This window comes from Helianthus annuus, chromosome 4 (genome assembly GCF_002127325.2).
Source record: "Helianthus annuus cultivar XRQ/B chromosome 4, HanXRQr2.0-SUNRISE, whole genome shotgun sequence".
Classification (NCBI taxonomy): Eukaryota; Viridiplantae; Streptophyta; class Magnoliopsida; order Asterales; family Asteraceae; genus Helianthus; species Helianthus annuus.
Genome location: NC_035436.2, coordinates 63,795,960 through 63,868,048, shown reverse-complemented (window position 1 = coordinate 63,868,048; position 72,089 = coordinate 63,795,960). Strand labels below are relative to the sequence as shown.

Here is a 72,089-nt window from a genome sequence, read left to right as displayed (position 1 = left end):
CAGAACGTCATGCACCAAATAGTTAATTATCAGCGTCATCCATGTTTGTGGTGGAGCTTCGACCTGCATTACTTGCGGAGCTGCGATTGACGGTGCAGCTAAAACTTCCACTCTTACTTCTTTGGCTAGGTGACTGAAAGATACCGATGCCAACTTGCTCAACGCATCCGCCTTTTTGTTTTTGCTACGGGGGATATGCTCGACCCTACATGCTTCGAACGAAGCCATTGCCTGCCTTACTTGCTCGAGATACTCGATCATGTTTGCTTCCCTCGCCTCGTATTCTCCGTTTACCTGATTTGCTACGAGCAGCGAATCTACATGGGCTATAACATTCTTTGCTCCGACTCTCTGTGCTAGGCGTAGGCCAGCTAAGAGGGCTTCATACTCAGCCTCGTTGTTGGAACTCTTGAATTCTAGCCGGAGCGCATACGTTACATCCGTTCCATCTGGATCGGTGAGAATTAGGCCCGCTCCTGATCCTTCGGCACTAGAGGCACCGTCGGTATACAAGGACCATGGCTTCTCTGGAGCTTTATCTGCCTCTTCAGTTCCTTTCTCCTCTGGTATTTCGACCAAAAAATCCGCTATCACTTGTCCTTTCAACGGACCTTTAGTTCGGAAGGTGATGTTGAATGCGCCCAACTCAATCGCCCATTTCGCCATTCGGCCTGAGACCTCGAGTCGTCGGAGAACGTGTTGGATTCTCTGGTCCGTTCGTACCTCAATTGGATGGGCCTGAAAGTATCGGCGAAGCCTTCTTGAAGCATGGACTAGGGCCAAGGCTAATTTTTCCAAGTTTGAATATCTTGTTTCGTAGTCTTTTAACGTTCGGCTTACATAATAAATGGGGATTTGTTTTCCAGTTCGGTGGGCAACTAATACCGCGCTAATGGCTCCGAACGATGCGGCTAAATATACCGTTAACACCTCATCTTCTTCTGGTACGGTGAGAGTTGGCAAGGTGCCCAAACATGTTTTAAGCTCTTCGAAAGCTCGTGCGGCCTCTCCCGTCCATTTAAACTCTGATCTAAAGCTCTTTCTGAGAACGTCCATGAATGGGAGCGATCGATCTGCAGCTTTTGACAAAAACCGATGGAGAGCAGCCAATCGTCCATTTAAGGACTGAATTTCCTTAACCGATGTCGGGGGCTTCATTGTAAGAACAGCGTCAATCTTGTCCGGGTTGGCTCGTAAGCCTTTTGACCCGACCATGACTCCGAGAAACTTGCCTTCTTCTACCCCGAATGTACATTTTTTCGGATTTAATTTCATGTTGATGCTTCGGAGCCGAGTAAATGTTTCGAGTATGTCTTTTAGCATGGCGGCCTCATCATGACTTTTTATCACGATGTCATCGACGTACACCTCCACGTTTCGTTCGATCTGGTCCTTAAAAGCTTTCTTCATCAGACGCTGGTACGTAGCACTGGCGTTTTTCAAACCGAACGGCATCTTGGTAAAACAAAACACTCCTTCATTGGTGATGAAGGCCGTCTTATCCTCATCTTCGACCGCCATTTGTATTTGATGATAGCCTTTGTAAGCATCCAGAAAACACTTTAGCCTGAACGTTGCAACGGAGTCAATCTTCTCATCAATCTCCGGGAGAGGAAAACAATCTTTCGGGCACGCATTGTTTAGATCGGTGAAGTCGATGCACATTCTCCATGAGTTATCTTTTTTTCGTACCATAACGGGGTTTGATACCCATGTTTGATACCGAACCTCCCGAATGATTCCTGCATCTAGGAGACTTTTAACGTCATTTGCAATGGCTTTGGCTCGATCCGGCGCCATGTGTCTCTTTCTTTGTGCTATTGGTTTGACTGAATCTTTTACGTTTAGGTGATGTTGTGCCATAGATCTGGGGACTCCCTGCATATCGGAGTGCTTCCACGCAAAGACGTCTATCGAGTTGCTTAACAATTCCCATAAAAGTTTCTTCGTTCGTTTTGGGAGTTGAGCGCCGATAGCTACTTGTTGTTCGGGGAAATCCGAATTGATTGCCCACAGCTCCGTAGGTACTTCGGACTTTTTAGAGCTTGTTTCTGCTGTATGTCTTACTTCAGCGACCAATGAATTCGATTCTGAACAGATGGTTGCAACACCGGCTTCGGTAGGGAACTTAATAGCTCCGTGTATTGTCGAACTGATTGCTCCAAGAGCTCGTAACCCGGGCCGCCCGAGTATTATGTTGTGCGAAGCATGAGTTCGAACAACAAGGAAGGTTAGTGGTACCGTCCTGCTTTTCCTACCGTCTTTGAATGTGGTTGGAAGAGTAATCTGTCCTATCGGACGTACTACTTCTCCTGAGAAGCTTATCAGTGGGGTAGATACTTCGATCAACTTCCATTTTGTTTGGGGATTCAGCTGCTGGAAACATTAAATGTACATAATTTCAAAGGCGCTTCCTCCGTCGACATAGATTCGTCGGACCAGGTGTCCGGCGACAACAGCTGAGATTGTAATCGGTCCATCCTGAGCATCGTCGGGGTCGATCGGAGGGAAGTACGTTGGTTGGTGCATCCACGCCGCCATATGCTGGTTCGACCGCTTTACCCCTCTTGGTTCGGCAGACCGGATCATATTGATTCCGGGCTCGGTGTTTGGATTATCAACTGTTGCCGCGGTCTTTTTTCCATCTTTTACTTCTTTCACAAGATGGGAGAGTTTACCGGATCGTACGGCTTTTTCGATTTCCTGCTTCAGGGCCCAGCATTCGTCAGTTGTGTGGCCCTTGTCTCGATGATACTCACAATATTTCTTGGAGTGCTTATCCGAGGTGGGTCGTTGCTTTGAAGGCGTAGGGAAACGAGTGGTCTCCGTGCTGAGGATCTCGCTCGGTGACTTCGTTAATTCGGAGAAGCTATTGAATCGCACGTTTCCCGTCCGAAAACTACCTCGTTCGGACTTTTGATACGGGCCACGGCTTCTGTTCCAGTTATTGGACCTGTCTTTTGGTGGTGATGCGTTTCGTTTCCACGATGTGGTTCGAGCTTTGGAGTTTCTAATGGCTGCTTCATTCGGCTGGCCGCAAGCGCTCTTCCCTCGAACGAAAGCTCGAGCCCTTTCCATGAGTATCTCCATGGTTTTTGGGAGATCTTCGTGAAGTTTTTCCACCAAATGATTGTTCCGTACCCCGTGACAGAATCCTGAAACTCGGAGCTGATCTACTGCTCCACTTATCTGCATACTTTCTCGGTTGAAACGGTTTATAAAATCTTCCACGGACTCTCCGTCGCGGCGCTTGATGTCACACTCCCAAAATCCACCCGCGGATAACACCCGCTTCGAGGGCGTGACTGACCAGGATCCGGCCACCAATTATACTGATCATTTAATTAATAGGAGAAATATTTAATATCCCAAGTAATTAGCAACATCAGAGTTTAGGTTCGGTAATTAGTTTAATCAAAACAGTTATCCCAACACACGGGTTTGACGAACACTACACATCCCCAAGCAGCAGCTCCTGAATCATTGGTTACCTGCAAAGCATGCAGTAAGGGGGTCAACAATAATGCTGAGTGAGTTCACTAGTTGTCCAGTTTTAATTACCAAAAACTTGTTTCACCGGTTAATTTACCCGTTTATACATGCCCTGGGGAGCTACCCCAAAAGTTAGCGACTAAACTGTTTTTCCAATACCGAACACTAGGTAACCGTTGCGTATCCGCAGGATGCCCCGATGTCAATGTTCTATCATCATTGACGGATTTCTGAGTCCATTAGTTCACGCCCGTCCCAAACCAGGGCACGGTGTGAGGCTGGTAAACACCTAAATAGCGCTATCAACTAATAACCCGCTCGCCTAACCCGGCGACTAATCGGTATTTGTAGTAGGGACTTGAGTGATAGAGTTTCGTTTAGTGCCGTTAGTTGCAATCCGTATAAACAGTAATTAACCAAAAGGTTTCCCAATACCCGGGAAGGAAAAGTAAGTTTTGTTCCCAATAACCAGGGAAAGTATGTAAATGGTATCCCCTTTTACCAGGGGATAGGATTGTCCAAAAGGTTTCCCAATACCAGGGAAGGAAAAGTAAGTTTTGTTCCCATAACTAGGGAAAGTATGTAAATGGTATCCCCTTTTACCAGGGGATAGGGTTGTTTTAGTCTCGTGTCCCAAACCACCGGGACGCATGCTTTTAAGTTGTGAACTCACCTTGGGTTGCTCGGTAGGTTTAGGTTACTTGTCAATCACGTTGGTCACCACGTCCTAACATGGTTACCGGTATAGGTCAGGTTCGGTGTACAAGCATTCACGTAAAACACATATAGGCACGTAACTAACACGTATCAAGCATATAAGTAAACAGTGGGTTACTGGGCCGGCCTAAGTAATTAAGCAGTCAACAGCAACACATAATCCAGTCAACAGATAGTCCAAGTTAAACACATATGGGCCCAGTAACCAAAATGAACAGCCCACTCGCAACCAGCTGGTCTCGAGTCGCAACCAGGTGGTTTCGGCTTGTCATGTGATGGTTGCGAGTCGTAACCGTGGTCTCGAGTCATCATGCTGTGGTTGCGAGTCGCAACCGTCGTAGTCTCGAGTCGAAATCGTGTGTTTCGAGTAGTCCTGCTGTGGTTGCGAGTCGCAACTACGTGGTCTCGAGTTGTCTTGCCTTGGTTGCGAGTCGCAACGACGCGGTTGCGAGTCGGTATGCTGTCTTTATCATGTACACGTGATGATGCAGGTATATCAGTCCAATAAGTACTATGCAAACAGACCCAGATTAGGAAACAGCCAATAGGGTTCCACTTAACACTTTTCCCAAACTGACCAGCAATGAAAATAGATCAAACTTTGCCATTTTTACATCTTCAAACCACATTCAAACAAGTTCATCTTACATTCATAGTTTTCTAGGGTTTTCATGTCTCATATAACCATATTTTATGAACGAAAATCATATGTTTATAACAAGATTATCATGGCAAGAACAAAGAAACATGCATTACATGGCCGAAATCTTAAGTTCAACATCAACACTTTGCAAGAAACAAAGAAATATGGTTTGGTTGGCCATGAACTCTCTTAGACTACCATTTCTAGTTATTTTAAGCATGTTTAGCAAATATTCATACACAAGGTTTAACACACATAATCCAACTTCACAAATCACCCAAAAATCATGTGTAACAATTTTAACTAACCATCTTCTAGTTTATAAACATTCTACTCATCAAGCATTCAAAGCATCTTCCACACAAAATAGGACACTAACCGGTTAGAAGAAGAAGCCGAGAACAAGGAGAAATGAACCGAGAAGATGGAGTGTCCGAGTTAGTGGTGATGAACTTGTCCGAGTTCTCTTGTCCAAGATCCAAGCTTGAACCGAAAAGAGAAAAAGAGTGGTGTTGTTGTTGAAGGTTTACTAGTTGAGAGAAAATAGGAGAAGTGTGTGTTTGTGTGTTTGTGTAAAGTGAAGGAAAGTGGGGAAGATGGGGTATATATACCAAGGGATGTTTCGGTTTGGGCTTGGGGTTTCGGCCCAAGCCGGTTACGGCCCAAAGGCCCACTCGCAACCGCCCGGTTGCGAGTCACGGTCTCGACTTTCACACACATATATATGTATTACATACCTATCGCACATAACATGTAAAAGTCACATTTTCATTTAATAATATTTATATACACAAATATTACACGGTGTTCGTTCGGAAAAACCTCGAGTGTCACATTATCCCCAAGTTTTAAGAACTTTCGTCCCGAAAGTTGAAGCAGCCTCTGCCAAGCTAGCGTGTTTTAACGGGGTGTCACATCATCCCCCCGTTAGTTTGGAATTTCGTCCCGAAATTCGGTTGTAGCTTCAGTGCTGGGGTTTTCGTTTGGGAATAACTGGGGATACTTGGACTTCATCTGGTCCTCCCGCTCCCAGGTAAACTCTGGGCCGCGACGTGAGTTCCAACGAACTCGAACAAAAGGTATTCTAGTGCTCTTGAGGACCTTAACATCCCGGTCCGTGATTTTGACAGGTTCTTCGACGAATTTCAACTGTTCGTCGATCGTGAGTTCCTTCAGAGGAACTACGTGCGTCTCATCTGACAGACACTTCTTCAGATTCGACACATGGAAAAACGTTGCGAACTGCACCGAGTTCTGCTGGTAAGTTCAGTCTGTAGGCCACCTTGTCTACTTTCTCAAGGATTTCGAAAGGTCCAACGTACCTTGGGTTGAGTTTGCCTCGTTTACCAAAACGAACCACACCCTTCCAGGGTGAAACTTTGAGTGATACCCGCTCCCCAACCTGGAGCTCAAGTGGTTTCCTGCCCTTATCGGCGTAGGCCTTCTGATGGTCACGAACGGCCGCATGCTTTGTCGTATTTGAGCAATCCGCTCAGTAGTGTCTACCACATGTTCTGGACCAGTGATTTGACTATCCCCCTCCTCTGCCCAACAAAGAGGTGACCGGCATTTATGTCCGTACAATGCCTCAAACGGAGCAGCTTTAATGCTGGTGTGGTAGCTGTTATTATACGAGGATTTCACGAGTGGCAGATGCCTTTCCCAGCTGTTGCCAAAGTTGTTTACACAAGCGCGAAGCATGTCTTCTAATGTTTGAATAGCGCGTTCGGACTGCCCGTCCGTCTGTGGGTGATACGCTGTGCTCATAACTAAACGTGAGCCAAAAGACTTGTGCATTGCTTGTCACAGTTCCGAAGTAAAACGTGCATCTCGATCAGAGATGATAGAGGTGGGCACCCCGTGCCTCGAAACCACTTCCTTGAGGTATATCTTCGCCAGAGTGGAGAATTTATCTGTTGTCTTCGATTGCCAAGAAGTGTGCGGATTTCGTGAGTCGATCCACGATCACCCAGATAGTGTCGTTTCCGCGCTGTGATCTAGGTAGGCCAGTAACGAAATCCATGGAAATTTGCTCCCATTTCCATTGTGGTATCTCTGGTTGTTGGAGTAGGCCTGAGGGTTTCTGATATTCCGTCTTGACTCGCGTGGGGCTTCAGCTCTAACGTTCCCTGGTTTCAGTGCTTCTATCTGAGCAGCTCGTATTTGCGAAGGTAGACTAGAATGGATCGTGAGTTGTAAAGCTCTTACGCGCTTAGGCGTAGTGTCCTTCCGACTGAGGGCGTCTGCCACTACATTGGCCTTGCCCGGGTGATACTTGATAGAGCACTCGTAATCATTCAGCAGTTCGCCCCATCGTCGCTGTCGCATATTCAGTTCCTTCTGCTTGAATATGTGTTCTAAACTTCTGTGGTCGGTGTAGGTGGCGCACTTGGTTCCGCATAGGTAATGCCGTCATAGCTTAAGTGCGAAAATCACTGCTCCCAGTTCCAAATCAAGCGTTGTGTAGTTCCTTTCGTGCGTCCTAAGTTGTCGAGAGGCGTAAGCAATAACCTTCTCGCGTTGCATCCGTGTGTACTGGGATCCTGATTCGAAGCATCATGGTATACCGCTAGATCACCCGTACCCTAGGGTGAAGATGATGCTCAGTGCATTACAAAGTTGGGATTCGAAAGCTGAAAAGACGTCCTCCTGTTTTGGTCTTTCACGAACACAACACCCTGCTGTGCCAACGAGACTTAAGCTGTGCGACCTTCGAAAATCTTGTGATTAAGCTGCGATGGTATCTAGTGAGACCAAGAAACTCCTGTATCCTCGAAGGGATCTTTGGTGTTGATCAGTTCCTAACAAAATGGATCTTAGCGAGATCCATGTGTATTCCCACTTCGTTGTTTGATAAAAGAAAATGTGTACTTCCCGAATCCTGAAGTCATACTTAGGTAGACTTCGCACGTAGACGCTCCTCCCCTAGAAGCTCTACAATGGAATACAAGTGTTGTTCAAGGTGCCCCTTTCTCCTAGAAGTGATTCAAAACGTACTAGATAAACACAGTTGCAGTGTGGTCCATAAAGCAGCTGGTGGGTTGTTCACCCCAAAAGGTCATGGAATAATTCATCCGGTATCTCCTGGAAATGGCCTTATTGCGTTCACTATGCCGTTTTAGGAACATCCTCCCTTTGGACTTCCATCTGATGTTAGTTCGTTCGCTACTCAATCTTCACATAGGAGCATGACCCATGTAACTGGCCAACAGGTTGTCAATACAGGATCGAGTCAAACGGTTTTTGGGCTGTCACCTTGATGAGCTCTTAATAGTCAGTATACACACGAAAAGGCCCATCTTCCCTAGGATAAGTGGGGCTCCCCCAAAGCGAAGAACTAGACCCTACAAAACTCCTGCCCAACGGTTCCTATAGTTGCTTTGATAGATCTTGCGACCTTCCTGGCGCAAAATGGTAAAAGTACAAGTAATCAGGGCTGCCTCAGACGTGAGATCAAACTGAGATTCCGCCTAACAAATTTTCGGAAGAAAACCGAATGTTCCTCGGATAGCACGCCGAGAGAAACAACGAACAACTGGTGGATCCTCGATCCACTTTTCCTTAGCCTTAACATCCGTAGCGGTTGCTAACACAGCGGAGTAGTCCCTCTGTAGACACTTCTGGCCTTCACAGCTGAAATGGCGCTAACTATTGAACTACTCTGATGCTTTAGAACAAATGCCGATTCTCCACACAAAGTTTTCTCCTCACTGGGTATATTCGCGTGATTCCTGGGTAACCAATTCACACTAACTACTGCGTTGTAACCATCGAGTGTGGTAGAAGGAAGGTCGACATCGGACACTCGTCCCACAAGGTCGTGTTTACATCCTAACGAACTTTTGAGATTCTATTTGACTTGCCATCAGTCGATTCCACATCTGGTTCGGTTTCAAGAAGTATCAGGGTCAAGCAGAATAGAGATGAAGCAAACAACCACCCATACAAGCTACCATGTTGCTACTATGCCTGGCGTCGCCTGCGCCAATCCTAAATGCCCTTCCACGAGCATCATTTCCAATGTTGTTGTTACGGTTGCGAGGATTCCCATTACTATCATCATTCCCCTGGTTGTTGACCTTGATGTTGTCGCGACTGTTGTTTCTGATGTCGTTGCTCGAAATGGTGCGCTACGATCCTTCACTGACAAGTCCATCTTGTCACGTTTCCGTGCCGCGTCTCAAGGTGTACTTATTGAGCTGGCCGTTACGCATTTTCGCACCATTGTCAATTGTCATCGCTTATGGCCCGACTGATTCGTAAGAGCTGGCTCCTATGAGCCGCTGACTAGGGTCGTTCAAATGCTGAAGCCAGTAAGGTACTACGTTTACCCTCTTGTCCACCGTTCTTGCAAGTTGACTGAGTAATACACGGTATGTTGAGATAGTGTTGCAGAAGTGATCGCACTTCGGGATTTAAGACGTCAACACGTTAAGTTCCAGCAAGCGAAGAAAGGTGAGAAGGATATAGACCAATCATTGTCGTTTCAACATCCCTCCCGGGGATGTTCGTACAAGCACCTAATGTTTCTACACAGTTCGCTAGGCGTTCATATGGGTGTTCAGGTAATACATCGATAGCATCGAGGTTCGAAAGGGGTGCAGGGAGAAGTGAAAAGATCGTGTTCGAGTAGGAGACAATCACTGCTACGGCTCCTATGGACTGTTGCGTTTCTCATCATATAAATAACGAAACGGAACCCCCTTTTTCACTTGTTAAGCCTCACTGGGACTCACATCCACCCCACTATATTATTATGTGTGCACCCACAATAATATTGTGATTTGCATGTTCATCTCAGCTCCTCTTAACTCATGTCAAATGGTTCCCCACACTCGAGTAGATTTCAAAGAGTGTCAAGTAGTGTAAGTCATGGAGGTTTAGGGAATTACCACCCTATCAATCACATGATACGAGAAAGTGTACATAAATTCATATTGGTGTGCTAACGTGCAATCACATGCAATATCGTATGTGGGCGTTCACTAGTTAGGCATACTAGTACGTATAGAGAAACAGGAATCATAAAGTAAGCAAACAAGTAAACACTGGTCCGAGCTATGAGGTCAAAAGTGTTGAGCCTTGTACTTGGAGTGTAGTGTCGTCACGAGTCACGGGTTATAGTCTGGTTTTCTCCAAAAAAGGATTTTCCCCCTTTTTTTTTTAAAACCAAGTTCGCTATAACCAATGGCTCTGATACCAATCTGTCACACTCCCAAAATCCACCCGCGGATAACACCCGCTTCGAGGGCGTGACTGACCAGGATCCGGCCACCAATTATACTGATCATTTAATTAATAGGAGAAATATTTAATATCCCAAGTAATTAGCAACATCAGAGTTTAGGTTCGGTAATTAGTTTAATCAAAACAGTTATCCCAACACACGGGTTTGACGAACACTACACATCCCCAAGCAGCAGCTCCTGAATCATTGGTTACCTGCAAAGCATGCAGTAAGGGGGTCAACAATAATGCTGAGTGAGTTCACTAGTTGTCCAGTTTTAATTACCAAAAACTTGTTTCACCGGTTAATTTACCCGTTTATACATGCCCTGGGGAGCTACCCCAAAAGTTAGCGACTAAACTGTTTTTCCAATACCGAACACTAGGTAACCGTTGCGTATCCGCAGGATGCCCCGATGTCAATGTTCTATCATCATTGACGGATTTCTGAGTCCATTAGTTCACGCCCGTCCCAAACCAGGGCACGGTGTGAGGCTGGTAAACACCTAAATAGCGCTATCAACTAATAACCCGCTCGCCTAACCCGGCGACTAATCGGTATTTGTAGTAGGGACTTGAGTGATAGAGTTTCGTTTAGTGCCGTTAGTTGCAATCCGTATAAACAGTAATTAACCAAAAGGTTTCCCAATACCCGGGAAGGAAAAGTAAGTTTTGTTCCCAATAACCAGGGAAAGTATGTAAATGGTATCCCCTTTTACCAGGGGATAGGATTGTCCAAAAGGTTTCCCAATACCAGGGAAGGAAAAGTAAGTTTTGTTCCCATAACTAGGGAAAGTATGTAAATGGTATCCCCTTTTACCAGGGGATAGGGTTGTTTTAGTCTCGTGTCCCAAACCACCGGGACGCATGCTTTTAAGTTGTGAACTCACCTTGGGTTGCTCGGTAGGTTTAGGTTACTTGTCAATCACGTTGGTCACCACGTCCTAACATGGTTACCGGTATAGGTCAGGTTCGGTGTACAAGCATTCACGTAAAACACATATAGGCACGTAACTAACACGTATCAAGCATATAAGTAAACAGTGGGTTACTGGGCCGGCCTAAGTAATTAAGCAGTCAACAGCAACACATAATCCAGTCAACAGATAGTCCAAGTTAAACACATATGGGCCCAGTAACCAAAATGAACAGCCCACTCGCAACCAGCTGGTCTCGAGTCGCAACCAGGTGGTTTCGGCTTGTCATGTGATGGTTGCGAGTCGTAACCGTGGTCTCGAGTCATCATGCTGTGGTTGCGAGTCGCAACCGTCGTAGTCTCGAGTCGAAATCGTGTGTTTCGAGTAGTCCTGCTGTGGTTGCGAGTCGCAACTACGTGGTCTCGAGTTGTCTTGCCTTGGTTGCGAGTCGCAACGACGCGGTTGCGAGTCGGTATGCTGTCTTTATCATGTACACGTGATGATGCAGGTATATCAGTCCAATAAGTACTATGCAAACAGACCCAGATTAGGAAACAGCCAATAGGGTTCCACTTAACACTTTTCCCAAACTGACCAGCAATGAAAATAGATCAAACTTTGCCATTTTTACATCTTCAAACCACATTCAAACAAGTTCATCTTACATTCATAGTTTTCTAGGGTTTTCATGTCTCATATAACCATATTTTATGAACGAAAATCATATGTTTATAACAAGATTATCATGGCAAGAACAAAGAAACATGCATTACATGGCCGAAATCTTAAGTTCAACATCAACACTTTGCAAGAAACAAAGAAATATGGTTTGGTTGGCCATGAACTCTCTTAGACTACCATTTCTAGTTATTTTAAGCATGTTTAGCAAATATTCATACACAAGGTTTAACACACATAATCCAACTTCACAAATCACCCAAAAATCATGTGTAACAATTTTAACTAACCATCTTCTAGTTTATAAACATTCTACTCATCAAGCATTCAAAGCATCTTCCACACAAAATAGGACACTAACCGGTTAGAAGAAGAAGCCGAGAACAAGGAGAAATGAACCGAGAAGATGGAGTGTCCGAGTTAGTGGTGATGAACTTGTCCGAGTTCTCTTGTCCAAGATCCAAGCTTGAACCGAAAAGAGAAAAAGAGTGGTGTTGTTGTTGAAGGTTTACTAGTTGAGAGAAAATAGGAGAAGTGTGCGTTTGTGTGTTTGTGTAAAGTGAAGGAAAGTGGGGAAGATGGGGTATATATACCAAGGGATGTTTCGGTTTGGGCTTGGGGTTTCGGCCCAAGCCGGTTACGGCCCAAAGGCCCACTCGCAACCGCCCGGTTGCGAGTCACGGTCTCGACTTTCACACACATATATATGTATTACATACCTATCGCACATAACATGTAAAAGTCACATTTTCATTTAATAATATTTATATACACAAATATTACACGGTGTTCGTTCGGAAAAACCTCGAGTGTCACACTTGATGTGATGTACCTCAGTAATGTCTTTTTTGCAGCGACGCTGCTGGCAAAAGTTTTGCAAGAATATACGTCGGAAATCCTCAAAGTGGTCAATCGACCCTTCTGGCAGCCCATCAAACCATACCCTGGTCGATCCGGTGAGGGTTTGGGCGAACATAAGACACCAGGCCGGCATAGGCCACTGCTCGACCTTGGCCGCCCCGGCAAACGCGAACATGTGGTCGTCCGGATCGGACGTACCATCGTAAAATTTCAGCGTAGGAGGCATCTTCAGCTTTGCTGGGAGCGGGGCGTTGGCGATCCGCAACGTAAACTTTGATTGTGAAGTCATAGACGTGGGATGATATGGCATGAGTAGCTCTTGGTCTTGGGGGTTTAAACCCAGAGATCCCTGGAGAAACATGTCGTTTAGACCGTTATTCATCGGAGCACTTGTTACGGAGGAGAATTGTGTAACGTGTGGTATAGAAGTAGAGATCATAGAACTTACCAGAGATCCGGAAGCGAAAGGACCGACGGAGACAGGGTTTCCCCCTGAGTAGGCATTTGTAAACAAGTTTGTTCGGAGACTTTGCAGCATCTCATCTCGTTGTTGTTGCTGCTGTAACTGTCGCAACAGATCAGCATTCCTCAAAAGGAAAGCGTTGTCGAAACTCGGTAGTGGCGTGACAACTGGAGCGGTAACAGACAGCGTGGTGACAGAACTTCCTCCCACAGAGTTTGCAGCTGGAGGAACCGATGCGGAGCCTATCGAGGCTGCTGAAGCGACAACTGCTGTTGGAGCGATTGTGGAGTTAGCATTTCCTTCCCATATATCATTGTAAGATGGGAAAGGACTGGTGGAGATTACTGTTGGTAATTCTGCCATGACTTCGAAAAAATGAGAACGACGAAGTGAATTATGTGAATTCGAGGGGATGACGCCACTGAAGACTCAAAAACCAGTTGATACGAGCTGGCCAGAGTATAGCTTCAGATGACCCGGCAAGAGACCTGCAAGATCACAAGAGACAAGCACGCCGTTAGCCTCGTCACAGGGAGGGGGGCCTCTCTGTGACCAAGCTCGGGCGTGAGAATAAGTATTTGTGAGGAGGAAATAAGTCAGGGAGAGAGAGAGTAGCGATTACCCATTGCTGGAGGCCTTGGCTGGGTATTTATAGCTTTTGGGTGTGCTGATGTGGCAAGTTAGTTAGAGTCGGACCAGTCGCTATCATAGCGGTTATGGAGGTGGGGCCCAGTCAGTTATAACGCACCATCGTAATGTCCGGCGCGTTTTATGATGTAAAGGTCCGGTCCGATCTTAGTACGCCATGGTTCGGTTCTGCTTATGGCGATGATTCGGTCCGGTCAAGGACGTATCCTCATCAGTGTTGATCTGTTTTCTCTACGGTTTGTAAAGGTGTTAAGTTAGTGCCTCTTTACATAAATGAATTCATGCTGGGCTGCTTTACTAAAATACAAGGACATAGCCACAAACATGCTTCAACGATGGGTCATGGGTTGGAATCATGGAATGTTAATTTAAAAGTTAATGTGGGTCATTACTGTAAGTATCATTACTAATAATTCAAAGTGTTATTAATTTGAACTGGGATGTGCGAGTTAGTGTTCAAAAAATGGTTGTTAGACGATTGGTCCGGTGCAAGTGGTTGTATTTTGGGGTGATTCGGTAAGTTTAAGTATGCTTGGTTGTCATTCATTGTAAATTGGTGTGTATACGATTGAGTTCGTTCGATGTGAATTCGGTGTAACTTGAGATTGTCCGGTGTTGATTCAATACGATTCAGTGTAATTCCAAGTCATTCGGCATTGTTCGGTATAATACAACGTGACGTGTTAGTGTAGTTCTAACCGAACCAACCGATGAAGTTTAAAACTGAACCGTTAATTATGGTTTGGTTTTGGTAAGAGTTTACGGTTTGAGTTTTATTAGGCTTTAATTTAATATAAAATGTACAAAAAAACTGTTAAAATTTTGATCCAAGCAGAAGATGATTTCAGCACTTAAAAGAATGCTAGCTGTAGCCAAAGGGACTGGTTGGAGAGTAGATGCAGATCTAGAGTAGAAGCATCAGTGATGCACTTAAGCGTTAATTTTTTTTATACCGTGTTAGATGTTAAAGGACTAATGGAAGAATGAGGCCGGCTAGGTGGATTTTGAAAGTTTGTGTTAGATGTTAAAGGACTAATGGAAGAATGAAGCCGGCTAGGTGGATTTTGAAAGTTTTTAAGTGTTGACATCTGATTATACCTATTGGATCTTTTTTTAGGATCGTTGGAAACTTTATTGTGCTTGCTAGCCACTTAGCCAAGTTTACTGCAAACAAACTAGAGTTAAACAAGTATAACTTTTTAAAGTCTAATATGAAAAGTAAATGTGTGATACAAAATATGTAAAATAGAATGTAATCAAATCTTATGGTTTGTTCCGGTTTTATACGAAAGGTTTTCAATGTAAACCGCATACCAAACCATTCACCACGGTTTGAAACTTTCGCAACCGACCAATCAAAAGTCGATCTAAAAAACCAACCTCAAAACCAACTGATGACCGGTTTGAATGGTTTCATGATTCTAAACCAAACTGCGAAAACCCCTAAGTACGGTCATGCTACTGCAAAATGTGTTTGTTTATTTACGTTTTGATTAGCAAAATCGAGCGGCCACAACCAACCAAACATGTGTAGAGATATCGTTTTGATCATATGAAGACTTTATCCTTTGGGTTTTTTTTCCGGTTACTATAGTGTGTGCCAAGATTTTCTCCTTTGGGTTCTTTTTTCGGTTACTATAGTGTGCGCCAATACTGTAACATATCGGACCAATACCGACCAAATACGTGCCGCATCCCCGCTGCAACGCACAGGTTGATTTCCTCTAGTTGAGTTGATATATTAGGTCGAGGGAATACATCTCAATTGAGGTAAAGATGTTAATTGATACGTATCTACTACTTCTAATAAAGCAAAATAATTTTTAGCCACTTGTCATTAGCTTAAGCCAATACTTGCCATGTGGCATTTGATTAATACCTCATTTTCTTAAATGACCGCCAAAACACAGCATCCCTCACGCCTTTTTTTTTCCTTCTTCTTTCTTTAACCTAATTAATGTTCACCGTTTCACACAATCAACTTTTCATCTTCACTCCAATCTTCTTCCAAAATTACCATCGGTTTCTATATAACAATGAATTATTTCACTGGATCTACATATATAGATGGTTCTACGTTCTTCATCGTCTTCATCTACTTCTTCTTTTTCTTGATTCGATTTCAGAATTTCGAATATCGATCTACAAATTTGTAAGTTGTTTTTGTTAAATTCCTTCTTTAATCACTATTCATGTGTTCCTTCGTTCAATTACTGTGTTAAAACTATGTTTCTGTTGATTTAACCCTAAATCTGATTTTCATTGAAAGTCTGTTGATTTTTGGGGTTTTAATATTATGTTTTTGTTATAGAATATGATGTTTATGCAAAACCCTAAAACCGATTTTCATGTATAATATTGTTTATTTCTCATTTTTATTTATTCTATCAAGTATATACGAAACCATAGATCCGATTGTTATGGAATATCTTTGTTAGGTTTTATTTGAATTGATGTCTAATAAGTTTTATTTGATTGTGATGCTTAATAAGGTTTTGATTGTGATTCAAAACCCTAAATCCGATTGGGATTGAAAAATATGTTGATTTTGGGGTTTTAATTTTAGGAAAATTGGTATTCAATAAACCAACTTTTAACCAGTTGGTAAATAATAATCCAACCTACAAAATTGGTATATAATAATCCTACCTCTCAACATGTTGGTACTCAATAAACTTCTGTTATTTTTTTTAACTGAAGTTAGTTTTTAAGTTTTATTTATTACACAAACAGTCCCTGTAGTTATAAGTTACTAGTTTTAAGTTTTATTTATTACACAAACAGTCCCTGTAGTTATAAAAAAATCATAAAAATTCAAAAAAATCAAAAAAATTCTTAAAAAATCAAAAAAAAAATTATAAAAAATCTAAAAAATCTAAAAAAATCTAAAAAATAAAAAAAATCATAAAAATTCTAAAAAATCAAAAAATCGATTTATAAAATTAACGTGTTTCGCTTTACAGAAATTTTACGGAAAACGGGTAGAGTTTTCTCTGTTTTTGGACGACCCCGACAACACAAGTTGTCGATATAATATTCAAAACGCAACAATCAATGAAGCATTAAATATCTATACGATTTATATACGATTTATACAAAACTAAAATGAAACTTAAACAAACAAACCCAAACATCATCAAACAGGACATCTCGTCCTTACCCAAACCAGAAAAAAAATCCAACAAATCAAAATCAAAACCCAGACATCATCAAACAGGACATCTCGTCCTTACCTTCTGCTGAAAATCTTATCTCCGGCGCCACTGCCTTTGTGGCCGTCGCCATCTTCAAAACCAAACCCTAAAACCTTCTAACCCCCAAACATCTCCAGGCGCTGAACAATAGTCTTGACAACAGCAATCATCGATCATCTATCTTATACCTTTCAGATTCACTTTCAGATCTGAAACAACTCAGATCTGCTTCGTTTCTTTCCAGATCCAATCACCGAATAAACACCGAAAACCCTTAAGCCGCTGCCGCTAGCCACCGACATCGTCGTCTCCGACCTCTCGCCGCCACCGTTGGCTCCATTCTTCAGCCGCATACGAAGTTGTTCTTCATCTCCTTCGAACCCGACGTTTATCATACCACAAACCAGATTCGTTAACATCCAAACCCTCATCAGCGACGGTAACAATTTAGGTCATTGGTTGAACAAGAAGTTGAAGAGTGTGCGAGAAAGTTGGTTGCAGAGAAGAATATGTGAAAAAAAAAGAGGAGCACAAAGAACAGCCACCTTCTTTTTTAATAAACCCTAACGTATTTGGTTTGAGTCTTGAAGATAAAGCTCAGATTAAAGGTTTTGCGGAGATTAGTTTTTTTTTTCTTTTTTGGTTTAGGAGGGAAACATAGAGAAGTAGTGGAAACGGTTGATTCTAAAAGGGGGATTAGGGTTCACAAGTCTTTTAGAATTTTTATGATTTTTTTTTATTTTTTAGAATTTTTATGATTTTTTAGATTTTTTTTGATTTTTTAGAATTTTTTTTTTATTTTTTAGAATTTTTATGATTTTTTAAAATTTTTATGATTTTTTAGAATTTTTTTTGTTTTTTTTTTAAATTTTTATGATTTTTTTGATTTTTTAGGATTTTTATGATTTTTTATAACTACAGGGACTGTTTGTGTAATAAATAAAACTTAAAACTAGTAACTTATAACTACAGGGATTGTTTGTGTAATAAATAAAACTTAAAAACTAACTTCAGTTAAAAAAATTAACAGAAGTTCATTGAGTACCAACATGTTGGTATGTAGGATTATTATATACCAATTCTGAAGGTTGGATTATTATTTACCAACTGGTTAAAGGTTGGTTTATTAAATACCAATTTTCCTTAATTTTATGGTTTTGTTAAAGAATAAGTTGATTATGCAAATCCCTAAAACCGATTTTGATGCAGAACATTTTTTATTTCTAATGTTTATTTATTCTATCAAGTTTATATGAAACCCTGATCCGATTGTTATGGAATATCTGTCTTAAGTTTTATTTTAATTGATGTAAAGTAAGTTTTATTTGATTGTGATGCAAAATAAGTTTGTGATTGTGATGCAAAAGCCTAAATCTGATTGTGAGGGATTGTGATGCAAAAGCCTAATTCTGTTTGTTTTTGTGAGGGATTGTGATGCAAAAGCCTAATTATGATTGTGATGCAAAATAAGTTTTATTTGATTTGATTTTGTATTCTATGAACCTCATTCGTGTATATCATTGTTATGAATTATAGTTTTTTATTTGATATGATTCTGTTTATGTGTTTTCAGTCTGATTTATTGGTTATGGTTATGTTATACAAACCCTGATTCTGATTTTCATGGAAAATCTGATGATTTTGTTTTTATTTCACATGTTTATGTAATCTATGAACCTCCGTTTATATACTGTGTTAAAACTGATGAATGATTTTTCGTGTTAATGTTGTTTTTTTTTGCTTAACGATTTGAGTGTTGTGTTTGTAATTTGTTGTTAGGCTAGCTAAATTTGTGGAAATTTAGAAGTGTTTGGTTGTTTTTTATTTCATTATATTGTCGAATCTTTGCTCCACCTTCCTATTGTTTTGTTTGAAGATTGATTGAATATCATATGTGTTCTTGGAGTTTAATGGTTTGATCCTTGATGTTTGACAATTTAATTTCGGATCATGATAACGGTTCGGTACTATCCATCAGTTTGTTACAAAATTATTATTGTTAATTATTATTTCCTTATTTAGAGGATAGATAATAACTTGATTTTAAATTCAAAAATTTGAGTTGGATGATAATATGGAAGTAAACGATTTGGAGTTAATAACATTAATTGGATTTCATTTTCAGGTAGGTTCAATGTACCTAGACATGTTAGTTGTTTAAAATTTAAAATTTTATATATAATTTTGATTAAATTCTCCCAACATATTATAGTAATTTTAAATTTAAATTATATTTGACTTATTTTTAAATAAAGTTACCTGAAATAGAAGTTGACTACATTCATTTTTTATAATTGCTAATTATCCCCTAATTTTTAGTAACCTCTAATCAACAATTATTGGTTTCTAAATAACTAATTAGATTCAAATTATTCAACAATTATATTAAAAACATTTATTGATTGTTATTATATATGCTTTAAATCATTAAAATAATAGATACGGAATTGACTTTTGAACTTTCAGTATATTTTAGATGATTATGTCCCTCAAGATACTAGCATTTGTATGTTTTCAAATATCGTTTTAATTATTAGAAGTCTGTTTAAAGAATATATTAATATTCTTAAAAAACGTCAAACATGTGTTTAGTATTTTTGGCTGATAATTTTCTTATTTAGATGATAGATAATAACTTGATTTAAAATTAAAAATTTTGATTTGGAGGATATTATGGAAATAAACGATTTGGAGTTAATAACAATAATTGGATTTCCTTTTTAGGTGGGTTCAATGTATCTAGAAATGTTAGTGCTTTAAAATTTAAAATTTTATATATAATTTTGATTAAATTCTTCCAACATATTATAGTAATTTTAAATATAATTATATTTGACTTATTTTAAATAAAGTTACCTAAAATAGAAGTTGACTACATTCATTTTTTATTATTGTTAATTATCCTAATTTTTAATAACCTCTAATCAACAATTATTGGTTTCTATATAACTAATTAGATTCAAATTATTCAACAATCATATTATAAACATTTATTGGTTGTTACCATATATGCTTTAAATCATTAAAATAATGGATGCGGAATTGACTTTTGAACTTTCAGTGTATTTTAGATGATTATATCCCTCAAGATGCTAGCATTTGTATGTTTTCTAATATCGTTTTAATTATTAGAAGTCTGTTTTAAGAATATATTAATACTCTTAAAAAACGTCAAAAATATGTTTTTAGTATTTTTTGCTCATAATTCCTTATTTAGAGGATAGATAATAACTTGATTTTAAATTTAAAAATTTGATTTGGAGGATAATATAGAAATAACGATTTGGAGTTAATAACATTAATTGAATTTCCTTTTTAGTTTGGTTCAATGTACCTAGACATGATAGTGATTAAATTCTTATTTGTGTGTTTTTAATTAGGGGAAATCTTCGTTTTTGAAATATGTTAATTCGTTTTTAGGAGTTTATGGATCAAAGTAGTTGGGTAAAAAGTCAATATGGATTCATGCTTTCGATTCGGTTGACCCAAATCATTTTTAATTTAGTAGTATTTTCATTTGCTTGAATAAAATGATCTATGATGTTTTGGCATGTTTTCAGTATTTATATTATCTGTTTCACCCACTTATAGAGAAAACATAACATGAATCACAACCCAAACATAAAATCTATATAACCTTTTATACTATTATCTGCAATTCTTGATTTTATGGCTTTTAAACGGGTAGCCATGAGGTATTATCATTTGTCATCTAAGTGAATCTTATTTGAGTAGTAACATGCCAACTTCATTAATTTTCCTTTTCAAATACTTGGCAATTTCTATGGTTTTTTGAGGTTTGTTTGTTTTTAGTTCCAGGATCTACTTTTATTTTTCCTTCTATAAATCTATAATATGCCGGGCTGTAACCGTAATGAATGAAACATTAAAGCATGCCGACTCGGACATGTTTTGCCATGACGCAATATTGTGAAGGAACCCTTGACGCCATCAGGTGATTGTGCAATTTTGGGTGTGTCATCGTTCCTTCACAGAATTTTGGATATGTATTTTTTTAGTTTTCTATCTTTTGAGTTTTTACTTGCAAGTCCTTATTCTAATTCAAGATAATGTGAAACATTTTTTAGTTTTTCTTTGTCGTTCCTTTGTTAAGATAATCATAAACTTTATAGGTTTCATCATTTGTTTTTAATTTTAAGAATTGTCATTGTGTTGTCTTTCATCTTTTGCAGCTTTTCATTTTCTTTAACACATCCAAACATGTCTTCCATGAAATCTTTGAACAGATTATCAGGACACTGGTATCAAAAGGCGCTGGATCTGAATCTTATGAAGGTTTTCTTTTGATGAGTTAGATATTTACATGATAAAAACCATGTATTTTATGGAAACAGACTGAATTAAAACTATATTGAAGCTTTGCAAATTTTTAGGCCCTTCAAAGTTGTTCATGTTCGTCAAAGCTCCTTTTTCTTTCAATATGCCTCTCCACTTTCTTCTCAAGCGTGATTATAGATTCAATAAAAAGGTAATGTTTAAATATCGGAACATTTTTATTTTAGCATGTTGATGGCTTCAAAAGACCTATATTATTTTAAGTACGTTTAGAATGACCAGCTCTTTTTAAATTATTAAATCGTATCGAGTTTTCTTTACTAATGGTTCCTCTTATGAGCAACTTTACTAATAAGTGATAACATATATATTGTATATATTCATACAAATCTGTAACCTAGAGCTTGATACTGGACGTTCATATTTATTTGTTTGTTATCTATTTTTCTTTGCCACATTTACAACTCCATCTAGAGTTTCAAGTTATAGTTGCTTTTAGAGGTTGCAAGATTAGTGGGATGGGTAATTGGTCAAAACGGGTAGTAGGTTTGGATCATATGTGATGTTGTCCTTTTACAACTCTATTTAGATTTACATGCTACACTTGCATGTAGAGGTGGCAGGTTGGGTCACATGCTAAAACAATTAAATTTTAGTTGCTTAGGCAAAACTTTTTAAAGGCGTTTGGAGGAAAGGATATTAGAGTTGACCAATCAAGTCAAGGTAAGACTAACAAATTTTATCAAGCTTGGATCTTTGACTACAACAAAGGATCAGTTCGAAATAAAAGCAGCCTGATATTTTCTAAATGTCGTTACAATTTATCATTTTATCTTAAGGCTTCCTAATCGCTTAAATACACTAATTTGCAGTTTCTCCTATAAGTAATAAAAATTCTTCTTATTGTTGTGACCTTATAAACTCCATTTCCTTAGTCACGTCCTGAACAAAATGTAACTGAAATATGTGGTATTGTTTTGCTTGGAGTGGTCTGAACCTTTGATCATATTTGCTTTATGTAGTAGCAACTGATCTATGAAGGACTGGAGAGGCGAAAGATCGGTTTTTTCAGCATTATTCCTATCGGCACCAAAGCTGCCAAGGTATAGACCCACATTTAAAACATTCTCAAACTTACATTGCTTCATTTATTACAATTTAAGAGTGTTTTGTTTAAAAAAAGACCAAGTTCTTATCAAATGGATATAAAACACAACCCAAATGGGTTTGAGTGAAGAGTCAAAAAGTCATGACTCTTCAATTTTTAACATAAACAAACTGAGTCAGTTGAAATAGGGTTTGTATACTAATAGTTTTTCATCCATATTTATAAACCTTTTGTAAATAAATAATGCACTAAGTGTGATAATTAAAGACAATATTATCACATTAATAACATGCATTTAGGAGTTTTATGCACAATTATGATAACCACAACTCAAATGGGGTTGAGTACCAGGTGAAAACGTTAAACAAGTCCTCTTAACACAACTTTTATTAAATAACCGGTGCAACAAAGATTATTATTATTACAATAATAGTTGTAATTAACTACCTATTTGCTCCGTTTGAGATAAGAGACAAATCACATGGTTTAGTGACTCATCTTTTGCTTATTCTAGCATCTGTCAATTTAGGAAAAGCAAGATTGAAAAACATATTTCATTCCTGTTCTTTTGTAACACCTCGAAATTTTGTATCCAATAAAGTGCTGACACGTGTCTTGAGTTTACACGTGACATTAAATAATAAATAAAGGACTAAAGTTGACAAACCTTGAAAGTATGTAAATTCGAGGGTTGAAAATGTCAACAAAGGGTAAATATACGGTATAGTAACCCTAAATGATGCTCGTACCTTCAAACGAATGAATCATGGATCGTACGGAGCGAAATGCGGAAGAAAGTGAGAGATTACAAACTACAGGGGTTAATTGTGTCAACATGTTTAATTTATACCTCTGAGTGACCCTTTGACAAACCCGAGGCTTTGTAACAGTAAAATACGCTCACTGGAATATACGATATAAATTCCGCGAAGTTCCGTTTTAAAACGAGAAAGTTATGATCAAATTCGTATAAGAGGGGCGTCAACAATAAAAGTTAAGGCTTTTCGGATAGTAATTAAACTAACCGGGGACTTAACAATGCGGGTAAAGGTCACGAGGCCCTTAATTGTAAATAATCGAGGGCCAAATCGCAAAGTTACCCCTTCAAAACCGAAAGGTCAGATTAATCATTACAAAAGATATGAAAATCTTGAAAAACAAGCCCAATGCGGGCCGCGTCAGAGATATGCATGATTTAATGCGGGCCGCGCGCCACCTGCAGATTTGTTTTCTGACTTAAAGATTCAGGCGGCCCGCGTCTGAGTCGCTTGAATCCTAATGCGGGCCGCGTGAAGGTCCCAGATGCAGAAAGTTTGGACAGATTCAATGTTTGAGCTTGTGAACGATCATTGATGCATTAAGTGAAGCATGGGCGCCCTCTACATGTCCCCTAGCACCCAGGGACACCTGCTGATCATCCATGAACCATTGTAGGTTGAGTTGTAATGATCTTGAGCTAAATTTTTCACTATAAAAGGCAAGGTAGTGTTCCATTGTTCAACACACCTCAAACCTGCCTTCTAGTTCATTTATGGAGCTCTCAAGCATTCTTCTAACATCCTTAGTCGTGCACCAAGCTTCTGTAAGTATGCCAACCTTTTTGTGGCTTAGTTTATGCATAGTTTAGCTTAAAAGTCAATCCGTCGTAATTAACGATTGACTTTACGATAAATCACAAATGGTCCAGTGGTTTGTCGAATCAAAGGTAGTTATATGTTGGTAATCATGTGGGCTTTAAACCCCTAAAAGGGCACCCTCTGATTCCCACTCTAACTAGTCCGAATGTCGAGTCAAACGTGCTTAGAAAAAGTCAACAAAAATGCTATTTTGCGATTTCTTGCATAATCAGTAATATAGATGGTGTGTAACCTGTTTTAACACTCATAAAACATGATAATAAGTATATTAACAAGCAAGCTGAAGGCTCTAGCAATAAGGGTCGTCAGCACAAACAATTTCATAAAGGTTTAAAATGATGTTAATTGTCTTTTTGTTAGGATCGAGCACACACATAAACCGAAATACGATACGCGAAAGCAATAATGAACACAACGATTTACGTGGTTCGGTCTAAACTGATCTACGTCCACGGATGGCAACTAGGATATTTTCGTTGAGGTATTAAGCATTACAAGTACAAGAGATTATTATATAGACTACATAATAATAATAATAATAATAATAATAATAATAATAATAATAATAATAATTTGATACTAATTAATAGCAACGCATATTCCACACATTTGATACTAATTAAAAACTTTGTTTATCAACATCCCGTCGCAACGCGCGGGTATCATCAACTTGTTATTTTACAAAAACCAATATCAAATTTCTTTTGTTTGGTTATTTTTAATCAATTATGATATTTTTAGACATCTTGGAATTTGGATTTTAAAAGTCGAACCCATGGATGTTTACCTTTTGATTTTTTTGACTACTTAGGGGGTGTTTGGTGTTGCGTTTTCAAAATAGATTATGCGTTTTCAAAATAGATTTTGCGTTGCGTTTTGAAAAAACATGTAGGTACATGCTTCTCCAAAACTGCGTTTTGAAGGCAAATAATCACTTTTTTCATCCAAACACTTTTTTAGATTATTTATGTTTTACAAACGCAATAATCAAATAATCACTTCAAAACGTAATCCCAAACACCCTCTTAATATGTTTACCTTTTGTTTACATTCTTCTAAATATTACTCTAGTTCAGTTAATAATGGATGGGTTGCACATGAAATATTTTTAGGTAAAACAATTGATGACACCAAAGCGGTACCAATGTGGTAAAGTACCGAAATACCGGCACCATACCTGTACCGAATCTATAAATACGGTACGGTAATCGGTATCCACATTTCCTAAATTTTGATAACGGTATTTGCGGTATGTACCGATATCGTACCGATCTCATCCCAACTAGTGAGCCCCACCTTTATTCCCCTCCCACACCTTCACCGCATGCGGCAAGTGTTCACCGCAAAAAGCCTCACCGCACGACATTCTGGTAATGGCGGCACTCTCCCCGTGTCGTAGTTCCCCTCATCGCATGCTTTACCACGTCGACCCGTATACCCTTAAACGAATAAAAAACCTATGTTATCAAAATAAAATAAATACAATAGTCACACGTATTTACGTCTTTAGGGTGTAAGGGACACTCCTCTAAGTGGGGAGTGACCTCTCTTACCCACAGACAATCAGCACGCGCCACGTCAACTCCCCACTTAACTCCCCCCACACCCTCAATTTGATGGCGACACTCCTCTCTTGGGGGCTTGTTTTTTTTGTTTTTTTATTTGTTGTAATTATGCATGTATTATAAATTAAACAAATATTAATAAAAATTAAATACAATTTAAGAAAAGATATTTCATTAAATTAAAAATAAAAATTACATTCAAACTAGAAAAATAAAAAAAACAAACTACTCGTCGTCGGAATTCGCTTTAAGGTGAGGTAGATCTAAACGTTCGAGATGCTCAACGAGATCGTGTTTTAGTCTCCAATGCGTTTCTTCGTCAATGAGCTTGCTAAAAGCAGTATCATCGAAGACGGGAACTCGGAATCCATTTTTTTTAAGATTGGGTAAAAAATTAGATGAGTTGAAGGGTTTAGGAGAATAATGTAGTTGGAGTTGTTTTGGGTTTGAAAAATAAAATATTGAAGTGGGTTAGTATTTATAGGGTTTAGGAGATTTTTTTTTAAATATATAACGGCTATATAGCCGTTTTAATATAAAAAACGGTCAAAAATTACAAATCTCAATCGGTGAACACAACTCGCTCCTCACACCCCGATTTGGGTCACCGAGGGGATGGCGGCATTGTTCCCGAGCGAGGTTCACACTCACCGTCCCCCTCCCCGAGAGCGCCCCGTTCATCCTTAATGCCTATTTTATGTCATTTACTGGTTTCGAACAATGAAAAAGCAATATTTGTCAGAAAACAAAACCATTATTAATTAATCACAATGAAAAAGATTAAATTTGGTTATAAAAATAATAAAATTACATTAAATTTGGTGATAAAAATAATAAAAAATACATTTTCTCACTTTCTTTCTGAGTCGGTTGTTGGTAACATGGATAAGATTGTTAAAAAAAGCAAGAAACTAAAAAAAACAAAAAGTGACAATGAAACCGATCTTGACCGTTGATGACCACCACGTGGCAGTAAACGACGTCGTACACCCACGCTCTCCTCTCTCTGCATAAATAAATACCCAAAAACAAACCAACAGTCTCACGAGATCATAAAATTTCCCCCTTTTCTTTTTCACAAGAGCGGGAACCCTAATTTCACAATTTCAAAATTCAAATTTCAAATCACAGATCTAACAATCTTCCTTCTCTCTCTGTAATCTATGATCTAGTTTTTATGTTTGTTACAAGTTTGGTGTTGATTTAGTTGAAACTACCGTTCATAAGTTTATCAGTTCATCTCTAACTCAGGTACTGTTCGTTCGTTGCGATTTTACCTTTGTTGTTAACTGTTTATGTTGTGTTGGTGTTGATTTTGACGCATATCTGTATAAAATTTTAGTTTATAGGTGTTTTTGTTGTGTACTGATTTGTTAGTTGTGATTTATAAGTTCGGTTATCGCGTAGGTTATTATGTTGTTTACGGGTTGATTTTGATGTATTTCTGTAGAAATTGTGGTAGAAATTGTGGTTTATAGTTGTTTTTGTGGTATATTGATTCGTTTGTTGTGAATTTAAGTTTGTTTATCGTGTAGGTTAACTGTTCATGTCGTTTTCAGGTTGCTTTTGATGCATTTCTGTACAAAATTCTAGTTTAGAGGTGTTTTTGTTGTGATATACATATTTGTTTGTTGCGATTTTAAATTCGGTTATCGCGTAGGTTAACTGTTTATGTTGTTTTTGTGTTATTTGATGCATTTCTGTACAAATTTGTAGTTTATAGTTGTTTTTGTTGTATATTGATTCGTTTGTTGTGATTTTAAGTTTGTTTATCGTTTAGGCTAACTGTTTATGTTGTTTTCATGTTGATTTTGATGAATTTCTGTACACAATTGTAGTTTTAGGCGTTTTTGTTGTGATATACATATTTGTTTGTTGCGATTTTAAATTTGGTTATCATGTAGGTTAACTGTTTATGTTGTTTTCGTGTTGGTTTGACGCAAATCTGTTTAAATTTGTAGTTTATAGTTGTTTTTGCTATGTACTGATTTGTTTGTTGTGATTATATTGTGTAGGTTAATTATTTATGTTAAATTCGGTTGATTTGATGTAGTACTGTACAAATTTGTGGTTTATATGTGTTTTTGTTTTGTACAGACTACATATTCGTTCGTTGTGATTTTAATTTTTTTTATCGTATGGGTTAACTGTTTATGTTGTATTTGGGTTGATTCGGTGAAATTCTGTTCAAATTTGTAGCTTACAGTGGTTTTTGGTGTGTGTGGATTTGTCGTTGTGGTTTTAAGTTTGTTTCTCTTGTAGGTTAACTGCTTATGTTGTTTTAGGGGTGATTAATGCAGATTGTTGCAAATTTGTAGTTTATAGTTGTTCTTGTTGTGTATTGATTGAAGATTCTGTGGTGGTGTTTTGCAGAGATGGATTATCATAGTTTGAAAAGGAGAGAGCTCCAAGCGCTATGCAAGGAGCATAATATTCCTGCGAATTCTGCCAATTCCGTTTTGGCTGACAAGCTTTCTGCACTTTTTAATGTAATTCTCGATTTTTGTATTTGTACACACTAATATGATAAATTAATTATGCGTTTTGAGCATCCAATTGGTGAAAAACTTTAACTCAAAAAGTGTGTTGAATAAGTTATTTTCTGAAAAAATGTTACTACTTACTATGCTGAACTGTGGAGTAATGATACTGTTGGCATTAGAAATATATGATATTGTAGCTGCTAGTGGGTGTATTGAGTGAGAAGTGTGCTAATTTTCTCTTGGAAAAACATGTTGAAAGATAATATGATCAGATACAACCAGAAATGGATACAATGTTAAATTTATGTAACATACAGTTCTCTAAGCAGTCTGTTGACAAAAAAGAGTATTTTGATATATCTATATGCATGCTTGTAAGTTTGTATACTGAATAATCAATGAAACTTGTTAACTGTATGCTGTGATTTTTAACCTCCAAAGATTTTTTTGGTAACATTTAATCATTCCCTTTTTACGTGCAATTATAAAATCCAGGAAAAGCAGAAACCAAAAGCACGACAACGGACTTGTATGAAGAGTTTGGTTGAAACTACTGACGAGGGTGAACCTGCAGAATCAAAAAGACAAGCAAAGAAAGTCAGGTTTAGTCCAAATAATGACACAGTTGAGTATGAGCGATCTGGCGAAAAACAGAAGGATATGGTTACACAGGTGAAAACTCGGAGGAAATCAATGGCCAAGAAGGTCGATCAACCAGTTGTTGATAGTAGTGTTACTGTTGACTTAGTTGAGGATACTGCACAAATTCCTGTTAAGGTTACTAGATCTAGGGCGCAGTCATTAGTAAAGGATGTAGTCATTCCAAATAATATAAAGAATAAAGGTAGAGGGGAAACAAAAGATGCTGGAAAGGGAACTGATGTAGATAAAGAATCTGAAGGCAATGTTGGTAAAGCTACGAGGGCAAGGGCCCGCACATTGCAAAAAGGTGGTGAAGCAACCGAATCAGTTGAGGAAACCGTGGTTGGCCGTGCTAGAGTTACAAGGTCTAGGGCACAAACCTCGATGGAGGGCGGTACAAGTCGTGATGCAAATCCTGATGTTAAGAAAAAGACCGGTAAACAAGTGAAAACAGAGGGACAAAGTGTCGAGCCCCCCGTGGAAGTTATGGACGTTACAGTGAGAGCTACAAGGTCTAGAAGACAACCGCTAAAGGAAGAAGTTAAAAACACTGTTACTAATCCCCAAGCTGATAAGAAAAGAACCAGAAGAGAAATGAAAGAGGAGGATAAACAAGAACCTCCAAAGAGGAAATCATTGAGGACCAAAGGGGTGGATGAAGATGAAGGTGCCAAAATGGAAGTGATTAATGATAGCAGAGTTGCAAGGAATCGTAAAAATAAAGCTAACACAGTTGAGGTTCAAGAGCTTGAGGAACCAATAAAGCATGCCGGTAGGAAAACTGTAAATCGAAGGAAATCTGTTTTGCCGTCTGTAAAAGCTGACGTTGATCCACATCTTGAAGAGCCAGCCAGAAGAAACACTAGGCGGAAGTCTGTCGTTCAAAAAGCAACTGTCAAGGTCGAGTCTCCTACTGTTGGAAAAAAAGATTCAAAACGTCTATCTGGCATTATTGAAGATAAAGAAAACGCTACTACTGGAACTCCTAAATCCAAGAAACGCAGAGGAACCCCTGTTGAAGATCCGATTATTGAAACCGAGCATGGTTCTCCAAAAAGTTCCACACGCAGGGCTAGTAAAAGTGAAGGAAAATCTGTTGCAAAAAAAGAGGTGGAGAGTAGTTTAAAGAAACCTGTGTCAAGAATGAATATTCAGTCATCTGTAGAAAAAGCATCTCATAAAGGAAAGAACTCAGCAATAAGAAGTGGTGTAATAATTAAAGAGAGTAGTTCTAAAAAGAGAGCGAAGTTGAGTGGAACTAAACAAAGTGATTCAGAAGATCAAGTGGTTTATTCTGGTAAAGAAGGGACCCCAGGTGCAAAATTGAGTTTTAACCTTGATGAAGAAATTACCGAGCCTGAGGTTACTCCTGCCATTAAAAGTGAGAGAAAGTCGACCCGTAGCACCATCAAAAGTGAGAGAAAGGAGCCAAGTCAGTCAGCCAGGTTTACACGTAGCGCCATCAAAAGTGAGAGAGAGGGGCCAAGTCAGTCAGCCAGGTTTACACGTAGCGCCATCAAAAGTGAGAGAGAGGGGCCAAGTCAGTCAGCCGTTAAAGAACAACCTATTGCCGGTCAATTGTTCTCACCAGAAGGTGCAAAATTCAGACATGATCCGGCTGTCAATACAGCTCCAGGAAGAGTTGCTCGCAGAGGAATCAAACATGATGGAAATGCAGCAGGCAGTTTTTCAGAGATGATTGATAAGAAGCAGACACGTCAATTGGCTCTTAAAAAATCTCTTGATGATGCTCAGATGCCTTCACCTGAAGTTGCAGAAGTCGAGCCTGATGTCGGAACCATAGGAGTTCTGGCTGAATCTGAACAACCTCTTGATGAGGGTCAGAAGTTTTCACCTGCAGATACAGAAGTCGGGTCCGATTCAGGTGCTGACACCTTAAGAGTTCAATCTGAAATCAAACAACCTTATGATAATGTTCTATGCTCACCTGAGGTTGTGGAAGTACAACCCAATCCAGACGGTGACACCGTAGCAGTTGGATCTGAAAGTTTTAAAGAAGTAACGGTAGATAATGCTGAGAATGTACCTGATGATGCAGTTTCCGATGTATCTCGTGTACGTAATCAGAATGAGGAGGTTAATGTGGAATCTGGAATATTTAGTGAAGCTGAAAATTTGGAGAAATCAGTCCAGGAGAATCTTTCGTCAGGCAATGATGTTTATGTCGAGTGTGATGACGTTATTTCTGACCCGAAGTCCCGTCTGGATATGTTTGGCAATCAAGTTGATTGTAGTAGTGTGGCTAAAGAGTTTGAAACTGGTTCAGAACTGTCGAATGCAAATATGACTCTTGATGTTACTTTCTCAGGCATTGATATCGACATTGAACGTGTCGTAGAGGCTAATAGTAGTGTGCAGAATGTAGAATCTCTTGATGTTCCTCTCTCAGGCGTTGATATCGACATTGAACGTGTCGTAGAGGCTAATAGTAGTGTGCAGAATGTAGAATCTCTTGATGTTCCTCTCTCAGGCGTTGATATCGACATTGAACGTGTCGTAGAGGCTAATAGTAGTGTGCAGAATGTAGAATCTCTTGATGTTCCTCTCTCAGGCGTTGATATCGACATTGAACGTGTCGTAGAGGACGGTAGTGATGTGCAGAATGTAGAATCCGAACATGATAAATTGGCGAGCAATACCGATCATGCTACAGACAAAGAGGATGTTGGAGGTGTTGACTTAGAGCCAGCTCAGATTGAAAGTATGCCTGTGGCAGCTGAAGTTTTAGTTGCATCTCATGACCAAGAACCCGAACCAGAACGGTCGTTGAATGTTGCTGTTGATGATGTTTCTTGTGATACATTACGATCTGATTCAGTAACGAACGAAGACGCACCAAAAATTCTTTCTACTAGTGAAATCGATGACGTGGTTGTAAGAGTTGATGCTCCGGCGGAGTTGGTAGTAGACATCAATAAGGATGTTGTCGGTGATATGTGTATGTGTAAATTTGAATGTCGTTTATACTTGTTATCTTTTAGAAGCACTTTTGACTGAGCTTGTATTATTTATTTTGCAGATGACATGGATGCTGAAGGTGATGAAGATATTCAGCCATTTGAAAGCGGATGTATTTCTTACAATATGAACAATGAACAGACAAAAGAAGAGGCTGAGACGCATAGAGATGATCCAGAACACGAAACAGCAACTGATGATGATTCGGACAGTGGCAAATTCATGGAAGATGATTCACATATTGGTGTACAGGAGGTGGGGTCTGAACTTTTGGGAAATATAAAAGCTCACGAAGATCTGGCAAGAGAAGAAGCCTCACCGATCTTAAATACAGGAGAGCGTAAGGGCATTCAAGATTTAAAAGGGCTTTTGTTATGTATATGTATCTGGTTAATTGAAATACTCTGTTTTATTTTCAGATACTGTTGATGGGACAGATTCTAGTCAACTTGTGGGAGATATTGGTGCTCATGAAAGTCTAATTACAAAAGAAAGTTCGCCGTTGACATATACGAACAAAGAATGTGAGTATTTCATTATTTCATATTTGATTATTTTATATGAATTTGTCAACCTTTGTTTCAATGTTATTGTTCGTTAATTAATATGTTTTTATTTTTTGTCATCAGCTCCTGTTGATGGTACTGATTCAGATTTATTGACTATTAAGGAGGACGATAGAAATAAGCAAGGTAATATTGTATTTCTCGTCTTTGTATATGATGCATTTAGAACTCTTGAATGACTTCTAAGCATTGGAGTGGAATTTTTTCAGAAGAAACTCAAAATCAAGGTGCATCTGTGGATTGGGGGGATTATGATTTCGGAACGGATGAATTTGAAAACCCAGTTTCAGCAAATGGAAGTGCTGATGAGGAGGCTAAAGGCAAAAAAGGTTAATTTGACTGATTTTTTACACCATTATGCATACACGCGTTAAACAGTCGTTCATAATCATTGTATGATTGTTTATAAACAGATGATCAAGATTCAGATCTCCAAATGTCTGCTAGAGCAAGTTATACAGTAGAAAAAAGTTCTGGTCTTGCAGCTGGCTTGGCCGATTCAGTAACGAAATTTGAGAAGGATTCTAGAAATGCTGCTGATGGAAAATCCCACCAAGCATTAGATACGCTGAACCAAAGTGCAAATGCAGTAGATATGGGTGAAGAGGTTTTCGGCTGGTCTGGTTAGTTCAGCATCTTACTCCTTATTTATTCCGATTAATCGCTAGTCCCATTATGGGTTGACCAACTTAATTTTGTGTCCAATATTATTTTTCTACAAATCCAGGCTAAGTGTGCATAACATGCTCAATAAAACAGGATCAATAGAATATACGGAGTTAACCCACATTACTGTCAACACGAATAGCATTTGTTCAACCATTCGTGGCTTCTACATGAACCTTCTGAAAAAGTCACGTCAACTGTTGCTTTCTTGTTTTTGTTGCCAGCTAGTAAATTTTAAAAAAAAATTGGCTGACGTTTGACTAAAAGAGCTTTGGGTTAGCTCAGTGTAACAGACTGAGATACCTGGTTAGCTTCAGTGTAAACTTGGTTTAAAGCGTTATGTTTTTACATCAACTTGTTAACTTTTTAATTTTTTAGTATTTAAAAAGGATTTAGAAGGTTTGGGAAACTTTTAGCTCGCTTTTAGCCATCTTTCTTGGTTAATTTTTTGTTTGACTTGTTTGAGTTGAAACACAAACCAAATTGACCAATTCATAAGCAGATAGGTCGAAACTGCCACTTCTAGCAACTAATATCTTATTTTCTTCTGAAAAAGAATGCTGATTGTTGTTTTTTTTTTGTGCAGGTGCTGATTCGTCTATGAAATCGTTGTTTGAAACGCCAGCTGCTACTCGAATCAGTCATGTAAGAGACAGTCAGGAGGATGCAGCCAAATTTGCCAACCAAGATAATTGTATATCTATTTTTATATATTTAATTAAGTTGGCAAAAAAACCGGTCATGGTGTGTTTGACCAATGAAAGCTGACCGTTTTTTATCGCAAGTGCAGATTCGTCTCTGAAATCATTATCTGCAACGCCAGCAACTACTCGAATCAGTCATGTAAAAACCGGTCAGGAGGAGGCTGTTGATCTTACCAACCAAGATCATTGTACGGTCATCTTTAAATCTGTTAAAGAGTTGAAATTACCACTCTTGATATTCCATATATCTTACCTTCTAAGATCATAGTCTGTTCTACAAATGAGAGTTGATTATTTTTTATAAATGTGTGCAGATTCATCACTGAAACCCTTATTTAAAACACCAGCTGTTACTCAAATCAGTCATGCAAAAGATGGTCAGGATTTAACACCAGCAACTACTCGAATCAGTCATGTAAAAACCAGTCAGGAGGAGGCTGTTGATCTTACCAACCTAGATCATTGTATGGTCATCTTTAAATCTTTAAAGAGTTGAAATTACCACTTTTGATATTCTATATATCTTACCTTCCAAGATCATAGTCTGTTCTACAAATGAGAGTTGATTATTTTTTATAAATGTGTGCAGATTCATCACTGAAACCCTTATTTAAAACACCAGCTGTTACTCAAATCAGTCATGCAAAAGATGGTCAGGATGTAACACCAGAAACTACTCAAATCAGTCATGTAAAAACCGGTCAGGAGGAGGCTGTTGATCTTGCCAACCAAGATCATTGTACGGTCATCTTTAAATCTGTTAAAAGAGTTACTTTTGATATCTATATATCTTACCTTCCAAGTTCATAGTCTGTTCTACAAATAAGAGTTGATGGTTATTTTTTTAAATGAGTGCAGATTCATCACTGAAATCGTTACTTAAAACACCAGCCGTTGCTCAACATAGTCATGCAAACGATGGTCGGGATGCAAAAACCGGTCAGGAGGATGCTGTTGATGTTGCCAACCAAGATCATTGTACGGCCCTCTTCAAATTTGTTATATTTCTTTGCTTTTAAGTTCATGGCATGCTCTGCAAATGAGAGCTGATGGTTATTTTTTAAGCGCGTGCAGATTCATCGCTGAAATCATTAACTAAAACACCAGCTGTGACTCAAATCAGTCATGTAAAAGATAGGCTGGAGGATGCTGCTGATTTTGCTAGCCAAGATTATCGTACGACCATTTTTGAATCTGTTATATTTCTTGCTATTTAAGATCATGGTATGTTCTGTAAATCAAAGATGATGGTTATATTTTGAGTGCAGATTCATCTCTGAAATCGTTATATCAAACTCCAGCCGTTACTCAAACCAGTCATGTCAAAGGTGGTCAGGAGGGTGCTGCTGATTTTGCAAACCAAGATCACTGTACGACCATCTTTTAATTTGTTATATTTCTTGCATTACAAGATCATTGTATGTTCTGCAAATGAGAGCTGATGGTTATTTTTTAAGTGAGTGCAGATTCATCTCTGAAACCATTATTTAAAACGACAGCAGTTACTCAAATCAGTCATGTAAAAGATGGGCAGGATGCTGCTGATTTTGGAAACCAAGATCACTGTACGACCATTTTTGAATCTGTTATATTTCTTGCCTTTTAAGATCATGGTATGTTGTACAAATGAGAGCTGATGTTTAAATTTTGAGTGAGTGCAGATTCATCTCTGAAATCATTATTTAAAACACCAGGCGTTACTCAAATCAGTCATGTAAAAGATCGGCAGGAGGATGCTGCCGATTTTGCAAACCAAGACCATTGTACGGCCGTCTTTAAATCTGTTATTTTTCTTGCCTTTTAGGATCATGGTATTAGGGGTGCAAACGATCCGATCCGAGCCCAATCCTGAGCTCGGTTAACTTATGAGAACTCGAGCTTGGTTTGTTGGTAGTTTTTCAAGCTCGGGCTTGGCTCGGTTTATATGTATTAATTAATAATATATTAAATAAAAAACTATAAATGATAAGACTCGTTTAGGTTTGCAAGCTCGATAAGTGAAGCCCGGGATCGTGCTCGTTTACTAAACAAGCTTATTTTTAGGTTTGGGTTCGGCTCGTAAACGAGTTGAAATAAGTTCGGCTCGTTTACTAGACAACTTTAAATAAGGGGTAAATGTTATTAAATATTAATAAAAACTAATATTACACAAAGGCTTGACGAGCTTGACGAGCTTCACATGCTAGGCTTGAGATTTTAGGCTCAAGCTCGGCTCGGGATCGGTAAGACGCGGCTCGATTGCACCCCTACATGGTATGTTCTGCAAATGAGAGCTGATGGTTATATTTTGATTGAGTGCAGATTCATCTATGAAATCATTATTTAAAACACCAGCCGCTACTCAAACCAGTCATGTAAAAGATGGGCAGGAGGATGCTGCTGCTTTTGCAAACCAAGATCATGGTATGACCATCTTTAAATCTGTTATATTTATTGCTTTTTAAGATTATGGTATGTTCTGCAAATGAGTGATGGTTATTTTGTAAGCGAGTGCAGGTTCATCGCTAAAATCATTATTTAGAACGCCATCCGTTACTCAAACCGGTCAAGTAAAAGGCCGTCAGGAGGATGCAGTCAGTTACCGCAACCAATATCGTATGCACATCTTTTTTGCTTCTACATCCATTTTTATGTTTTTATCAATAGTTGCACTAAAACAGCATTGTAATGCTTTAAAAGGTTGCCTTAGGGCAGCCTGTAGCTTTCAATATCTTTAAATCTTACCCTCCAAGATTATCGTCTGTTGAGAGCTGATCTTTTGTTTTTGACTGTTTTTTTTCGTGCAAGTGCAGTTTCATCTCTGAAACCCTTATTTGAAACACCAGCTACTACTCAAACGAGTCATGTAAAAGACGCACGGGGTGAAGCAACCAATTTTGCTAACAAAGATCATTGTAAGTCTTTCTGCAAGAATCTGTTTTGAGTCCCTAAAATGGGCGGTCCTAACTGGGTTGGGTAACCAGATCCAATTGGGTTTGGGTTGAAACGTGTAGTTTTCAACTTTTCATTACATATTGAAACAAGTCAAGTTCAATTCCCACACACTTAAACCGTTTTTAAAATCTTTTTATAACTTACACTATGTTAAATACAATCACCAATACTTTACAGTTTTACATTAATACGCTTGCTTTTTTAAAAATAATTGATTAATAAGCTTACTTAAACGTTACATTGATTCGTCAATTCAAACCAATTCAAATCGTAGGTTGAAATTGCCATCTCTATTAAGATCATGATTCGTTCAATAAATAAAAGCCAACGGTTATTCTTTTGTGAAAGATGCAGACTCGTCTCTGAAAACATTGTTTGCAACACCAGCCCCTTCTAGAACGAGTCATGTAAATGACTGTAATGACGATATCGGGTCTAGCAGATCTGCAGAACATGAGTTTAATCATCAGTGGGGAAATGACCCGTCAAAAGATTATAATGGTGAGTTTTTCATCGGCTGGTCGTATAAGTTGACATCCTTTTTTTTTTTTTTAATAATTCGACTATAAGAGTCTGTTGGTGCATTGGTGCCAGGTCGTTCTCTTTTGACCCATTCAGTTTTATGTACATTTTAATATTATTTCTTTCGCCCCGTTAAGTGGTCAACTATAATCCGTTTGTAGATGAAAGTGGTCCAGGAAACGAGATTCATGGAGTTCCAAGCTTTGAAGATTATCCTCATAAATTATTTGAAGATGATGTAGGCGGTTCAACTGACAGGTCGGTGAGTGACACACATTTTGGGTTCAAACATATTGAATTCTTAAATGAAGCAACAGGAACAAGCCATCAAAATCTTTCCGGTTTGAAAGATAACTCAACCCGTGGTCACGAGTTTGAAAAGAAAGAAGATAACCTAATGAAGGGGTCAGAAGTTAATGATGATTTAGCCTTTGATACAGGTAAATGAAAATCTGTGATTTAATAACCGACTTTTTTTTGGTTATAGTCAGTTAATCATTGGTTTTGTGTCTTAATGACGAGTTGACTCGTCAGTTATTTTAGTTGTATATATTCACACGTAACTATATTTTTTTCTTGTGGTTTGGAAATGATAATTTTTTATACTGTATTTTTTTAACAGATACTAATATATCTTATTCGTTCAAACTGTAGGGCATATGCATGATTACAGGGACGACACTCAATAATCTAACAAGTGAAGTGATGATTTTCTATATGTAGATGGGGACTTTGTGGCTAGTCAAAAACTTCTTTTATTTTGTATATTTGACTACATGTAGCACAAACTGACGCTGATTTTCTATCCTGTGCTAACTCTTATACTTAAGACACTTTGAGCAGCTTTATCGTCATATTTTGTTCTCATTAGTTTGAATCAAGGTGCGCGTGTATGTCATGCTCATCATGTCTTATGATTCTCACTTTATGCCCATCGCGAGTCTTGCAACTGTGAGAATAACTATAGACGATGCAAATATCATACCTTTCCTCAAGCAAGTCATAATATGTATCTAGAGTTTTATTGTAGAGTGGAAGCAAGTAAATTAAGAGGAACAATTTTCAAAGGAATTCGATAACTTTCTAAATCAAACTAGTATTAAGCACCCCTTGCGTTGCGGCGGGCGAGCGCTAATGGCACACTACTGCAAGCGATCACCGATACCGAAGTTGCGGTGTTAACGTTAAGAAATTAAACTGAAACGTAAAACATAGAATAAAATAACTAAGTTGATCTAGGACTCGCGTATCTATCTTTTCTCGTTTATCGTAATCTATATATAATATATATCATTACCAATATACAAACCATAATGCATACAACAACCATTGCATCTATATGTTGCAAATTGTATTTATACAAGATTTTGGCTAAATTAATTAGATTATTATAAATAATAATAATTTACAAATAAAACAACACAACTTTGAATGGATCAAACTGATTGAATATGATAAGATAATGGAACTATTATTTGATTAGGGTACAACCACTTAAGCACAATTTACAACCATACATGCATACAAAACAAATTGAATTTGGTAAGGTAATGGAACCATTATTTGATTAGGGTACAACCACTTAAGCACAACTTACAACCAATATTTGATTAAGGTACAACCACTTAAGCACAACTTACAACCCAACACTTAAGCACAACTTACAACCAATATTTGATTAAGGTACAACCACTTAAGCACAACTTATAACCAAACACTTAAACACAACTTATATCAAATATTTGATTAAGGTACAACTATTTAAACTCAACTTACAACCAAATATGCATACAAATGTTTCAAATTAATAGTATATAAATATGCCCCATTTTATAAGGAGTTTTCTAAATCTGGCAACTACAAAGTGAACGACAATTATTGAAGTTACTACAATAAATAATAAAAACATAAATTCTGCTAATTTGAGTTTTATGCGTATTAAACTATAATCGAAAAGTACAAAAAATGCAATACTTGGGTGAAAATCTTGATCGACACGATCCAGACCTTAGATCAAACAATTTGTGTTCGACAACTGGTTGGTGGTTTGCCGCTTGATCTGATTTGTTAAGACATTTCTGTTGCTTGCCCGTGGGTCGCGTAACTCCAATCATAGTACAAGTTATGCTCGTTTAAAGTTTAAGCCATTTTTGTCATGTTTCCCTAAGCAAGGTGGTCCATATATGAATTCGCCGGCTCTTGAATCTGAATGAATGTAAACCGTGAAAGAATGTAAGCTGGGAATCTAATTGATCTCTCAATCCCTATAAATATTACAAGATCTTTCCTCTATTTTGAGAAGAGATATACATTAACCCATTTACATATATATATCTATACAAATATACATTTTATAAAGAGTAAATTGTCATTTTAGTCTCTGAGTTTTGTCCCAATTTGCCATTTTAGTCTAAATAGTGTCATTATTATATATATTTGGACTAAATTGGCAAATTGCGACAAACCTCAGGGACTAAAATATAAATTTACTCTATTATAAATAATCTAATCTATTACACCCCACAGTCGAAGCGAGAGGAGGCCGAATGCTGAGACTGGATTTGAAATCTTCGAACAAAACTCGAGAAAGTCCTTTCGTGTCGGTACATGAATGGTATGAATGTGACCACATTGCACCAAATCATGAACAAAATGTATGTCAAGCTTGATGTGTTTGGTACGTTGATGTTGAACTGGATTACCCGAGAGATAAACCACGCTGATGTTATCACAATAAACTAAGCTGGCCTTAGGTAGAGGCCAATGTAATTCCAAAAGCAAATTACTTATCCAACATAGTTCAACCACCACATTTGCAACACCCTCGTATTCAACCTCTGCACTGGATCTAGAGACGATTGCTTGACGCTTAGACGACCAAGATAATAAATTAGGACCCAAATATACACAGTAGCCTAAAGTAGAACGACGAGTATCTGGACAACCAGCCCAATCCGCATCTGTGTATGCGCGTAACGAAAACTCGGTAAAGGGTCCAAGAGTCAAGCCAAGAGAAGTGGTTCCCTGCAGATACCGTATGATGCGTTTTAACATATTCCAATGATCTATACGAGGAGAGTGCATGTGCATGCATACCCGCTGAATCGCGTAGCTTATGGCAGGTCTAGTAAATGTGAGGTATTGAAGGGCACCAACATGACTACGGTAAAGTGTAGGGCCATCAAATGAAGGACTAGAAGCAGCACGGAGTTTTGAACCCAAGATCTTTCATGTCAAACTCACGAGCCAAGCGCTTCATAATGTCGATCCGTAATCGTTCATTTGAAGTGGTGAGTAGAATATCATCCACCTAAATAAGCAAGTAAGCAATATCACGATCATGAAGATAAATAAACAAGGAGTTGTCACACTTACTTTGCTGAAAACCAAGATTCAACACAAAATCTGTAAAGCTTTGATACCAAGCCTGGGGTGCCTCTTTTAAACCATAAAAGATTTCTAAAGTCGACACACATGGTCCAGAAAATGACAATGCCGAAAACCCATTGGCGGATACATGTATACTGTTTCACTCAAATTTCCATGTAAGAAGGCATTAGTAACGTCCAGTTGATGTATCGACCAAGACTGAGACAAATCAAGTGTCAAAACGGTCCGAATGGTGGTTGGTTTAACAAATGGACTAAATGTCTCACCACAATCAATTCCTATTTGTTGAGTACAACCATCACAAACTAAACGAGCCTTGTATCATTCCAAGGTATCATCCGACCTGAACTTGTGCTGACATAACCACAAACTACGAATGACATGCATATCAGGTGTTCTAGGGACTAATTCCCACGTCTTATTTTTAATTAAGGCATTAAATACGGTAGTCATGGCATGGTACCAATCTGGTACATGCATGATTATTTTCATGCGTGATTATGGTTTTCAACATGCGTGGTTTATGGTTTTTCAACATGCGTGATTAGGGTTTTGAGTTTTAAAACATGCGTAGTTTCATTTCGTACGTATAGTACGCAAATGAATATTGTCGTCAACACACCCATATATATATATATATATAACTATATAAAGCAAATGTGATGAATAGATATGTAATTTTGTCATACATATAAGTTTTGAAACAACATGTACAAATAAGTCCAAGCCTTATTGAGCGGCTAGAATACGAAAGTGCACAATTTTTTAAGACGCATTTGGGGGTAATATTGAAAAATCATCTCACTTCCGCATTTAAGATCCAGAATCTCAAGTGTCGAAACGGTCGTCGTGTAACTGTGTAAGAGAATGCTTGGCATTCTCAAATGTTAATTCATCACAGGAGTCCTTCAATCGAATAACCTCCCCCTTCAAGAAACCATCAATCTCTGGTTTGTATATGCTTTTATTTTCTTCATTTCCACATTCATAGTTGTCTTCATATAATCTTCTTAGATAAAGCTTCAATCCCTCTGTCTATGATATCGGTTTGGAAGTTCATGTGGTGGCGCTCAGTTTTTGGTGGAACGCAACAGAGACTCAGGTGGTGATTGCCATTCAAACACACATTAAAGACAGGTCCTGTGGGTGAATCGGGGAGAAGGGAGATGGCAGAAGCCCTAGCCGCGGTCGGATGAATCTGGCGAGTTATTCCGTTATATATACGTACTTATGTATGTATGACTTCCATCTTCAATTTTCTGTGTGTTCACTGTTGCTTTTGCAGGTTGATACATGCAATCTTCATGCCTGTCTTCTTTGCGAATACATGTGTTAAAGGTTTCATGTGCTTCTCAGAACTCTCCAGATACTTCATCATAGTCCAATCATATGTCAGTGTTAGAGGGTATATGAGGAATTTCATAGTAGAAAAAGAAAAAAGAAATATGAGATGCGTTATTTGTTGTCGTAGGATGTAGTTAATCCATAGTGCCTTCGGTATATTGAAGTTTTGATATCTAATTGTGAAGAAAAACTTGATATATCCCATTAAGCATATAATTTAGAGTTTTATTTCCACCATATAATCGAAGAATAGATTGTTAACATTCTTTTATTTATTCGATTTCCTCTTGTAGCTTCAGTACTTGTACTTGAATCTGAAACATTTACCACAGAGGAAGATCTGGTATTAAAGGTATTTGATGTTCCACAATGTTCCTTCTCCCTTGTATTCTATGTACAAATTTAAAACCTGTACCTTTCAAAACTTTTTCGCATTATCTGAAATCTACAACATAGAACGATTTGATGTAAAATTCCTTATCCTTAGTAGGTAAATGGACTTGTTATAACCTAAAATGACTCAGTGGGACATAAACTTCTAATATTTTTCTGTATTATTAATGTTCGCTCTACTGATAGTACGTCCTAAGAATACCCAAAGTTATATGCAATAGTAAAAAGCATCGACGAAGACAAAATAAGGTTTCTTTAACCTCGTCCCAAGTGATTCTTTCGATATTAGATGTTTAATTCCTTTGTCTACAATCCTAAAGATTCTTTGTTTTTAAATTTCCTTTCTCTTTTTGTCATGGATAATACATGAGAAACACATTTAGTAAGGGCAAGGAGCAAGCAAAGAAACAATGCCTTATAATAGGGTTTTTATAGTATGGTTATTAATAATTTATTAATACTTATATTGATTTATCCTTAGTGTTGGGATACTCATCAAGTCCAATACTTAAATGCTTCTATAATTCACAAATAGATAAAATAATATCCCAATTAAAAAAAAAACCAATTTTGTTATCCAATAGAGCACCTCGCTTACCCAACAATGAGTTTAACTATGTATCAGGTGGTGTAATGTTTTTGAAAGCTCTAAACGAAGTACAAAGTCGGGACCCTTTAAAATAAAGAAACATCGGTTTTATTTTCCACCTTCCAATTCTTAATCGGAAATTCTCTCGAGCACATTCTCAATCGGAAGCACTATATCAAAATTTAAAGATTCAAAGTATCAATAGGGATTTACGGTAAACAATGATCGAGTAAATTGCAATATATAGAGATTATTATAAAAAATAGCCGTTAATCCACACGGATTATCCTTGGCGGCGCCATTAATTTCCGGTAGTTTTACCTCTAATTTCTCCTCAATTTGTGACATTGAGCGCAAGTGGCGTTAGAGTTAGCGAAAATGACGATGGTTGCCTAAGTAAAAAACGAATTGCATATTACTTAGAGTTGTAATTGAGTTTTTTTTTTATATAAATTCTAAGATCATGTGTAGTGGAAGACACATATAATGCCCCAACCTTGGAGCGTTTGCGCCACGTGACAGTTCAGTCAGCAATGGGGCATTATGGGGCGTTTTTCTAAAATGAGTGTAGTAAGGATGTGAGCATTGTGTGGTATTATGTTAAAATGAGTGTAAAGAATTAAATAAAAAAAAAACAATAAAAAAAGGTATTGGCCAAACAAAAAGAAGGATACCTTTGATTAAACAAAGAATTGAACAAGAGGCGTGGAAAAAAGAACGCTCTGACAATTTTTTTTTTTTGAAAAAAAACACCCAGGGGGCGGGTGTGGGGCGTGGAGGGACGTTTTTCTTGGGAAAAACGCACAAAACCCTCCACTATGGGTGGTCTAATGTTGGTTCTTTAGTTGTGCCTTGCAATAAATATAGTTTTTGTTTAATTCATTTAAGCCTAAGACACTCATACACATACACTATATAAAACTAGTAGGTAACCCGCGCGTTGCGGCGGGATCATAGTTTTTGTAAGGGGTATATGCCTTCGGTGATAATCAAGTCAAAGTTTTTCATATTTTTTACCCAAACGAGACCCGTTTGACCCAAAAGAAAAATTATTTTTATTCGTTTTTGCTTATTAATACTCAAAAATTACAAATCTACAAACCTAAGTCATCAGCAAAAAAGTTATCTCTCTTTGCATATTCTAACACAACAGAAAGATTTGATGGTTTTATGGTCTTATGGATTAACTATTATGTAATAGAATATACTAAGGCGAAACCAATATAAAAAAGTTTTAATAATCTATGTTTGCTTTCTGTTGCACAAATCAACAAATTTATTAAATTAATTACTTAGTAAACGTTGAAAAAAATATCAAAATAGCAACAGAATTACCAGCAAAATGTTGTATAGTTCACTCCTAAAACAAAATGTCAATTTCCTAAAATTTAACATAAATAGGATATTAAAGCATAAAACCTACTCAAGTAAGATGTAATGTCACGAATTTAACAGATCAGTGAATCAAATTTAAGCAGCAAGTTATACATAAAAATCTTATCATTCTTTTGCAAGGTTAAACGGGTCGTGTTGGGGTTGACTCGAACTTTATGATAAAACGACCCACGATCACCATTACAAGTGAAAAGGCCACCAACCAATTAAATAGCCTGTGATTGTATTCCTTTATAAACGATGACTTCGACTTTCCCATCATCTGCACATTCACAAAAAGTGGTCCAGTCACCTTAAACAGATGTCTTTACGAATGAAACGACGATAGTTTATTGATACCGAGAATGTTGAAGACAAAAAGCATATATGGTTTTAGATGGCCCAACGCACTCTTTTCCAAAACTTTGGTTGCATTGAACTTGGCCATGGACAGTAGTCTGAGTACTTGAAGTTGGTCCATTTGGTCCTCGCACTTTATATGCAGTGCCTCACACAGTTTTGACGACTGATATTGGTTTGCCATCATAAAATTCTTAAACATCTGCCAAAAAAATATTAATATTTAGAACTTAATTTACCATATTTAAAAGAAATCTAGTAAAGACTGAGTGCACTAAATGCTCACATTTTTACCTTTTCAATATCTTCATCGAGTGCTTCAACAGATTTCTTGGCATGGTGACGGCCAAAATGTTGTTCGTCAAAAGATTTCAGAGATTCGGCTCTTGAAGCTTCATGGATGCATTGTAAAGATTCCTCGTGAATCGGTAAAATCACTTTCGTCATGCTATCCTCGTATACACGGATTATCCTTGGCGGCGCCATTAACTTCCCGTAGTTTTACCTCTAATTTCTCCTCAATTTGTGACATTGAGCGCAAGTGGCGTTAGAGTTAGCGAGAATGACGATGGTTGCCTAAGTTAAAAACGAATTGCATATTACTTAGAGTTGTAGTTGAGTTTTTTTTTTTTTTTTTTTATATATAAATTCTAAGATCATGTGTAGTGGAAGACACAAATAATGCCCCAACCACTCCCTTCACTTGTATCCAGATAACCATATGGAACCGCAGTTTTCAACCCCGGTCTCACCCCAAATTGGCTCTCCACAATCCTAAACTCTGGTTCCCTCATCAACTGCTCCGATTCCAGTTCCGCCCATGTGAACAGCAATGGCAACGTAATCTCACACCACGGATTGAAATCCAAAAGCTTGACTTTCATATCCTTTCGAACATAAACATCAAGCGTGTAACTTTCCGACTCAAATCCCATGCTCACCTTGTCCATATAAAACTCGTCTATCACCTTTTCCATATCATGCTTCTTCTCGGTCAGAATCGGGTAAAACGTGTTGACTTCCCGTTGGGAGATTCCAACTAAGACGTTGTTGCGTATGAAGACTCGAAACTCCCTCTCAGTTGGAGATCCGGGCACCATTTTCTAAGCGCAAGGAAGAAACGGGCCGTAATCTTCAATATTGAGTGATTGTTTACACTCTATGTCAACACTATTTTCAGCTCCTGTTTCAAGATTTGGGACCTTACCTGTAGTTTCTTCCCCGTCACCTTCAAAGCTACTATCGTCATCATCAAGATACTCAGAATTCGGCTCATAAGTTGACTTGAACCTAAAAAGATCAAAAACCCAATTAAAATTAGTAATTTAACATCAAGAAATTACAAAATCTGCTTTGATTTAAACCCTATTTTAAAACTCAACAAAAGCCTAGCTGATTTCTTAAGATGTGGTTTTTCAAAAATCTTCAACTTGAAGTTTCAAGAATACCACCTAGTATCAAGTAACAAACCAGATATGAAATTCATTTTTCAAGTCAAATTCTTGCAAAATTAACACTGAAATATACAAAAAGTAGTGGCAACTAAAATTGAGGAACCACTTCACATAAAAATCAGAACCCATCTTGAGTTTCAATCAGAAATCCTTTGAGAATCCAAAGATGAGTTCTTCAGCAAAGCAGCAACATAAGTTCAAAACTTTTAGTTGCTTATAAACAGTATATTTAAACCCTAAAGAGCAAAAATCTCCTACACCAATATCTAGCAGCATAAATGTAATAAAACAAGATTAACAACAACAACAACAACATATAGAAACAAGATATGATCTTCATCTTCAAGAAAAAAAAAAAAAAAAAGAAACCCAATTCATATTGAAAGAAAACAGTGACGACTGAAGAATGTTTCAAGAAAGTGTGAGTAAAAAGAAGATACCATCTGGTGCTGAAATCGTTGCCGGTGATTCGCCTCAACCTAGGCTCTCCACCGGTACAACCTAGTGGTCAGAATAGTCGCTCGCTGGTGATTCCTTTTATCCTCGCCGATTTTCCCCAATTCTTCTCTCTGACGTTTCTCTCTCTCTCTCATCGATAATATGGGATATGTTTTACCGTTCAATTGAGTTCAAAGAATTATAGCATAGAGGGGGTGATGGAAACCGCCGGAATGCGACTCTTCATTTGCAATGGAAGACGGAAGGCACGATGGGTTTTAAGGGGGGCATGTTTGGAAACAGGGGACAAAAATGGGGGATATTAGCTTGAGAATTCCTATGGCGTCTTCAATTTTCACCCAACATTGAATCTTCTGTTACAATCATCAATAATCAAGCACGAAATCACTGAAACCTAGTATAGTATAGATAAAAGGGTAGAGGGGTAGAATTGGAAGAAACCTAGTATAGATAAAAGGGTAGAGGGGTAGAATTGGAAGAAAATTGTAAAATTAGTGGGTTTTGTCTAGATTTTTAGTCTGTCATCTTAAAAAAAATGAGTGTTAATTTACTATTTTGTACATGGGAAATGTTTATATATAGTATATAGATATAGATAGACTAGTCTAAGTCCCCGTGTAATACACGGATGGCTAAACAACAAAAAATGTATACTTTAATACGTAAATACTTTATTACAGGTTTGTTCTAATATTAAGATAAATAAGATCTTATAAAAATTAATTAACGATTACATTTCATATTAATTATCATGTATACGTCTATAAATAATTTTTTGAAATGAAAGAAATGTTGTATTAAATCTACAAAAAAAATAAATAAATTGGATTTAAATCACAAACCCGCTTTTCCCACTTTTACATAAAAGTAGTTAACTCTTACCTAATAAAAAATGTCCACATTAAATCACAACCCCGCTTTTCCCACTTTTATATAAAAGCATCAAATTGCATATTTAGGTATAATTAATAGTAATTATGTTACATCTAGGGGTGCAAACGAGCCGAGCCGAGCCCGAGCTCGCCAGGCTCGAGCTCGAGCTCGGCTCGATTCGAGCTTTGTTTTCAAAGCTCGATTCGAGCTTTGTTTTCAAAGCTCGAGCTCGACTCGTTTGTATTTTATCAAGCTCGAGCTCGGCTCGGGCTCGGCTCGTTTATTATCTATTAATTAGTATATTAAAAAAAAAATAATATAAATAATAGACTTTTTAGGCTTGCGAGCTCGATAAGTAAAGCTCGGGCTCGGGCTCGTTTACTAAATAAGCTTATTTTTAGGTTCGAGGTCGGCTTGTAAACAAGTTTAAATAAGCTCGGCTCGTTTACACTAAGGCTCGATAAGGCTCGACGAGCCTAACGGGCTTCACATATGAGGCTCGAGCTCGGGCTCGATAAACAAACGAGCTTTGTTTTGAGGCTCAAGCTCGGCTCGGGCTCGATACGGCTCGGCTCGTTTCGAGCTTTTTCTCGAGCCGATCTCGAGTAGATCGCGAGCCGCTCGGCTCGTTTGCACTCCTAGTTACATCAAATGGTTTTATAAAAAAAAAATTGCAGCCAAAGAATCCCCTAAGAGCAGATGTGTAGCCTTGAAAATATGGAGCTTCTTTTCATCCATTAACCTGTAAACTGTTTCCACAATATACATTTATAACATTAATCGATATTAGCTTCATAATAAAAACGGGGCAACTAATAAAATTTATAATATGATAATTTCACCCTTCTCATTTTCCTTAAGCTTTATATGTATGCAAATGAGTATATATGACATAATTCTTTTGTTGGGTGGTTATAATAATATTATCCCAGTTGAAGATAACGTCAATACTATCATTAAATTAGATAATCAGCACATGGAGTCAACTACAAGAAAGTCAACTTAGAATGCATTTTATAAAAAGACATAACACGAGTCGATTATTAATAAAGCACTCATATCTCCTAAAATGCTTAAATATGTACAAAAATATTACCGGAACACAAGGGCTTTTAGTCTCAACATGATTACCAGACGACGCGTCTCTCCATTTTGAAGCTAAAGATCCAACAATATCAATCCATCAAAAGCATTATCAGGCCACTTTCAATCCGTTTGACCCATTCCCATTTAGGTAACTTAATTTTCACTTAACCCATTGACCCACTTGAAATAACAATAACCAAATGACCCATTCATAGGTAAATGGATAACAAATTGCGGCCTTCGCCATTCTTAAACATTAATCAACGGGTCAACTTGTTAAGAAAAAAAATCTTCAAAACACTGACCTTGTCGCAATTTGTTTTTTCCCATGTGAGATAAAAAAACTAACAGTTTGGAAATGTTACTCGACCCACCCTTCAATGCACATATATAGCAGACTACACAATTCCTATGTGAAGTCCGAATGATGTATAAAGGATGCACCGGAGGAAAATTAACATAAAAAAGAAGAATAACTACATACCTATGGCTATGGTGGCCCATTGCATACTCTTCATGAACCATCTTGTGTATCTCCTTCCTCCGATTATATGATGTAAGAATAGATAACTCTTTTAGTTTTGTTGTAGACTTGCAGCATGTAAGAAAATGATTCCTTAACCTCTGAATAACCAAATAAAATAATCTGAAGCATAATATGTTATCCAAACACTAAATGCTGGTCATTACAACTTCAAGTTGCAATTATCTATTAGTAGTCCATATCATCCAACCATTAATTTTAGATCATGAAAAAATCTAAACCCATCGAATCTCAACAACTCAATTAATATTAGCTCATGGATAAATCAAAACCCATATAATTCTTTAGAAATTATATTATGAACCCGACAATAAAAAAAAGATGACTAACGAACAAAATCAACTTCCATATGAGTTTAAATTACATGAACATGAAGATAAAATCTAGAAAATCAGTACTGAATCCATTACTCCAAAACGACTACATTAAGCTCGAAATCAACAGTGAGTTTTAAAGAATTACAAAATTATGGTTTTAAAAGACCAATATGATAACAGATGACCTATTGAGTGTCAAGAGTTCCATTGCTTTCAACTATTAAAACCAACTATCAATTGTGATTTAGGGGGTATTTAGTGTTGTGTTTAAAGCAATTATGTGATTTGAAAGTTTGTTTTGAGCCTCTAGGTGTTTGAAAATTCAGATTATACAATGTTTAGATGTGAATTGAGGTAAAAATAAATCAGAGTCTGTTTTGTTGCAGCAACTCCTAAATTTATTTTACCCTTACATAATCAATAAGTCATACCCAGATACACTTTACCCAAAGTCTGATGAAAGTAATAATACGAAAATATAGAACTCACAAAAATCCATGATGTGGTTCCTACATATTGAACAATTATTGACGACAGTATCTGCATCAACCAACAAACTAACTAAGAAAAAAATCACACATACTTAAAAAAGTAGAAAGACAGAAATTGTACCCCAAGCCCAAAGAGCAAGAGCGTTCCACTTTTTGATTTCCAAACGCTTAATGTAAATGTAATTTTAATGAAAAACACTTTAACATGCCAAACAACGTTCCACATCGATGTCCACAAAACCCAACAAACCTAACCAAAAACTCAAAGAAACAGGAGAAGAGCATGGCGCATACCGGACAACCTCTGAGCATCACCATCATCGGTCAGTTAATGATTTTAGTATTCCACCTCTGTATCATTTCACAATACGTTTTCGACAAAGATGGTGTTAAGATGGTGACCGATGACCATTTATCTGAGTATGACCCACTGCCATCTCAAAGTAATTTTATCTGAGTTAGCTTTTTTAATTGTTAAATCGACCCATTAAAGATAAAACATAATCGACCCATTATTAACTGGTCGAAGTTGCAAAATCTATATTGATGCCAATTTCCTTTGAATGCACATAACAAAAAAACAGTAAAACATGTGAGTTGCCAGTTTACTTACACCTGTATTTACAAAAAAAAAAAAGTAAACACTTACCTTGGAATGAAACTGGCAATCATCCTCCTTTACTACAAATGGCTCACCGGTTGTTGAAAACCATCCCTCTTTTTCTTAATCACCACAATGGTATGGCTAACAATCACCACCGCCCACAACCACTAACAACTGATCTGCCACCAGATTTTCGCACTCAAACCACCTGCTACACTCATGCCTCTCTATAAAACAACAATTAAAAAACACATAACTCCAATAGTTTTCCAAATATATGTATTAGTTCATTTACCATAAAAGTTTAACTTTGTCTCAATCTTAGCATACCAGTAATAACAAAAACTCTATGTCCAATTAGTTATTTGCTCTCCTTGTCTTCAGTATCCATGGCCTGCACCCAAAATTCGACACCAACTTAATTATGAAAGCAAAGTAAAGATAAGTAGCAAAACAAAAAAAATATATTAGGTAGGTATGGTGGTCATTTCCCTGATAACGCTAAAAAACTATTACACTCCTTGTGAGAATTAGGAAATCCAAAACGCAAATCGTTACAGTCTTAAATGGAACTCATTTAGATAGGTTTGGTTCTCCTCGATTTGATATTTTAATCTTCCGGTGTTGGTACTGTCTGATGAGCACCCGTAACAATCAGTAGAAGTCAATCTGGTGAGCCAAAATGCCACCTACACATAACATTTTACAAAATTAAACAATTATTTAAATAACATTAATACATAAATGTCAGCTGGAAAAATTAGAAACAATGCAGTCAAGTGGAACAAAAAAATGAAGAATTAACTATGTAAAACACAACCCAAATGGGTTTGAGTGAAGAGTCAAAAAGTCATGACTCTTCAATTTTTAACATAAACAAACTGAGTCAGTTGAAATAGGGTTTGTATACTAATAGTTTTTCATCCATATTTATAAACCTTTTGTAAATAAATAATGCACTAAGTGTGATAATTAAAGACAATATTATCACATTAATAACATGCATTTAGGAGTTTTATGCACAATTATGATAACCACAACTCAAATGGGGTTGAGTACCAGGTGAAAACGTTAAACAAGTCCTCTTAACACAACTTTTATTAAATAACCGGTGCAACAAAGATTATTATTATTACAATAATAGTTGTAATTAACTACCTATTTGCTCCGTTTGAGATAAGAGACAAATCACATGGTTTAGTGACTCATCTTTTGCTTATTCTAGCATCTGTCAATTTAGGAAAAGCAAGATTGAAAAACATATTTCATTCCTGTTCTTTTGTAACACCTCGAAATTTTGTATCCAATAAAGTGCTGACACGTGTCTTGAGTTTACACGTGGCATTAAATAATAAATAAAGGACTAAAGTTGACAAACCTTGAAAGTATGTAAATTCGAGGGTTGAAAATGTCAACAAAGGGTAAATATACGGTATAGTAACCCTAAATGATGCTCGTACCTTCAAACGAATGAATCATGGATCGTACGGAGCGAAATGCGGAAGAAAGTGAGAGATTACAAACTACAGGGGTTAATTGTGTCAACATGTTTAATTTATACCTCTGAGTGACCCTTTGACAAACCCGAGGCTTTGTAACAGTAAAATACGCTCACTGGAATATACGATATAAATTCCGCGAAGTTCCGTTTTAAAACGAGAAAGTTATGATCAAATTCGTATAAGAGGGGCGTCAACAATAAAAGTTAAGGCTTTTCGGATAGTAATTAAACTAACCGGGGACTTAACAATGCGGGTAAAGGTCACGAGGCCCTTAATTGTAAATAATCGAGGGCCAAATCGCAAAGTTACCCCTTCAAAACCGAAAGGTCAGATTAATCATTACAAAAGATATGAAAATCTTGAAAAACAAGCCCAATGCGGGCCGCGTCAGAGATATGCATGATTTAATGCGGGCCGCGCGCCACCTGCAGATTTGTTTTCTGACTTAAAGATTCAGGCGGCCCGCGTCTGAGTCGCTTGAATCCTAATGCGGGCCGCGTGAAGGTCCCAGATGCAGAAAGTTTGGACAGATTCAATGTTTGAGCTTGTGAACGATCATTGATGCATTAATTGAAGCATGGGCGCCCTCTACATGTCCCCTAGCACCCAGGGACACCTGCTGATCATCCATGAACCATTGTAGGTTGAGTTGTAATGATCTTGAGCTAAATTTTTCACTATAAAAGGCAAGGTAGTGTTCCATTGTTCAACACACCTCAAACCTGCCTTCTAGTTCATTTATGGAGCTCTCAAGCATTCTTCTAACATCCTTAGTCGTGCACCAAGCTTCTGTAAGTATGCCAACCCTTTTGTGGCTTAGTTTATGCATAGTTTAGCTTAAAAGTCAATCCGTCGTAATTAACGATTGACTTTACGATAAATCACAAATGGTCCAGTGGTTTGTCGAATCAAAGGTAGTTATATGTTGGTAATCATGTGGGCTTTAAACCCCTAAAAGGGCACCCTCTGATTCCCACTCTAACTAGTCCGAATGTCGAGTCAAACGTGCTTAGAAAAAGTCAACAGAAATGCTATTTTGCGATTTCTTGCATAATCAGTAATATAGATGGTGTGTAACCTGTTTTAACACTCATAAAACATGATAATAAGTATATTAACAAGCAAGCTGAAGGCTCTAGCAATAAGGGTCGTCAGCACAAACAATTTCATAAAGGTTTAAAATGATGTTAATTGTCTTTTTGTTAGGATCGAGCACACACATAAACCGAAATACGATACGCGAAAGCAATAATGAACACAACGATTTACGTGGTTCGGTCTAAACTGATCTACGTCCACGGATGGCAACTAGGATATTTTCGTTGAGGTATTAAGCATTACAAGTACAAGAGATTATTATATAGACTACATAATAATAATAATAATAATAATAATAATAATAATAATAATAATAATAATAATAATAATAATAATAATTTGATACTAATTAATAGCAACGCATATTCCACACATTTGATACTAATTAAAAACTTTGTTTATCAACATCCCGTCGCAACGCGCGGGTATCGTCAACTTGTTATTTTACAAAAACCAATATCAAATTTCTTTTGTTTGGTTATTTTTAATCAATTATGATATTTTTAGACATCTTGGAATTTGGATTTTAAAAGTCGAACCCATGGATGTTTACCTTTTGATTTTTTTGACTACTTAGGGGGTGTTTGGTGTTGCGTTTTCAAAATAGATTATGCGTTTTCAAAATAGATTTTGCGTTGCGTTTTGAAAAAACATGTAGGTACATGCTTCTCCAAAACTGCGTTTTGAAGGCAAATAATCACTTTTTTCATCCAAACACTTTTTTAGATTATTTATGTTTTACAAACGCAATAATCAAATAATCACTTCAAAACGTAATCCCAAACACCCTCTTAATATGTTTACCTTTTGTTTACATTCTTCTAAATATTACTCTAGTTCAGTTAATAATGGATGGGTTGCACATGAAATATTTTTAGGTAAAACAATTGATGACACCAAAGCGGTACCAATGTGGTAAAGTACCGAAATACCGGCACCATACCTGTACCGAATCTATAAATACGGTACGGTAATCGGTATCCACATTTCCTAAATTTTGATAACGGTATTTGCGGTATGTACCGATATCGTACCGATCTCATCCCAACTAGTGAGCCCCACCTTTATTCCCCTCCCACACCTTCACCGCATGCGGCAAGTGTTCACCGCAAAAAGCCTCACCGCACGACATTCTGGTGATGGCGGCACTCTCCCCGTGTCGTAGTTCCCCTCATCGCATGCTTTACCACGTCGACCCGTCTACCCTTACACGAATACAAAACCTATGTTATCAAAATAAAATAAATACAATAGTCACACGTATTTACGTCTTTAGGGTGTAAGGGACACTCCTCTAAGTGGGGAGTGACCTCTCTTACCCACAGACAATCAGCACGCGCCACGTCAACTCCCCACTTAACTCCCCCCACACCCTCAATTTGATGGCGACACTCCTCTCTTGGGGGCTTGTTTTTTTTTTGTTTTTTTATTTGTTGTAATTATGCATGTATTATAAATTAAACAAATATTAATAAAAATTAAATACAATTTAAGAAAAGATATTTCATAAATTAAAAATAAAAATTACATTCAAACTAGAAAAATAAAAAAAACAAACTACTCGTCGTCGGAATTCGCTTTAAGGTGAGGTAGATCTAAACGTTCGAGATGCTTAACGAGATCGTGTTTTAGTCTCCAATGCGTTTCTTCGTCAATGAGCTTGCTAAAAGCAGTATCATCGAAGACGGGAACTCGGAATCCATTTTTTTTAAGATTGGGTAAAAAATTAGATGAGTTGAAGGGTTTAGGAGAATAATGTAGTTGGAGTTGTTTTGGGTTTGAAAAATAAAATATTGAAGTGGGTTAGTATTTATAGGGTTTAGGAAATTTTTTTTAAATATATAACGGCTATATAGCCGTTTTAATATAAAAAACGGTCAAAAATTACAAATCTCAATCGGTGAACACAACTCGCTCCTCACACCCCGATTTGGGTCACCGAGGGAATGGCGGCATTGTTCCCGAGCGAGGTTCACACTCACGTAGTTTTACCTCTAATTTCTCCTCAATTTGTGACATTGAGCGCAAGTGGCGTTAGAGTTAGCGAGAATGACGATGGTTGCCTAAGTTAAAAACGAATTGCATATTACTTAGAGTTGTAGTTGAGTTTTTTTTTTTTTTTTTTATATATAAATTCTAAGATCATGTGTAGTGGAAGACACAAATAATGCCCCAACCACTCCCTTCACTTGTATCCAGATAACCATATGGAACCGCAGTTTTCAACCCCGGTCTCACCCCAAATTGGCTCTCCACAATCCTAAACTCTGGTTCCCTCATCAACTGCTCCGATTCCAGTTCCGCCCATGTGAACAGCAATGGCAACGTAATCTCACACCACGGATTGAAATCCAAAAGCTTGACTTTCATATCCTTTCGAACATAAACATCAAGCGTGTAACTTTCCGACTCAAATCCCATGCTCACCTTGTCCATATAAAACTCGTCTATCACCTTTTCCATATCATGCTTCTTCTCGGTCAGAATCGGGTAAAACGTGTTGACTTCCCGTTGGGAGATTCCAACTAAGACGTTGTTGCGTATGAAGACTCGAAACTCCCTCTCAGTTGGAGATCCGGGCACCATTTTCTAAGCGCAAGGAAGAAACGGGCCGTAATCTTCAATATTGAGTGATTGTTTACACTCTATGTCAACACTATTTTCAGCTCCTGTTTCAAGATTTGGGACCTTACCTGTAGTTTCTTCCCCGTCACCTTCAAAGCTACTATCGTCATCATCAAGATACTCAGAATTCGGCTCATAAGTTGACTTGAACCTAAAAAGATCAAAAACCCAATTAAAATTAGTAATTTAACATCAAGAAATTACAAAATCTGCTTTGATTTAAACCCTATTTTAAAACTCAACAAAAGCCTAGCTGATTTCTTAAGATGTGGTTTTTCAAAAATCTTCAACTTGAAGTTTCAAGAATACCACCTAGTATCAAGTAACAAACCAGATATGAAATTCATTTTTCAAGTCAAATTCTTGCAAAATTAACACTGAAATATACAAAAAGTAGTGGCAACTAAAATTGAGGAACCACTTCACATAAAAATCAGAACCCATCTTGAGTTTCAATCAGAAATCCTTTGAGAATCCAAAGATGAGTTCTTCAGCAAAGCAGCAACATAAGTTCAAAACTTTTAGTTGCTTATAAACAGTATATTTAAACCCTAAAGAGCAAAAATCTCCTACACCAATATCTAGCAGCATAAATGTAATAAAACAAGATTAACAACAACAACAACAACATATAGAAACAAGATATGATCTTCATCTTCAAGAAAAAAAAAAAAAAAAAGAAACCCAATTCATATTGAAAGAAAACAGTGACGACTGAAGAATGTTTCAAGAAAGTGTGAGTAAAAAGAAGATACCATCTGGTGCTGAAATCGTTGCCGGTGATTCGCCTCAACCTAGGCTCTCCACCGGTACAACCTAGTGGTCAGAATAGTCGCTCGCTGGTGATTCCTTTTATCCTCGCCGATTTTCCCCAATTCTTCTCTCTGACGTTTCTCTCTCTCTCTCATCGATAATATGGGATATGTTTTACCGTTCAATTGAGTTCAAAGAATTATAGCATAGAGGGGGTGATGGAAACCGCCGGAATGCGACTCTTCATTTGCAATGGAAGACGGAAGGCACGATGGGTTTTAAGGGGGGCATGTTTGGAAACAGGGGACAAAAATGGGGGATATTAGCTTGAGAATTCCTATGGCGTCTTCAATTTTCACCCAACATTGAATCTTCTGTTACAATCATCAATAATCAAGCACGAAATCACTGAAACCTAGTATAGTATAGATAAAAGGGTAGAGGGGTAGAATTGGAAGAAACCTAGTATAGATAAAAGGGTAGAGGGGTAGAATTGGAAGAAAATTGTAAAATTAGTGGGTTTTGTCTAGATTTTTAGTCTGTCATCTTAAAAAAAATGAGTGTTAATTTACTATTTTGTACATGGGAAATGTTTATATATAGTATATAGATATAGATAGACTAGTCTAAGTCCCCGTGTAATACACGGATGGCTAAACAACAAAAAATGTATACTTTAATACGTAAATACTTTATTACAGGTTTGTTCTAATATTAAGATAAATAAGATCTTATAAAAATTAATTAACGATTACATTTCATATTAATTATCATGTATACGTCTATAAATAATTTTTTGAAATGAAAGAAATGTTGTATTAAATCTACAAAAAAAAAAATAAATTGGATTTAAATCACAAACCCGCTTTTCCCACTTTTACATAAAAGTAGTTAACTCTTACCTAATAAAAAATGTCCACATTAAATCACAACCCCGCTTTTCCCACTTTTATATAAAAGCATCAAATTGCATATTTAGGTATAATTAATAGTAATTATGTTACATCTAGGGGTGCAAACGAGCCGAGCCGAGCCAAGCCCGAGCTCGCCAGGCTCGAGCTCGAGCTCGGCTCGATTCGAGCTTTGTTTTAAAGCTCGATTCGAGCTTTGTTTTCAAAGCTCGAGCTCGACTCGTTTGTATTTTATCAAGCTCGAGCTCGGCTCGGGCTCGGCTCGTTTATTATCTATTAATTAGTATATTAAAAAAAATAATATAAATAATAGACTTTTTAGGCTTGCGAGCTCGATAAGTAAAGCTCGGGCTCGGGCTCGTTTACTAAATAAGCTTATTTTTAGGTTCGAGGTCGGCTTGTAAACAAGTTTAAATAAGCTCGGCTCGTTTACACTAAGGCTCGATAAGGCTCGACGAGCCTAACGGGCTTCACATATGAGGCTCGAGCTCGGGCTCGATAAACAAACGAGCTTTGTTTTGAGGCTCAAGCTCGGCTCGGGCTCGATACGGCTCGGCTCGTTTCGAGCTTTTTCTCGAGCCGATCTCGAGTAGATCGCGAGCCGCTCGGCTCGTTTGCACTCCTAGTTACATCAAATGGTTTTATAAAAAAAAAATTGCAGCCAAAGAATCCCCTAAGAGCAGATGTGTAGCCTTGAAAATATGGAGCTTCTTTTCATCCATTAACCTGTAAACTGTTTCCACAATATACATTTATAACATTAATCGATATTAGCTTCATAATAAAAACGGGGCAACTAATAAAATTTATAATATGATAATTTCACCCTTCTCATTTTCCTTAAGCTTTATATGTATGCAAATGAGTATATATGACATAATTCTTTTGTTGGGTGGTTATAATAATATTATCCCAGTTGAAGATAACGTCAATACTATCATTAAATTAGATAATCAGCACATGGAGTCAACTACAAGAAAGTCAACTTAGAATGCATTTTATAAAAAGACATAACACGAGTCGATTATTAATAAAGCACTCATATCTCCTAAAATGCTTAAATATGTACAAAAATATTACCGGAACACAAGGGCTTTTAGTCTCAACATGATTACCAGACGACGCGTCTCTCCATTTTGAAGCTAAAGATCCAACAATATCAATCCATCAAAAGCATTATCAGGCCACTTTCAATCCGTTTGACCCATTCCCATTTAGGTAACTTAATTTTCACTTAACCCATTGACCCACTTGAAATAACAATAACCAAATGACCCATTCATAGGTAAATGGATAACAAATTGCGGCCTTCGCCATTCTTAAACATTAATCAACGGGTCAACTTGTTAAGAAAAAAAATCTTCAAAACACTGACCTTGTCGCAATTTGTTTTTTCCCATGTGAGATAAAAAAACTAACAGTTTGGAAATGTTACTCGACCCACCCTTCAATGCACATATATAGCAGACTACACAATTCCTATGTGAAGTCCGAATGATGTATAAAGGATGCACCGGAGGAAAATTAACATAAAAAAGAAGAATAACTACATACCTATGGCTATGGTGGCCCATTGCATACTCTTCATGAACCATCTTGTGTATCTCCTTCCTCCGATTATATGATGTAAGAATAGATAACTCTTTTAGTTTTGTTGTAGACTTGCAGCATGTAAGAAAATGATTCCTTAACCTCTGAATAACCAAATAAAATAATCTGAAGCATAATATGTTATCCAAACACTAAATGCTGGTCATTACAACTTCAAGTTGCAATTATCTATTAGTAGTCCATATCATCCAACCATTAATTTTAGATCATGAAAAAATCTAAACCCATCGAATCTCAACAACTCAATTAATATTAGCTCATGGATAAATCAAAACCCATATAATTCTTTAGAAATTATATTATGAACCCGACAATAAAAAAAAGATGACTAACGAACAAAATCAACTTCCATATGAGTTTAAATTACATGAACATGAAGATAAAATCTAGAAAATCAGTACTGAATCCATTACTCCAAAACGACTACATTAAGCTCGAAATCAACAGTGAGTTTTAAAGAATTACAAAATTATGGTTTTAAAAGACCAATATGATAACAGATGACCTATTGAGTGTCAAGAGTTCCATTGCTTTCAACTATTAAAACCAACTATCAATTGTGATTTAGGGGGTATTTAGTGTTGTGTTTAAAGCAATTATGTGATTTGAAAGTTTGTTTTGAGCCTCTAGGTGTTTGAAAATTCAGATTATACAATGTTTAGATGTGAATTGAGGTAAAAATAAATCAGAGTCTGTTTTGTTGCAGCAACTCCTAAATTTATTTTACCCTTACATAATCAATAAGTCATACCCAGATACACTTTACCCAAAGTCTGATGAAAGTAATAATACGAAAATATAGAACTCACAAAAATCCATGATGTGGTTCCTACATATTGAACAATTATTGACGACAGTATCTGCATCAACCAACAAACTAACTAAGAAAAAAATCACACATACTTAAAAAAGTAGAAAGACAGAAATTGTACCCCAAGCCCAAAGAGCAAGAGCGTTCCACTTTTTGATTTCCAAACGCTTAATGTAAATGTAATTTTAATGAAAAACACTTTAACATGCCAAACAACGTTCCACATCGATGTCCACAAAACCCAACAAACCTAACCAAAAACTCAAAGAAACAGGAGAAGAGCATGGCGCATACCGGACAACCTCTGAGCATCACCATCATCGGTCAGTTAATGATTTTAGTATTCCACCTCTGTATCATTTCACAATACGTTTTCGACAAAGATGGTGTTAAGATGGTGACCGATGACCATTTATCTGAGTATGACCCACTGCCATCTCAAAGTAATTTTATCTGAGTTAGCTTTTTTAATTGTTAAATCGACCCATTAAAGATAAAACATAATCGACCCATTATTAACTGGTCGAAGTTGCAAAATCTATATTGATGCCAATTTCCTTTGAATGCACATAACAAAAAAACAGTAAAACATGTGAGTTGCCAGTTTACTTACACCTGTATTTACAAAAAAAAAAAAGTAAACACTTACCTTGGAATGAAACTGGCAATCATCCTCCTTTACTACAAATGGCTCACCGGTTGTTGAAAACCATCCCTCTTTTTCTTAATCACCACAATGGTATGGCTAACAATCACCACCGCCCACAACCACTAACAACTGATCTGCCACCAGATTTTCGCACTCAAACCACCTGCTACACTCATGCCTCTCTATAAAACAACAATTAAAAAACACATAACTCCAATAGTTTTCCAAATATATGTATTAGTTCATTTACCATAAAAGTTTAACTTTGTCTCAATCTTAGCATACCAGTAATAACAAAAACTCTATGTCCAATTAGTTATTTGCTCTCCTTGTCTTCAGTATCCATGGCCTGCACCCAAAATTCGACACCAACTTAATTATGAAAGCAAAGTAAAGATAAGTAGCAAAACAAAAAAAATATATTAGGTAGGTATGGTGGTCATTTCCCTGATAACGCTAAAAAACTATTACACTCCTTGTGAGAATTAGGAAATCCAAAACGCAAATCGTTACAGTCTTAAATGGAACTCATTTAGATAGGTTTGGTTCTCCTCGATTTGATATTTTAATCTTCCGGTGTTGGTACTGTCTGATGAGCACCCGTAACAATCAGTAGAAGTCAATCTGGTGAGCCAAAATGCCACCTACACATAACATTTTACAAAATTAAACAATTATTTAAATAACATTAATACATAAATGTCAGCTGGAAAAATTAGAAACAATGCAGTCAAGTGGAACAAAAAAATGAAGAATTAACTATGTAAAACACAACCCAAATGGGTTTGAGTGAAGAGTCAAAAAGTCATGACTCTTCAATTTTTAACATAAACAAACTGAGTCAGTTGAAATAGGGTTTGTATACTAATAGTTTTTCATCCATATTTATAAACCTTTTGTAAATAAATAATGCACTAAGTGTGATAATTAAAGACAATATTATCACATTAATAACATGCATTTAGGAGTTTTATGCACAATTATGATAACCACAACTCAAATGGGGTTGAGTACCAGGTGAAAACGTTAAACAAGTCCTCTTAACACAACTTTTATTAAATAACCGGTGCAACAAAGATTATTATTATTACAATAATAGTTGTAATTAACTACCTATTTGCTCCGTTTGAGATAAGAGACAAATCACATGGTTTAGTGACTCATCTTTTGCTTATTCTAGCATCTGTCAATTTAGGAAAAGCAAGATTGAAAAACATATTTCATTCCTGTTCTTTTGTAACACCTCGAAATTTTGTATCCAATAAAGTGCTGACACGTGTCTTGAGTTTACACGTGGCATTAAATAATAAATAAAGGACTAAAGTTGACAAACCTTGAAAGTATGTAAATTCGAGGGTTGAAAATGTCAACAAAGGGTAAATATACGGTATAGTAACCCTAAATGATGCTCGTACCTTCAAACGAATGAATCATGGATCGTACGGAGCGAAATGCGGAAGAAAGTGAGAGATTACAAACTACAGGGGTTAATTGTGTCAACATGTTTAATTTATACCTCTGAGTGACCCTTTGACAAACCCGAGGCTTTGTAACAGTAAAATACGCTCACTGGAATATACGATATAAATTCCGCGAAGTTCCGTTTTAAAACGAGAAAGTTATGATCAAATTCGTATAAGAGGGGCGTCAACAATAAAAGTTAAGGCTTTTCGGATAGTAATTAAACTAACCGGGGACTTAACAATGCGGGTAAAGGTCACGAGGCCCTTAATTGTAAATAATCGAGGGCCAAATCGCAAAGTTACCCCTTCAAAACCGAAAGGTCAGATTAATCATTACAAAAGATATGAAAATCTTGAAAAACAAGCCCAATGCGGGCCGCGTCAGAGATATGCATGATTTAATGCGGGCCGCGCGCCACCTGCAGATTTGTTTTCTGACTTAAAGATTCAGGCGGCCCGCGTCTGAGTCGCTTGAATCCTAATGCGGGCCGCGTGAAGGTCCCAGATGCAGAAAGTTTGGACAGATTCAATGTTTGAGCTTGTGAACGATCATTGATGCATTAATTGAAGCATGGGCGCCCTCTACATGTCCCCTAGCACCCAGGGACACCTGCTGATCATCCATGAACCATTGTAGGTTGAGTTGTAATGATCTTGAGCTAAATTTTTCACTATAAAAGGCAAGGTAGTGTTCCATTGTTCAACACACCTCAAACCTGCCTTCTAGTTCATTTATGGAGCTCTCAAGCATTCTTCTAACATCCTTAGTCGTGCACCAAGCTTCTGTAAGTATGCCAACCCTTTTGTGGCTTAGTTTATGCATAGTTTAGCTTAAAAGTCAATCCGTCGTAATTAACGATTGACTTTACGATAAATCACAAATGGTCCAGTGGTTTGTCGAATCAAAGGTAGTTATATGTTGGTAATCATGTGGGCTTTAAACCCCTAAAAGGGCACCCTCTGATTCCCACTCTAACTAGTCCGAATGTCGAGTCAAACGTGCTTAGAAAAAGTCAACAGAAATGCTATTTTGCGATTTCTTGCATAATCAGTAATATAGATGGTGTGTAACCTGTTTTAACACTCATAAAACATGATAATAAGTATATTAACAAGCAAGCTGAAGGCTCTAGCAATAAGGGTCGTCAGCACAAACAATTTCATAAAGGTTTAAAATGATGTTAATTGTCTTTTTGTTAGGATCGAGCACACACATAAACCGAAATACGATACGCGAAAGCAATAATGAACACAACGATTTACGTGGTTCGGTCTAAACTGATCTACGTCCACGGATGGCAACTAGGATATTTTCGTTGAGGTATTAAGCATTACAAGTACAAGAGATTATTATATAGACTACATAATAATAATAATAATAATAATAATAATAATAATAATAATAATAATAATAATAATAATAATAATAATTTGATACTAATTAATAGCAACGCATATTCCACACATTTGATACTAATTAAAAACTTTGTTTATCAACATCCCGTCGCAACGCGCGGGTATCGTCAACTTGTTATTTTACAAAAACCAATATCAAATTTCTTTTGTTTGGTTATTTTTAATCAATTATGATATTTTTAGACATCTTGGAATTTGGATTTTAAAAGTCGAACCCATGGATGTTTACCTTTTGATTTTTTTGACTACTTAGGGGGTGTTTGGTGTTGCGTTTTCAAAATAGATTATGCGTTTTCAAAATAGATTTTGCGTTGCGTTTTGAAAAAACATGTAGGTACATGCTTCTCCAAAACTGCGTTTTGAAGGCAAATAATCACTTTTTTCATCCAAACACTTTTTTAGATTATTTATGTTTTACAAACGCAATAATCAAATAATCACTTCAAAACGTAATCCCAAACACCCTCTTAATATGTTTACCTTTTGTTTACATTCTTCTAAATATTACTCTAGTTCAGTTAATAATGGATGGGTTGCACATGAAATATTTTTAGGTAAAACAATTGATGACACCAAAGCGGTACCAATGTGGTAAAGTACCGAAATACCGGCACCATACCTGTACCGAATCTATAAATACGGTACGGTAATCGGTATCCACATTTCCTAAATTTTGATAACGGTATTTGCGGTATGTACCGATATCGTACCGATCTCATCCCAACTAGTGAGCCCCACCTTTATTCCCCTCCCACACCTTCACCGCATGCGGCAAGTGTTCACCGCAAAAAGCCTCACCGCACGACATTCTGGTGATGGCGGCACTCTCCCCGTGTCGTAGTTCCCCTCATCGCATGCTTTACCACGTCGACCCGTCTACCCTTACACGAATACAAAACCTATGTTATCAAAATAAAATAAATACAATAGTCACACGTATTTACGTCTTTAGGGTGTAAGGGACACTCCTCTAAGTGGGGAGTGACCTCTCTTACCCACAGACAATCAGCACGCGCCACGTCAACTCCCCACTTAACTCCCCCCACACCCTCAATTTGATGGCGACACTCCTCTCTTGGGGGCTTGTTTTTTTTTTGTTTTTTTATTTGTTGTAATTATGCATGTATTATAAATTAAACAAATATTAATAAAAATTAAATACAATTTAAGAAAAGATATTTCATAAATTAAAAATAAAAATTACATTCAAACTAGAAAAATAAAAAAAACAAACTACTCGTCGTCGGAATTCGCTTTAAGGTGAGGTAGATCTAAACGTTCGAGATGCTTAACGAGATCGTGTTTTAGTCTCCAATGCGTTTCTTCGTCAATGAGCTTGCTAAAAGCAGTATCATCGAAGACGGGAACTCGGAATCCATTTTTTTTAAGATTGGGTAAAAAATTAGATGAGTTGAAGGGTTTAGGAGAATAATGTAGTTGGAGTTGTTTTGGGTTTGAAAAATAAAATATTGAAGTGGGTTAGTATTTATAGGGTTTAGGAAATTTTTTTTAAATATATAACGGCTATATAGCCGTTTTAATATAAAAAACGGTCAAAAATTACAAATCTCAATCGGTGAACACAACTCGCTCCTCACACCCCGATTTGGGTCACCGAGGGAATGGCGGCATTGTTCCCGAGCGAGGTTCACACTCACGTAGTTTTACCTCTAATTTCTCCTCAATTTGTGACATTGAGCGCAAGTGGCGTTAGAGTTAGCGAGAATGACGATGGTTGCCTAAGTTAAAAACGAATTGCATATTACTTAGAGTTGTAGTTGAGTTTTTTTTTTTTTTTTTTTATATATAAATTCTAAGATCATGTGTAGTGGAAGACACAAATAATGCCCCAACCACTCCCTTCACTTGTATCCAGATAACCATATGGAACCGCAGTTTTCAACCCCGGTCTCACCCCAAATTGGCTCTCCACAATCCTAAACTCTGGTTCCCTCATCAACTGCTCCGATTCCAGTTCCGCCCATGTGAACAGCAATGGCAACGTAATCTCACACCACGGATTGAAATCCAAAAGCTTGACTTTCATATCCTTTCGAACATAAACATCAAGCGTGTAACTTTCCGACTCAAATCCCATGCTCACCTTGTCCATATAAAACTCGTCTATCACCTTTTCCATATCATGCTTCTTCTCGGTCAGAATCGGGTAAAACGTGTTGACTTCCCGTTGGGAGATTCCAACTAAGACGTTGTTGCGTATGAAGACTCGAAACTCCCTCTCAGTTGGAGATCCGGGCACCATTTTCTAAGCGCAAGGAAGAAACGGGCCGTAATCTTCAATATTGAGTGATTGTTTACACTCTATGTCAACACTATTTTCAGCTCCTGTTTCAAGATTTGGGACCTTACCTGTAGTTTCTTCCCCGTCACCTTCAAAGCTACTATCGTCATCATCAAGATACTCAGAATTCGGCTCATAAGTTGACTTGAACCTAAAAAGATCAAAAACCCAATTAAAATTAGTAATTTAACATCAAGAAATTACAAAATCTGCTTTGATTTAAACCCTATTTTAAAACTCAACAAAAGCCTAGCTGATTTCTTAAGATGTGGTTTTTCAAAAATCTTCAACTTGAAGTTTCAAGAATACCACCTAGTATCAAGTAACAAACCAGATATGAAATTCATTTTTCAAGTCAAATTCTTGCAAAATTAACACTGAAATATACAAAAAGTAGTGGCAACTAAAATTGAGGAACCACTTCACATAAAAATCAGAACCCATCTTGAGTTTCAATCAGAAATCCTTTGAGAATCCAAAGATGAGTTCTTCAGCAAAGCAGCAACATAAGTTCAAAACTTTTAGTTGCTTATAAACAGTATATTTAAACCCTAAAGAGCAAAAATCTCCTACACCAATATCTAGCAGCATAAATGTAATAAAACAAGATTAACAACAACAACAACAACATATAGAAACAAGATATGATCTTCATCTTCAAGAAAAAAAAAAAAAAAAAAGAAACCCAATTCATATTGAAAGAAAACAGTGACGACTGAAGAATGTTTCAAGAAAGTGTGAGTAAAAAGAAGATACCATCTGGTGCTGAAATCGTTGCCGGTGATTCGCCTCAACCTAGGCTCTCCACCGGTACAACCTAGTGGTCAGAATAGTCGCTCGCTGGTGATTCCTTTTATCCTCGCCGATTTTCCCCAATTCTTCTCTCTGACGTTTCTCTCTCTCTCTCATCGATAATATGGGATATGTTTTACCGTTCAATTGAGTTCAAAGAATTATAGCATAGAGGGGGTGATGGAAACCGCCGGAATGCGACTCTTCATTTGCAATGGAAGACGGAAGGCACGATGGGTTTTAAGGGGGGCATGTTTGGAAACAGGGGACAAAAATGGGGGATATTAGCTTGAGAATTCCTATGGCGTCTTCAATTTTCACCCAACATTGAATCTTCTGTTACAATCATCAATAATCAAGCACGAAATCACTGAAACCTAGTATAGTATAGATAAAAGGGTAGAGGGGTAGAATTGGAAGAAACCTAGTATAGATAAAAGGGTAGAGGGGTAGAATTGGAAGAAAATTGTAAAATTAGTGGGTTTTGTCTAGATTTTTAGTCTGTCATCTTAAAAAAAATGAGTGTTAATTTACTATTTTGTACATGGGAAATGTTTATATATAGTATATAGATATAGATAGACTAGTCTAAGTCCCCGTGTAATACACGGATGGCTAAACAACAAAAAATGTATACTTTAATACGTAAATACTTTATTACAGGTTTGTTCTAATATTAAGATAAATAAGATCTTATAAAAATTAATTAACGATTACATTTCATATTAATTATCATGTATACGTCTATAAATAATTTTTTGAAATGAAAGAAATGTTGTATTAAATCTACAAAAAAAATAAATAAATTGGATTTAAATCACAAACCCGCTTTTCCCACTTTTACATAAAAGTAGTTAACTCTTACCTAATAAAAAATGTCCACATTAAATCACAACCCCGCTTTTCCCACTTTTATATAAAAGCATCAAATTGCATATTTAGGTATAATTAATAGTAATTATGTTACATCTAGGGGTGCAAACGAGCCGAGCCGAGCCCGAGCTCGCCAGGCTCGAGCTCGAGCTCGGCTCGATTCGAGCTTTGTTTTCAAAGCTCGATTCGAGCTTTGTTTTCAAAGCTCGAGCTCGACTCGTTTGTATTTTATCAAGCTCGAGCTCGGCTCGGGCTCGGCTCGTTTATTATCTATTAATTAGTATATTAAAAAAAAAATAATATAAATAATAGACTTTTTAGGCTTGCGAGCTCGATAAGTAAAGCTCGGGCTCGGGCTCGTTTACCAAATAAGCTTATTTTTAGGTTCGAGGTCGGCTTGTAAACAAGTTTAAATAAGCTCGGCTCGTTTACACTAAGGCTCGATAAGGCTCAACGAGCCTAACGGGCTTCACATATGAGGCTCGAGCTCGGGCTCGATAAACAAACGAGCTTTGTTTTGAGGCTCAAGCTCGGCTCGGGCTCGATAAGGCTCGGCTCGTTTCGAGCTTTTTCTCGAGCCGATCTCGAGTAGATCGCGAGCCGCTCGGCTCGTTTGCACTCCTAGTTACATCAAATGGTTTTATAAAAAAAAAAAATTGCAGCCAAAGAATCCCCTAAGAGCAGATGTGTAGCCTTGAAAATATGGAGCTTCTTTTCATCCATTAACCTGTAAACTGTTTCCACAATATACATTTATAACATTAATCGATATTAGCTTCATAATAAAAACGGGGCAACTAATAAAATTTATAATATGATAATTTCACCCTTCTCATTTTCCTTAAGCTTTATATGTATGCAAATGAGTATATATGACATAATTCTTTTGTTGGGTGGTTATAATAATATTATCCCAGTTGAAGAAAACGTCAATACTATCATTAAATTAGATAATCAGCACATGGAGTCAACTACAAGAAAGTCAACTTAGAATGCATTTTATAAAAAGACATAACACGAGTCGATTATTAATAAAGCACTCATATCTCCTAAAATGCTTAAATATGTACAAAAATATTACCGGAACACAAGGGCTTTTAGTCTCAACATGATTACGAGACGACGCGTCTCTCCATTTTGAAGCTAAAGATCCAACAATATCAATCCATCAAAAGCATTATCAGGCCACTTTCAATCCGTTTGACCCATTCCCATTTAGGTAACTTAATTTTCACTTAACCCATTGACCCACTTGAAATAACAATAACCAAATGACCCATTCATAGGTAAATGGATAACAAATTGCGGCCTTCGCCATTCTTAAACATTAATCAACGGGTCAACTTGTTAAGAAAAAAAATCTTCAAAACACTGACCTTGTCGCAATTTGTTTTTTCCCATGTGAGATAAAAAAACTAACAGTTTGGAAATGTTACTCGACCCACCCTTCAATGCACATATATAGCAGACTACACAATTCCTATGTGAAGTCCGAATGATGTATAAAGGATGCACCGGAGGAAAATTAACATAAAAAAGAAGAATAACTACATACCTATGGCTATGGTGGCCCATTGCATACTCTTCATGAACCATCTTGTGTATCTCCTTCCTCCGATTATATGATGTAAGAATAGATAACTCTTTTAGTTTTGTTGTAGACTTGCAGCATGTAAGAAAATGATTCCTTAACCTCTGAATAACCAAATAATCTGAAGCATAATATGTTATCCAAACACTAAATGCTGGTCATTACAACTTCAAGTTGCAATTATCTATTAGTAGTCCATATCATCCAACCATTAATTTTAGATCATGAAAAAATCTAAACCCATCGAATCTCAACAACTCAATTAATATTAGCTCATGGATAAATCAAAACCCATATAATTCTTTAGAAATTATATTATGAACCCGACAATAAAAAAAAGATGACTAACGAACAAAATCAACTTCCATATGAGTTTAAATTACATGAACATGAAGATAAAATCTAGAAAATCAGTACTGAATCCATTACTCCAAAACGACTACATTAAGCTCGAAATCAACAGTGAGTTTTAAAGAATTACAAAATTATGGTTTTAAAAGACCAATATGATAACAGATGACCTATTGAGTGTCAAGAGTTCCATTGCTTTCAACTATTAAAACCAACTATCAATTGTGATTTAGGGGGTATTTAGTGTTGTGTTTAAAGCAATTATGTGATTTGAAAGTTTGTTTTGAGCCTCTGGGTGTTTGAAAATTCAGATTATACAATGTTTAGATGTGAATTGAGGTAAAAATAAATCAGAGTCTGTTTTGTTGCAGCAACTCCTAAATTTATTTTACCCTTACATAATCAATAAGTCATACCGAGATACACTTTACCCAAAGTCTGATGAAAGTAATAATACGAAAATATAGAACTCACAAAAATCCATGATGTGGTTCCTACATATTGAACAATTATTGACGACAGTATCTGCATCAACCAACAAACTAACTAAGAAAAAAATCACACATACTTAAAAAAGTAGAAAGACAGAAATTGTACCCCAAGCCCAAAGAGCAAGAGCGTTCCACTTTTTGATTTCCAAACGCTTAATGTAAATGTAATTTTAATGAAAAACACTTTAACATGCCAAACAACGTTCCACATCGATGTCCACAAAACCCAACAAACCTAACCAAAAACTCAAAGAAACAGGAGAAGAGCATGGCGCATACTGGACAACCTCTGAGCATCACCATCATCGGTCAGTTAATGATTTTAGTATTCCACCTCTGTATCATTTCACAATACGTTTTCGACAAAGATGGTGTTAAGATGGTGACCGATGACCATTTATCTGAGTATGACCCACTGCCATCTCAAAGTAATTTTATCTGAGTTAGCTTTTTTAATTGTTAAATCGACCCATTAAAGATAAAACATAATCGACCCATTATTAACTGGTCGAAGTTGCAAAATCTATATTGATGCCAATTTCCTTTGAATGCACATAACAAAAAAACAGTAAAACATGTGAGTTGCCAGTTTACTTACACCTGTATTTACAAAAAAAAAAAAGTAAACACTTACCTTGGAATGAAACTGGCAATCATCCTCCTTTACTACAAATGGCTCACCGGTTGTTGAAAACCATCCCTCTTTTTCTTAATCACCACAATGGTATGGCTAACAATCACCACCGCCCACAACCACTAACAACTGATCTGCCACCAGATTTTCGCACTCAAACCACCTGCTACACTCATGCCTCTCTATAAAACAACAATTAAAAAACACATAACTCCAATAGTTTTCCAAATATATGTATTAGTTCATTTACCATAAAAGTTTAACTTTGTCTCAATCTTAGCATACCAGTAATAACAAAAACTCTATGTCCAATTAGTTATTTGCTCTCCTTGTCTTCAGTATCCATGGCCTGCACCCAAAATTCGACACCAACTTAATTATGAAAGCAAAGTAAAGATAAGTAGCAAAACAAAAAAAATATATTAGGTAGGTATGGTGGTCATTTCCCTGATAACGCTAAAAAACTATTACACTCCTTGTGAGAATTAGGAAATCCAAAACGCAAATCGTTACAGTCTTAAATGGAACTCATTTAGATAGGTTTGGTTCTCCTCGATTTGATATTTTAATCTTCCGGTGTTGGTACTGTCTGATTCTGTCCCGATGAGCACCCGTAACAATCAGTAGAAGTCAATCTGGTGAGCCAAAATGCCACCTACACATAACATTTTACAAAATTAAACAATTATTTAAATAACATTAATACATAAATGTCAGCTGGAAAAATTAGAAACAATGCAGTCAAGTGGAACAAAAAAATGAAGAATTAACTATGTTATTTGGTGTTGCTCTTTTGTCACCGCTACCGAAAAGCTCAGTCACCAAAAAAATAAGTTTTTTTTGTCTAATTACCTTATATTAAAGTCTTTTAGGCTTTTGAATGCATTTTTAGCAGCTTAACCATCTGACTGGTTATACCAAGACTTGAACAAAGATTCCTCTAATGATTTCAAATTTGTAAAAACATAATGCTTAGCAACTTTACCAAAATATAGCAAAAACTAAAATTTAAATTGAAAAAAAAGTGAACAAAAGCAAACTTACCATAAAATCACCAGCAAGGATAATGCCCATATGTATTGACTGACCCATTTCAAGCTCTTACTGTATATTGCATCCCGATCAGATGTGATTGCTTTCAAGTAGTTACAAAATGCTGCAAAAGTACTCATACACCTTTGTTTTGCAATCATGATTAGCATAATATATATATTTCATACCAAATAAAATAAAATGAATGAAAATGGTTTGTTGGCTGGACTTGGTCTGGAAATAAAGGTAATTTACTCTTAAAAGAAAGATGCTTACTCTGCATCACCAAACCCAGTTTGACCCATTATCCCCCACCCACCCATTTTGCCACATTTATAAAACAGGGTATCGGTAGTTACCTGTCGGCATATCGTAATGCTCACTAAAAGTACTGGGCGTGTCGAAAACAAACCAGTGAGTGAAAATTTAAAACAACCAAATGATTTTATACACACCATTACTCATTTGCTCTACCATCATGAATCCAAGCTTGTTACCATTACAACAATATTTTCTAATTACATTATAGTTGTAAGGACCTTCAAAAATGTCCCTAACTTAGTCATACATGAAAACCCGGACCCCTAAAACCCTAACTAGCTTGAAAAATCAAGAAAAATAAAATTCTGGGTTTTAGGCGGGCCGCGTAAGGGATAGCCTAACCTTACGCGGGCCGCGTCAACTTGAGGTTGACCGGATAAGTATGCCGGGGCCACGTGTTGACCAGCTGGGGGACCTACGAATGACCAATCAACCCTACGCCTAGACTGGGCGGCTAGGCGGGCCGCGTAAGTGTTACATGAGGGCTTACGCGGGCCGCGTAAAGTCCCAATTTCAGCTATAAATAGCCTGTTGCATGCACAGTCCACTGGTGTCGAAATCTTTTCGTAAAAACGAATTCTTACTACTGTAAACTCGAAAATTCAGTTAGTATAGCGAGGCGCTGCTGCAATACCGGGTATTAA

The 72,089-nt window shown here is 37.2% G+C and overlaps 4 protein-coding genes across 25 annotated transcripts; 1 reads left to right on the top strand and 3 right to left on the bottom strand.

Annotated features, from left to right (window-relative positions):
- The first annotated feature begins 26,490 nt into the window (after nucleotides 1–26,490).
- LOC110890774 lies at nucleotides 26,491–37,818 on the top strand. Of its 16 annotated transcripts, XM_035988982.1 has the most exons (24): nucleotides 26,492–26,696; nucleotides 27,819–27,934; nucleotides 28,424–30,913; nucleotides 30,995–31,529; nucleotides 31,611–31,889; nucleotides 31,969–32,073; nucleotides 32,179–32,241; nucleotides 32,325–32,444; nucleotides 32,529–32,738; nucleotides 33,368–33,475; nucleotides 33,572–33,673; nucleotides 33,800–33,949; nucleotides 34,075–34,224; nucleotides 34,344–34,463; nucleotides 34,551–34,661; nucleotides 34,754–34,855; nucleotides 34,943–35,050; nucleotides 35,147–35,248; nucleotides 35,787–35,888; nucleotides 35,982–36,080; nucleotides 36,278–36,379; nucleotides 36,768–36,920; nucleotides 37,103–37,381; nucleotides 37,596–37,818. In XM_035988982.1, exons 2-24 carry the CDS (start codon nucleotides 27,821–27,823, stop codon nucleotides 37,628–37,630), a joined length of 5,739 nt encoding a protein of 1,912 aa, XP_035844875.1. In that variant the 5' UTR covers nucleotides 26,492–26,696; nucleotides 27,819–27,820; the 3' UTR covers nucleotides 37,631–37,818. The 16 variants fall into 16 exon arrangements, with proteins under 16 accessions (XP_021994105.1, XP_035844875.1, XP_021994095.1 ...); XM_022138403.2 differs by having other exon boundaries at nucleotides 28,424–31,529; nucleotides 34,560–34,661; XM_035988980.1 differs by having other exon boundaries at nucleotides 28,424–31,529; nucleotides 34,952–35,050; nucleotides 36,774–36,920.
- Nucleotides 37,819–44,018: 6,200 nt separating this feature from the next.
- LOC110890773 lies at nucleotides 44,019–56,632 on the bottom strand. 6 transcript variants are annotated; one of them, XM_022138397.2, is made up of 5 exons: nucleotides 56,200–56,632; nucleotides 54,812–55,595; nucleotides 44,686–44,896; nucleotides 44,392–44,593; nucleotides 44,019–44,314 (listed from the first exon to the last, which is right to left on the bottom strand). In XM_022138397.2, exons 3-5 carry the CDS (start codon nucleotides 44,875–44,877, stop codon nucleotides 44,259–44,261), a joined length of 450 nt encoding a protein of 149 aa, XP_021994089.1. In that variant the 5' UTR covers nucleotides 44,878–44,896; nucleotides 54,812–55,595; nucleotides 56,200–56,632; the 3' UTR covers nucleotides 44,019–44,258. The 6 variants fall into 6 exon arrangements, 5 of the variants coding, with proteins under 5 accessions (XP_021994089.1, XP_021994091.1, XP_021994088.1 ...); XM_022138399.2 differs by lacking the exon at nucleotides 56,200–56,632 and adding an exon at nucleotides 55,821–55,964; XM_022138396.2 differs by lacking the exons at nucleotides 54,812–55,595; nucleotides 56,200–56,632 and adding an exon at nucleotides 46,286–46,717 and having other exon boundaries at nucleotides 44,686–45,681.
- LOC110888591 (cell division cycle protein 123 homolog) lies at nucleotides 54,962–55,405 on the bottom strand. Its single transcript, XM_022136111.1, has one exon. The coding sequence runs from the start codon at nucleotides 55,403–55,405 to the stop codon at nucleotides 54,962–54,964; it is 444 nt and encodes a 147-aa protein (XP_021991803.1).
- Nucleotides 56,633–64,841: 8,209 nt separating the features above from the next.
- On the bottom strand, nucleotides 64,842–66,544 carry LOC110890772 (cell division cycle protein 123 homolog). 2 transcript variants are annotated; one of them, XM_022138394.2, is made up of 2 exons: nucleotides 66,117–66,544; nucleotides 64,842–65,511 (listed from the first exon to the last, which is right to left on the bottom strand). In XM_022138394.2, exon 2 carries the CDS (start codon nucleotides 65,319–65,321, stop codon nucleotides 64,878–64,880), a length of 444 nt encoding a protein of 147 aa, XP_021994086.1. In that variant the 5' UTR covers nucleotides 65,322–65,511; nucleotides 66,117–66,544; the 3' UTR covers nucleotides 64,842–64,877. The 2 variants fall into 2 exon arrangements, with proteins under 2 accessions (XP_021994086.1, XP_021994087.1); XM_022138395.2 differs by lacking the exon at nucleotides 66,117–66,544 and adding an exon at nucleotides 65,737–65,876.
- Nucleotides 66,545–72,089: the final 5,545 nt, after the last annotated feature.

What these genes read in the sequence shown, in the direction of transcription:
- LOC110890774 (XM_022138401.2), top strand. Translation starts at nt 27,821, where the DNA reads ATGGATTATCATAGTTTGAAAAGGAGAGAGCTCCAAGCGCTATGCAAG. An exon ending in GATCTTAAATACAGGAGAGC is followed by an intron (nt 31,890 to 31,968) that starts GTAAGGGCATTC and finishes TTTTATTTTCAG; the next exon opens with ATACTGTTGATGGGACAGAT. An exon ending in CAGTTACCGCAACCAATATC is followed by an intron (nt 36,081 to 36,277) that starts GTATGCACATCT and finishes GTGCAAGTGCAG; the next exon opens with TTTCATCTCTGAAACCCTTA.
- LOC110890773 (XM_022138397.2), bottom strand. Translation starts at nt 44,877, where the DNA reads ATGGCGCCGCCAAGGATAATCCGTGTATACGAGGATAGCATGACGAAA. An exon ending in TCGATGAAGATATTGAAAAG is followed by an intron (nt 44,594 to 44,685) that starts GTAAAAATGTGA and finishes TTTTTTTGGCAG; the next exon opens with ATGTTTAAGAATTTTATGAT. An exon ending in TTTTGTCTTCAACATTCTCG is followed by an intron (nt 44,315 to 44,391) that starts GTATCAATAAAC and finishes GTGAATGTGCAG; the next exon opens with ATGATGGGAAAGTCGAAGTC.
- LOC110888591 (XM_022136111.1), bottom strand. Translation starts at nt 55,405, where the DNA reads ATGGTGCCCGGATCTCCAACTGAGAGGGAGTTTCGAGTCTTCATACGC.
- LOC110890772 (XM_022138394.2), bottom strand. Translation starts at nt 65,321, where the DNA reads ATGGTGCCCGGATCTCCAACTGAGAGGGAGTTTCGAGTCTTCATACGC.